At 40.1% G+C, this 72,089-nt stretch overlaps 1 protein-coding gene across 1 annotated transcript; it reads left to right on the forward strand.

Moving 5' to 3' along the window:
• Positions 1–29,772: 29,772 nt before the first annotated feature.
• Positions 29,773–58,633, forward strand: TBX18 (T-box transcription factor 18). The gene is made up of 8 exons (XM_080665533.1): positions 29,773–30,492; positions 31,687–31,891; positions 34,032–34,133; positions 37,131–37,302; positions 44,868–45,035; positions 48,064–48,128; positions 54,052–54,146; positions 55,651–58,633. The coding sequence occupies exons 1-8, from the start codon at positions 30,195–30,197 to the stop codon at positions 56,373–56,375; spliced, it is 1,830 nt and encodes a 609-aa protein (XP_080521659.1). The 5' UTR covers positions 29,773–30,194; the 3' UTR covers positions 56,376–58,633.
• Positions 58,634–72,089: the final 13,456 nt, after the last annotated feature.

A 72,089-nucleotide genomic window follows, 5' to 3' on the forward strand; every position in this document is an offset into this window, starting at 1 on the left:
TGTTATATTAATTACTGGAAAAGAACTGTTAAATCTTCTGCTATAATTGTAAATTTATTGCTTTCTACTTTCAGTTATATCAGTTTTTGTTTTACAGATTTTAAAACTATTATATACCTAAATATTTATCATGATTATATCCTCTTAATGAATTGACCCTTTTGAAATTATTTCTCTTTAACACTGGTAATATTACTTGTTATTAAAGCTACTTTGATATTAATATAGCTATTTCAGCTTCCTTTCAATTAGAGCTTGTGTGGTATATTGTTTTACATTCTTTCACTTTGTACCTACCTATGTTTTTTATTTAAAGTAAGTTTTTTATAAACTGCATAGAATTAGTCTTGTTTTTTTCCAGTCTGAGAATTCTTATCTTTTAATTGGTATGAATACATGGCTTATATTTAGTATAACCTTTGATATAGTTGGATTAAAATTTGACATCTTAGTACCTATTTTTTATTTGTTCTTTTTGGTTTTTATTTCCTTTTTCTCTATTCCTTTATATTGAGAATTTTAATGATTCCCTTTTCTTTCAACTATTAACATATTAACTACACCTCTTTGATGGATTTATATGCTTTAATAGTTTCCATAGGGTTTTAAATTCAGATGTTTAGCTAAACAGAGTCCACTCTCAACTAGTATTAAGTTTTACATGTGCTCCCATACTTTGTGTTATTTTTGTCATACGTTTCACTTTTATATATTTACTCTTATACATTTTGCACAGTAATTTGCCACTGTTCTTGCTTTAGACCACCATTTATCTCTTACAAGAAAATAAATTATATTTTTCATCATTTATTTAATTTCTAACACTCTTCTTAATTTACATCCAAATTTCTGTCCAGTGTCACATTCCTTCTGCCTGAACAGCATTCCTTGGGACTTATCTCAGCACAGATCTTCTGACAATAAATAGAAAAGTCATTATTTCCCTTTTTATATGAAAGATTTATTTGTTTGTATAGAATTCTGATAGGGTGTTTTTTTTTTCCCATTCAACAATTTAAATGTGTCTCTTTTTGCCTTCTAGTTTGCATTGTGTCTGATAAGAAATCTGCTGTTATTCTTAAATTTGTTCCTCTGTAGGTTGTCTTTTGTTTCTCTAGCTTCCTGAAAGATTTCTTCATTGTCCTTTGTTTCCAGTAGTATGAATATCTTAAATTTATATTTGAATGTTTTCTGTATTTGCTTTTATCCTGCTTCATTTTCTCTGAGCTTCTTGGATCTGTCAATTAGAATCTTTGATTAATTTTAGAAAATTATTGGCCATTATTTCTTAAATATTTCTTCTGCCCCATACACTCGCTTCTCTTCTGGGATTCCAATTACACATATGTTAGACTTTCAATTTTGTCCTATCAGTCTTGAATGCTCTGTTCTGTTTCTCCCTCCCCTCCTCTTTCTCTTCCTCTTTCCTTTGAGTTATTAAATTACAGAATACTATCAAATCAAAAAGTAAAAACATAGCTTTTATATGGATTGCCAAATATCTTACCAAAAATATAATAATGAACAATGTCAACAACAAAATATTAGTGAACTGGCTTTGCTGAAACTTCATCAATATTGATTATCATTCATTTTAATGCATTTACTTAACAGATATAAACAGTTACATCATTATTAAATTTGTGTTTTTTTACTATTGAGCCAAATTCTAAATCTCTTTTATTTACTAATGGCATTTCCTTTTATAAAAATGGTCTTTTGCACATCTATCATTAAGGTGGGTTTGAACGTTTGTCTTAACAATGTTATATACTCTATATAATTTAAATAGTAACCTTTTGTCATACTTGTTAAAAATTATGTTAAATTGGTTAAATACTATTATTATCTTTTAAATATTTTATTGTTTAAAGTATTACATATATTAATACATATATCTCCTATTTTTTTCCCCATTGACCTTCCCCCAGCCTCCCCCACCCCCTGTCGCAGGCCCTCATCCCACCCCCGCCAGTGTCTTGTGTCCATTGGTTGTGCTTATATGCATGCATACAGTTCTTCGGTTGATCTATTTCCTTCCCTCCCCAATACTCCCCAGCCTTCCCGCTGTAATTTGACAGTCTGTTCGGTGCTTTACTGCCTCTGTATCTATCTTTTTATTCATCAGGTTATAATGTTCTTTATTTTCCATGAATGAGTGAGATCATGTGGTATTTTCCTTTCACTGCCTGGCTTATTTCACTTAACATAATGCTCTCCAGGTCCATCCATGCTGCTGCAAATGGTAAGAATTCCCTCTTTTTTATAGCAGTGTAGCATTCCATTGTGTAGATGTACCATAGTTTTCTAATCCACTCATCTGCTGATGGGCATTTAGGCTGTTTCCAAATCTTAACTATGGTAAATTGTGCTGCTATGAACATAGGGGTGCATATATCCTTTCTGATTCCTGTTTCTAGTTTCTTGGGATATATTCCTAGAAGTGGGATTACTGGGTCAAATGGGAGCTCTATTTTTAGTTTTTTGAGGAAACTCCATACTGTTCTCCACAGTGGCTGCACCAGTCTGCATTCCCACCAGCAGTGCACGAGGGTTCCTTTTTCTCCTCATACTCGCCAGCAATTATCGTTTGTTGATTTGTTGATGATTGCCATTCTGACAGGTGTGAGATGATACCGCATTGTTGTTTTGATTTGCATCTCTCAGATAATTAGTGACTTTGAGCATGTTTTCATGTGTCTCTTGGCCTTCCTTCTGTCTTCTTTCGAAAAGATTCTATTTAGGTCTATTGCCCATTTTTTTTTATTGGATCATTTATCTTCATTTTATTAAGTTGTATAAGTTCCCTATAGATGTTGGAGATTAAACCTTTATCAGTGATAACATTTGCAAATATGTTCTCCCATACAGTGGGCTTTCTTGTTGTTTTGTTGATGGTTTCCTTTGCTGTGCAAAAGCTTTTTATTTTGATGTAGTCACATTTGTTTATTTTCTCTTTAGTTTCCATTGCCCTAGGGGCACTATCGGTGAAGAAATTGCTTCAGCATATGTCTGATAATTCTCTGCCTGTGGATTCCTCTAGTGTTTTTATGGTTTCCCGTCTTATGTTTAAGTCCTGTATCCATGTTGAGTTAATTTTTGTGTATGGTGTAAGTTGGTGGTCTAGTTTCATTTTTTTGCATGTATCTGTCCAATTTTCCCAACACCATTTATTGAAGAGACTGTTTTGACTCCATTGTATGTTCATGCCTCCTTTGTCAAATATTAATTGAGCATAGTGGTTTGGGTCGATAATCTGGATTCTCTATTCCATTGGTCTATATGTCTGTTCTTGTGCCAGTACCAGGCTGTTTTGAGAACAGTAGCTTTGTTATACAGCTTGAAATCTGGTATTGCAATCCCACCTACTTTGTTCTTCTTTCTCAGGATTGCTGTGGCTATTCGGGGTCTTTTTTTATTCCAGATGAATTTTTGGAGAATTCTTTCTAGATCTGTGAAATATGCCATTGGTATTTTAATGGGGAGTGCATTGAATCTATATATTGCTTTGGGTAGTATGGACATTTTAATGATGTTGATTCTACCAATCCATGAACATGGTATGTTCTTCCATCTGTTTATGTCTTCTTCTATCTTTTTTCAGTGTCATGTAGTTTTCCGCGTATAGGTCTTTTACCTCCTTGGTTAAGTTTATTCCTAGGTATCTTATTTTTTTTGGTGAGATGGTAAATGGGATTGCTTTTTTAGTCTCTCTTTCTGTAAGTTCACTATTGTTGTATAAAAATGCCATAGATTTCTTGGCATTAATTTTGTATCCTGCTACATTGCCGAATTCATTTATTAAGTCTAATAGTTTTTTGATGGAGTTTTTCGGGTTTTTATGTACAATATCATGTCATCTGCAAATAAGGACAGCTTTACTTCTTCTTTTCCAATTTGGAAGCCTTTTATTTCTTTTTCTTCTCTAATTGTAATGGCTAATACTTCCAGTACTATGTCAAACAGGAGTGGTGAGAGTGGGCATCCCTGTCTTGTTCCTGTTCTTAGGGGAAATGGTTTTAGTTTTTGCCCATTGAGTATGATGTTAGCTGTGGGTTTATCATATATAGCTTTTATTATGTTGAGGTATGATCCTTCTATTTCCACCTTGCTGAGAGTTTTTATCAAGAAAGGGTGTTGGATTTTGTCAAATGCTTTTTCTGCATCAATTGCTATGACTATGTGATTTTTATCTCTCAATTTGTTTATGTGATGTATCACGTTTATTGATTTGTGGATATTGTACCATGCTTGCATTCCTGGGATAAATCCTGCTTGGTCATGGCGTATGATCTTTCTGATGTAGTGCTGGATCCGATTTGTTAGAATTTTGTTCAGGATTTTGGCATCTATGTTCATGAGGGATATTGGCCTGTAATTCTCTTTCATTTTGTTGTCTTTATCTGGTTTTGGTAATAGGGTGATGCTGGCTTCATAGAATGAGCTTGGAAGTGTTCCTTCTTCTTGAATTTTTGGAGGAGGATAGGTTTTAGTTCTTCCTTGAATGTTTGGTAAAACTCCCCTATGAAGCCGTCTGGCACCAGGCTTTTGTTTGCTGGAAGATTTTTGATGACTGCTTCAATTTCTTCCATAGTTATTGGCCTATTGAGATGTTTAGATTCTTCCTGATTGAGTTTTGGAAGGTTGTATTTTTCTAGGAATATGTCCATTTCCTCCAGGTTGTCCAGTTTGTTAGAATAGAGTTGTTCATAGTATCTTTTAACAATCCTTTGTATTTTTGTGGGGTCTGTTGTTATTTCTCCTCTTTCATTTCTAATTTTGTTTATTTGGGTCCTCTCTCTTTGCTTCTTGGTGAGCCTGGCTAGAGGTTCATCAATCTTGTTTATCCTTTCAAAGAACCAGCTCTTGGTTTTGTTGATCTTTTGTATTGTTTTTTTGGTCTCAGTGTCATTTATCTCCACTCTGATCTTTATTATTTTCTTTCTTCTGCTTACACTGGGCTTTTCTTGTTGCTCTCTTTATAACTCTTTGAGTTGTAGGGTTAGGGAATTTATTACCATTGTTTCTTGTTTCTTGCAATAGGCTTGTAGACCTATGAACTTCCCTCTCAAGACTGCTTTCACTGTGTGCCATAGATTTTGGATTGTTGTGTTTTCATTGTCATTTGTTGCCATGATGTTTTTTATTTCTTCTTTGATCTCTCTGGTAACCCAGTCATTGTTTAATAGCCTGCTGTTTAGGCTCCATGTGTTTGATTTTTTTTATTGTTTTTTTGTAGTTGATTTCCAGTTTTATGCCACTGTGATCTGAGAAGATGCTTGATATGATTTCTATCTTCTTGAATTTGAAGAGACTTTGCCTATGACCCAACATACAGTCTATCTTTGAAAATGACCCATGTGCACTTGAGAAGAATGTATATTCTGTGGTTTTGGGGTGAAATGTTCTGAAGATGTCAATTAATTCCATCTGGTAGTGAGTCATTTAGGATTAATGTTTCTTTGCTGATTTTTTGTTTAGAGGATTTGTCCAATGGTGATAGTGAGGTATTAAAGTCCCCTACTGTGATTGTATTGCTTTCAATCTCTCCCTTGATATCCTCCAGGAGTTTTTTATGTATTTGGGTGCTCCTGTATTGGGTGCGTATATGTTCACCAGAGTTATTTCTTCTTGTTCGATTGCTCCTTTTAGTATTATGATGTGGCATTTCTTATCTCTTGTTATGTCCTTCATTTTGAGATCTAATTTGTCAGATATAAGTATTGCTACCCCAGCTTTTTTTTCATTTCCATTCCCCTGAAAAACCTTTTTTCATCCTTCACCCTCAGTCTGTGTGCGTCTTTTTTTTCTGAGGTGGGTTTCTTGTAGACAGCAGATATATGGGTCTTGTTTTCTTATCCAATCCGTTACCCTATGTCTTTTGATTGGGGCATTAAATCCATTTACATTTAAGTTATTATTGATCAGTGCTTATTTGTCGCCATTTTTATTCTTTATCCCTGTGTTCCTTCTTCGCTTCCTATTTCTTCTTCTTTTTTTTTTTTTTTTTTTACAGCAGACCCTTTAGCATTTCTTGCATTGCTGGTTTGGTGGTAATAAATTCCCTTAGTCCTTTTTTGTCTGTGAAGCTCCTGATTTCACCTTCAATTTTGATAGCCTTGCTGGGTACAGTGTTCTTGGATTCAGACCCTTATTTTGCATGACTTTGTATATTTCATTCCATTGCCTTCTGGCCTGATGAATTTCTGTTGAGAAATCAGTTGCTAGTCTGATGGGGGTTCCTTTGTATGTAACTTTCTGTCTCTCCCTTGCCGCTTTTAAGATTCTTACTTTGTCGTTGATGTTTGCCAATTTAATTATAATGTGCCTTGGCGTCAGTCTTTTGGGGTTCATTTTGCTTGGGACTCTGTGAGCTTCTTGGATTTGTGTAGGTTTTTTCTTCCCTATATCAGGGAAGTTTTCTGTCATTTCTTCAAACAGGTTTTCTATTCCTTGCTCAGTTTCCTCTCCTTGTGGAACCCCTATTATGCGGATGTTGTTTTGTTTTGTGTTGTCCCAAAGTTCCCTTAGGCTCTCCTCCTGCTTTTTAATTTTTTTTTTCTAGAAGCTGCTCTACTTGGGTATTTTTTCCTACCTTGTCTTCTAGCTCACTGATATGGTCCTCTGCTTCTTCTAGTCTACTCCTGATACTTTCTATTGATTTCTTTACAGCAGCAATGTCATTTTTCATTTCTTCTTGGTTCTTCTTCATTTCCTATTGGTTGTTACACATATTGTTGAATTTGTCTTCCATTCTTTTTAGCCACCTTATAACCATTTCTCTGAATTCTTTCTCTGACAGGTTGCTTGCCTCCATTTCGTTTACTTCCTTTTCTGGTGATGCCTGCTTTTCTTTCATATGTGGGCTGTTTCTTTGTCTCCCCATGGTCTCTTTTCTACGGGTGTCTGGTTATGTAGTTCTCTTTCTCCTGCGTTGATTTAAAAGCACAAAATACAACATAACCAGGTACAACACACAAGGCACTGAATAGAAATGTATTCACGATATTAATAACCCCAAATAAAGGTGACCACCAGAGAAAGGCAAATTAGAGGATAGGAGAGAAACAAGAAGAGAAACAAAAAAGAAAGAAAGAAGTGCAAAAATGAAATTGGGAAAAGGGGAAAAAAAGTAAGAGAGAAAAGAAAGAGAATAGGAAAGATGAGGGGAACAAACTATATATATGGGGAGAAAACTCCAATAGAACAGCTACTAATCCCAACAAATACCAGCAACAAGTACCTGGAGATGAATACAAACTACAAACAACAACTAATATCAAGTGAGGCGAGGGAAAACAGAAGCAAAAAACAAACAAAAACAAAACTGACACAAAAAAGAATAAGCAAAACAATCTCACAAACAAGCATAAAAAATCGATATAATTAACAATCAAGCAAACAACAACAAAAGGACAGAGAGAAAAACAATTTTTTGGATAGTGAAGATAGAGAAGAAAGAGGTGTGTATGGACTTGGAGCAGGGGATTGGAAATTAGATATATAATTGGGTGAAATTTTAACAAGGGGTAAAAAGAAAGAATAGGAAAAATCTAAAGCAGGAATAGGGTAAGAGAAACAGGACAACAAAAGGGGAAAAGTTAGGAAGAGAGTGATGGCATAAAGGTAAAGGTGAGATAGAATAAAATGACACTAAAGGGAAGATGAAAATAGAAAGTAGAACACTAATCCCAAAGTAAAATAAAGAGAAAATAAAATGATACTTTTTTTAAAAAAAAGGTAAAATAGTAGTAGTAATAATACTGATTGAAAATAAAAATGTAATAATTAAAATGGTAAAATCAAGTGAGGAAAAAAGAAAAAAATAGTTTCTTAAGTAAAAGATGAAAAAAATTAAAAAATTAAAAAAAATGTGCAGTAGTGAAGGTCATTCACTTCCTCTACTGTTCTGTTTGGCACACCTGTTTCCTAGTCAGGACAGTATTGCAGTTCCCTGCATTCCACTGCTCCTCAGTGTTGTAAGCCAGTCCTGATTTTTAAGCAGGCAGTGTGTCTTAATTTCTTGTATTCCTTTATTTGTGTTTACACAAGAGTCAATTTGTGATTCAACCCCTGGGTGGCAGTGTTTCTGGATTGACCTCCAGGTCTATATGTCCTCTCTAGCCAGTGCATAGATCCTGCTTTCCCTGTGGCATTCAATACCGGTTTGTTGCAGTGGGTTGCCCCAGAGCTGGTTCTCTGATGGTTATTCCCCGCTCTGATCCCCAAGTTCTAGAAAAACAACTTTGCCCTGCAGTCTCTTAAGGTGTCCCCAATTGAGTGATCCTATGTATTGGGCTTAGTAATCAGAAGCAAGGATTTAAAGAGTAAAAAGAAAAAACAAAAACAAACAAACAAACAAAAAGCCAGCATTAAGTGTGCAAACTCCTGGGCTGCGCACAAGTCTGTGCAGTCTTTTTTCCCCCTTGGGTCTAAGCAGCCAGCACACTTTTAAAATTTTTAGGCTGTCCTTTTGCGTCAGATCAAAATGGGTTGCTTTTTAGAGTTCCTTTCTGTTAGCAGCTCTGAGGACCCCCTTCCACATTCATGGGTCACACCAGCCCCAACAGCCACAGATTCTTCTAGGTGCAGACTTCCCCGGGTCCTCCAGCTCCCGCAGTGCGTGCATTTCTCTCTCCTGCCAGGACCAGAGACATCACCAGGTGAAATCTGACCTTTCAGTGGTGGAGTGTAGAGCTCCTCTGAATCCGCGTGTTTGCGCCAATTGGGGACCGGTGTTCTGGGGTTTGCAGCTGTTCGGTGGGTGCCGTAGTTATCTGGTTAAATATTATTGTTCTTTACTTTCTATTTTAGGAAATAGTTTTTAAGGAAGTCTTTCGTTTTATAGGATCAAATTTATTGACATTTATTTTTAAATGTATTCTATTGCTTTTAGTTTAGTAAGTTACTTTTCTAGAAATTTGATATTTAATGTTATTTGCTGCTTATTTTTCCTGTATGTGCTTGAATTATTTAGTCATTAATTCACCATATATTTGATACTGTGCAGCAGACACCATTGAGCACCATTTTGGGGAGATACCACAGGAAAAAAGATAAGCATGGTCCCTTCCCACAGGGGCAGATAACTGATCATTATAAATGCCTGCAGAACATTAAATTTTAATGTCCTATAGGCATTATCTCATCATGCCCTGATTTAATAAAATCATCTTTCTCCCTAACATTGACTTTGCTTTTGAGTCTGATATCAGTTAAAAGTACCATTACTTACAATGAAACTATCCGATTCCTCCCTGTCATTTATCCTGCTTATGCAACCAATCCTGCCAAGTCTTCTTGTTTATTTAAAAACATATCTTACAAGCATGCCCCTCCCTCCTGGCAGATGTCTTGGATCCTGTTCTTATCTATTCTGGAGCTGATTGCAGTACGTACTAGTCTGCAGTAGATTCCTACCTTTTTGTTTCTATTCTTTTTCCCATTCAAGATACCTTTCACAGTGTTGTCTGACTTATTTCCCTAAGATTAGAGATCTTGTCATATCTTTGTTCTGCTTAGAAATACACAAATAAACAAACAACATACTTGAATGGCTCCCAATTGCCCACAAAGACTAAACTTTTAAAGAAAACATTTAAGGTCCTTCTAAAATGTGGATTCAATTTCCCTTTCCAGCCATGTGTCCCAGCCTCCCTGAGCTACTTCCCCAGTATGTCATGAACTTTCACTCCACTGTGGCCCTCCTGAGCTATGTCCCTGTGTGAAGTGATTTGTCAACATTTCTTACGGAGGGGTTAGGGGGATGGAGCAGTATCCTACATCAGGACCTAGCTCCGATGGCATTTTTTTCTGTGAAGCCTTTCCCACCTCTCCTAACAAGCCTACTCCAAAAACAGACAAAATGATAGCTCCCTCTTTCACTCTCCTAGGATACTTTGTTGATGTCACCAACAATGGATTTTAAACAACTTGAGAGTAAGGGTTATATTGATTCATCTGTGTACACCTGGCATCTAGCTCAGTGCTTGGCACATTAGTAAGTGCTTAATAAATAGAGGTGACATTGATCTAATCCATTTTAATATGCTTGGCTTCTAAGTTGCAGCCATCTGGAAGCAGAAAAAAATTTAAAGAAAGATTCTTCTAAGTTCTATACACAGGCACACTGGAGTAGGAAGGCCTGAAGCTGACAAAGAAAACAATCTTACATGCGCAGTCCTCATAAGCAGGTAATTGTGGAAGACAGCACATATAATCATAGCTCTTCATTGTGAAGCTTGTTAATCATAAAATATTAAATCATACTTTAAATTCTCTGCTCAAGGATTAGAAAAATAAGCTATGTTTTGTTAAATATATATTTTAATAAAAATATCAGGACTTTAAAATTGTACTTATACTGCTTAGGATTGGGTTTAACAAATAAATGAAATACCAAAATAGCCTTGGCTTTGAATATGGAATCTTATTTTTCCCCCACATACCCATTCTGACATGGCATCCTGCGGTGGCACATGGAGTCCACAGTGAAAAGGACCGAGGCTCCATCTGTCCTGTTGCTGTTTCAGGGCCTCCATTTCCAAGGCAGCAAAGCATATCAGTGTGGGAGCCCTAGCAATTATGAGCACATTCTAAGCCTTTCCCTTTCAGGCATCCCAGAAGGTATTGTATCACTCCTCCTTACATTTTATTGTCTAGAACTTAAGAAATGATCACACTTAGTTGCAAGGAGGTTGGGAAATCTTGTTTCTATTCTAGGCATCATGAGTCCAGTTAAAGATTGTGGGTCCTAATAACTAAGAAGAAGAAATGAAAGTTGCAAGACAACCAGAGACTTTTTTTATAATTCATTATTGTTGAAAGTATTACATATGTTCCCTTTTCTCCCCCAATGACCCCTTTCAGCCTGCCCCTGCCCTCCAACCAGAGACTTCTTAACCAATATTTTAAGCTTCTATTTTCTGAAGCAATGTGCAGTTTCATAATCCCATCTATACTAATAAAAAGGTAATATGCAAATTGGTCAGGATGCCCTCACAGTAATGACCGAACAGCAGGCTGCATAGGGCGACAAGGTCAGCAGGGGGGTTAGTGAGGGACAACCAAATGACTGAACAGCAGGCTGCGTGAGGTGACCAGGCTGGCAGGGGGGGGCACTTGGGTGTGACCAGGCTGGCAATGGGGGGCAATAAGGGGAGACCAGGCCAGCAGCGGGGGGGGGGGGGCAGTTAGGGGCGACCAGTTTGGCAAACAGGGCAGTAAGAGGCAACCAGGCCGGCGGGGGTGGGGGGGTGGGGAGTTGGCGGTGACCAGGCCAGCAGGGAGGCAGTTGGGGGCGATCAGTTTGGCAAACGGGGCAGTAAGGGCCGGCAGTGGGGGAGGGGGGGAGTTGGAGGCAACCAGGCCGGCAGAGGGGGCAGTTGGCAGCGACCAGATTTGCAAAGGGGGCAGTAAGAGGCAACCAGGCTGGTGGGAGGGGGAAGTTGGGGGGGACCAGGCCGGCGGTGGGGGGCAGTCAAAGGCGATCAGGCCAGCGGGAAGAGGCAGTTAGGGTGATCAGGCAGGCGGGCAGGTGAGCAATTAGGAGCCAGCAGTCCAGAATTGTGAGGGGGATGTCCAAGGGATCCCAGATTGGAGAGGGTGCAGGCTGGGCTGAGGGGAACCCCCCTCCACCCCTGTGCACGAATTTTGTGTACCGGGCCTCTAGTTCTCTAATAATGGCCCATAAAGGAAGCATTGCCATATTTAAAAGATTTGTGCCTCTCCCACATCAGCATTCAACTGTCGAAGTAGAAAACAACTTTGAGAACATCCTCCAGCGACAGTCCATAAACTGCTTATTATTAATCTATAAAGAGGTAGGATAAAAAATGGAGAATAAATAATTGAAACTTATAGTAATTTGACATTTCTGTGACATTAAACCTATGATTAGTAAATTCATTTTATTACTGTGTGTAGTCCAGCTCACTTGTCATCTCATTCACTTGGTAGGTCACATATGGCACAAGCTGAGACTATATCATATATACCATGACCGTGTGTCAGTCCAAAATGGATTGGAAATTTTTAAAACTAGTCCTTTACAGGGAGTTCAAGAAGCATGGGTCTACATCAATTTAAGGGAAGCACTGGGACCAGAACTTGGGGTTCCTGACTTCTGATCCAGCATCAACTGCCTTGGTCCTTCACTGCATAAGATGCTGGTATTGATGCTACAACCTACATCTCTGACCACCTGAGGGGGCTCCAGAACCATTCCTAACCAGAGCTCTAAACTCACTATGGGTACTTCTGAAATCTGATTGGCCACTCTGGGCCTAGACTCCAATGTTCATGGGATGGGTCCTGTTCACCTGGGTTCCACTGGCCATTTCACCTCTTATCCTCAACATCATTCTGGATCCTGCTCCAAACTGCATAAACTATAAACCTAACTCTCACCCAGCTTTGAAAATTTCCATTGCCTAGCCTGGCTAGTGTGGCTCAGTGGTTGAGAATTGACCCAGCAACCAAGAAGTCACCAGTTTGATTCCCGGTTAGGACACATGCCCAGATTGCAGGCTCGATCTCTAGTAGAGGGCATACAGGAGGCAGCCAATTCATTATTCTCTCTCATCATTGATGTTTCTATCTCTCTCTTCCTCTCACTCTAAAAATGTCCATTGCCTAAATGGCACCACTGCAATGCTCTCCTTCCTCAAAACACACACACACACACACACACACACACACACACACACACACACACTCACAGAGATGAGGAAAGCAGTTTAGACCCAACCCATTCCCATTTGAAGCAACAGTCATCCTTTATTGGTCTGACCAAGTTGTTGAATGATCAATTCAGATTTATTGTTGAATTTTGTGATTGTTCACACCAGTAGTTTTCAGTGATTTGATAGGAAAGCTCAATTATCAAATTCCCATGTGATTCACATTTCAAATGCTGAAGCAATTACCCAGGACTCAACATTTAAGATGTGAATGGCTGAGCTTTCCTTTAAATACATTTTACTGCCTTTTCTATTTCTTCAGGTGTATACCCAGCCTCTGTCTGTCCTTCTACTGGTCAAAAGGCTCTTTACAAATTCTCTTTCACCTGGTGAAAGACATATGCCTCATGGTTTGCTGCAATTGGTAATTTAGCAAATTGATTTTCAGAGAACTAACCTGAAGCCACCAAATACCACCTCCTACTGTAGTTAAATTATGTTTCCATTTATATAGTAAATGATCTTAGCAGTTGGAAGCAAACTCTTTTTTTTGGGGGGGGGGGGCAGGGTGGGGGACAGTCACTACCAAAATTACCAGTTTTATATATACTTAAAGTACCAAATAACATACAAAAAAGCAATCACCTCCATACCACCTCTACCAAAAGTGTCGTTTCCTGTTGGATTCTTTACTTGTGCTGCAACAAAGAGTCACAGCAGTGTGTGCGTGGATGCCCAGGTAGGAGGCAGATAATGCAGAAAGTAGAGAGGAGAGAGTATAAAATAAGGCCTCTCTTCACCTTTATCTTTATGTAGCATGTACCCATTTTAAAGCACTTTCAAATATAATGTTTCATCTAATCCACATAATCAGCTAATGTATTTGCCAAGGTCCATACTACTCTATTTTTCTGTTGAGAAAATGAAGGCTCATAAAAGGTAAAGAACTTCCTCCAAGGTCACACAGACAGTAAGTGTACCAGAAGCAAATTCTCAACTGTTACTCCTTCATTGGGCCCTTACTTCTCCTTAGATTCTTAAAAATATTTCTGCCTAAAGGAATATCGGCCAAATAGTTTTATCTAAGTGTCCTTTAGATATTATCACTGATTTGACTCTGACCATGCTTCCCCTGCCCTATTAATATAATTTGTTTTTGAATTTTCACACAGTTCATTCAGTTATAAATTCTTTTCTGTTGTTGTTAATCCTCACTCAAGGATATTTTTTCCATTGATTTTTAGAGAGAGTGAAAGGAAGAGTGAGAGAGAAAAAAACATCAATGTGACAGAGACAATAGATTGGTTGCCTCCTGCATGGGCCCTGAGACCTTCAACCCAGGTACCTGACCTTGACCCTCTGGTTCACAGGCCGATGACATACCGACTGGCCAGGACTCAGCTTTAAATTCTTAAAGGTGAAGGCCAGGTCTTCTCTGTGGTCAGTATAGTTTATAGCATATGTCTCCTGGCATTCAATGTATCCCCATTGAGTTCCTCTCTGGCTAGAACCTTCCTTGGGTTCTTTGAATATGGCCAAGGAACATTAACCAATCGTGCAGTTTCTAAGATTCTGGCAAGACTTCTAAGACCTTCTCACACACAAGTTCAGGAATGAGAATAATATGTCATGCTATTTTAAACAATAAATGTAACTGTTCTAAGAACAGACAACACAAAGGTTTTTCTAGTCTCTTTGAAGACTAGAAATACAGATCAATGAGCAGTGTCCATCATCTTCCCTAGCAACTTAAGATTTTGAGTGCTTTTCTCCTAACTATACTTCTCATCTGGAAAATTTGAGTGTACTGGTGTTGAAACAACTATCCTAAATGGTATTACAATATACTGTTCAGTGAGAAGGTAAAATGCAAGAGCGTGTTGGGAAAAGAACTTAACAAGAAGGCTGCAACCACTTTAGAAGTGTAAAACTCCTTCCACAGGGATATTGGGACACTAAAACTTCCATCAAAGCACATGAAAATGACATCAGTGGTCTGTTATTCCCTCATAAATGTGCCAGACCTGGGCAAAGATATTCAAGCAACATCAGCCTCTGTCAAACACATAACAAAGTTTGACATCTGTTAAATCATTAAAGATACAAAGAACATGTTAACAAAGACAGAGAAGGAAAGGAGAGTGCTGATAGCAGGTATTAAGACTAAAAGTAAAAGGCCAGATAAGACATGATTAATTCCTGGATTTTGGAATATCACTATAGCTTGTTGGCTAAACCTTCCCAAGTTCCAAGTCACCGAAAATGACTTGTAATGAAAACACTATGGAAATCTGTAATAGATGCATTTAGGGTTTTAACACTGGATGGCTGTTTCCACAATAAGTGGATATTCTTTGGCTCTTCACATCCTCATGTTTCTCCAGACACCATGTTTCCATCCCAGGAACTGTAATTCTCCCTGACCTCCAAGAGAACTTTGTTTTTGACCCAACTCCATAAGAGCAAAAACCAAATATCAAAATATCAGCCTATAATACTCATCTTAATTTGCATACCTGATTAAACAGTAGATTCTATTTTCTCTGTCCCTTGAGTCTGGGGCATACTAGCTTTGGACATTCCCTTATACAGAAGAGAGGAGTTTCCCTTCAAATTTTGTGACAGAGGAAAAGTTAGGTAATCATCAAATAGTTTTATTTTTAATTCCTGGAGAAAACAAGAAAAGAAATACTGTATTTCCAATTTCTCTGCAGGTATGTGGAGCATTGGGATTGATTTCTGGTCAATAATCGAATGTGAACAGAAGTCTCAAGTGTCACTCCCAGGCTGAGGTAATTTAGAATGAGTGTCCTCTCCCCAGACATTCTCTCTTCCCTTTTTTATAGCAAACTGGGAAGCAGGGCCTCCATCATGCAAGACCCAAGCATGTGTGCAGTTAAACAGGAAGTTAAAGTGACATGGAGATAGTATCAGTAATCAAGGCAACAAGCAAGTCTAGCAACTTGGTGGCATCCAACAATAGCAGCAGAAGCTCCAGAAGCACCAGTCTGCCAGGGAGAAGTGCAGGAATGCTGTGCCAGCTGGTCCAGGCTGAGGCCTGGATGGGCCACAACATAAAGGGCTGCTTGGAGGAGCTCCAGTTTAAGTGAACAGAGAGGACGGAGCTAGAGGCAGAGCTGTAGGTCCAATGACCCAACTTACTAGTATAGCAGAAACAAGGAAATGCCTTTTTATGAGAATTTACTGTATCCTTCTCCCACCAAGACTGTTCTAGAAGACAGCCTATTGTTTCTGCCTGCAGCCTTATTCTGAAATCCATTAAAGCCAGGAGAGGAACTCAGATGCATACACGTTAACAGAGTATAACTGTCTTCTCATTCCTTTCCATTTCCCTTTCCCTGAGAGAGATTCAGGGAGCTGTCAAACATGGCCAAGCAAACCATCCCATAAGAACCAGCAGGCCTCTCTGCACCTCCTACCCAGGACCAGGTGAGCTCCATTGCTGGCTGCACAGAACACTGTTCAATACCCACTATTGACCTTCATTAGGGGGCTGGGGGGAAATTCCATTAGAAAAAGCCATCATAAAGCCTGCTTTCCCCCTGCCACATTTGACGCATTTGGTAAGGAAAGAAGCTGGGTATTTGTTCAGGATCATTTGGCCTGTACCCCACACACAACAAGCACAAGTATAACTGTGTGCACCCTGGCTGACATGGAGACAAGACAGCAGGACTTAACACAGCAGACCTATGTGCACCAGTCCCACAAAATGGCAGAGTGTTAGCCTGCCCTCTTTTTACACCAAATTAATGGATGCTATAAATAACAGGTCAAATCTGACTCACTCAAAAATGTGGGAGTAGAGTGGTGCAAAACACACTATGTCTTTCAGTAACACCAATGTGGACACCATTCCTGCATTTGTGGGGCTTGTGATCTAACAGAGAAGATAAGAAATCATTTCTAGGCTGGCTGGCATGGCTCAGTAGCTGAGCATCAACCTATGAACCAGGAAGTCACCATTCCATCCTGGTTAATCCCCAGTGCAAGGCATGCAGGAGGCAGCCAATCAGTGGTTCTCATCATTGATGTTTCTAGCTCTCCCTCTCCCTTCCTCTCTGAAATCAATACAAATATATTTAAAAAAAATAGTTTCTAATAATTTTAATGTAAAGTAGGATGTGTTACAGGCTGAAAAGAGGGAGAAATAAAATGCCATGAGGGCTAAATCAGAGGAGGATGAGATTACACTCAGCTGGAAAGTGGATTGAGGGTCATAAAGTGTCGGTGCTCTGTGGCAGGCACCATTGGGATCATCTCATCTAAATACTTTAGGTAGAATCTAAAAACGTTAGGTGGTTGCACAAGATCATGGAGTCAGCAATAGAACCAACAAAGCCCTGAGTTTCTTCTGACTCCAAGTGTTTGCCTATCCTGCTGTGCCATGCTGCTTCTTGGCAGCTTAGTCATGGGAAGCCTCAACCTGAGACAAATTATGGGCTGTTCTAAATTCTGCCCATTAATGCATAAACATCATGAAGTTTATGACCTTGGGAAGCTTACAATCTAGTAGAACAGGTCAAACATGTATATATACATCTCCATATTTCTCTAAGATATAACTAACCTTGGGAACTATAGAGACTTAGCTACACTAGATTGATATTTCATCCATTATCAACCCACAACATTTAGTAGGAGGAGAAAGGTGAGAGGTTTAGTGGGAAATGAATAGGTGAAACATGGAAGAAAGAGGGACAAAAGAAGACTTCTAGGAGGCCAATTGCCTTAGGCGGTGAAACCAGGATGAGAACTTGTCTCTATAAAACCTAGAACCACTACTGGGTTCTTTGCAAGTACTTAGTTTAAAAGCTCTACACAAGTGGCTGGGCAAGGAAAGTGTCACCTTGTATTTAGCTCCTGCCTCAAATCCTCAATATTTATGAGAATATTGATATTCTGTAATGACCTACAAAACTGTAGTGTTCCTAACACTCTCAAAATAATAGTCAGAGATATATCTACTGCCCCTTAGAACTCATTCATGCCTTGATTCATCTCAGTATCAAGGTGACACCCTCACTGGTGACTAGGGATGGGGTTGCTGTACAGAACACCCATGGAGACCTGCAGTCTTGGGCACTGACCTACTGGTTCACAGCAAGGCCCATCTTATCAATATCCTCTTCTGTCTCCAGAAATTTTACTACTTTGGGCAAGTAGAGAAGATAAGTGAGCTTAGAGATCTTGTTCATCTAATTGTACCGATAGGTCTTCAAGTCCAAACTTTAGCATTCTCATTTGCTCTGAGACCCAAAGGTACAAGTGCCCTTGAATGCTGCATGGCTATGGAAAAGAAGAAAGAAATCTAACATTTGTGTTATGTTAATAACAACAAAAACAACAATAATAGCCTGACACTTAGAAAAAGTTTCTTAGCTTCAGGCTCTGGAATATCCTCTCTATAAGCCTATGGGATAGATTGTCTCCATTTTATAAACAAAACTAAGTGTCAGAGACAGAGAGTAAGTGCCTTGCCAAGGGTTATATGACAATGACAAGTATAAAAGCCAGCAATAAATTCAGGTCTCTGAATTCCAAAATTCTTTCTGAACACTAAACTACCTCTATGAGAGAAGCAGCTCTAGTCTAACTATAACAAAGTAAAAATATCCCAAGAAGAATATGTGAGTGTATTGAGACTTGGCAGAGAGGGGGGCAATTGGTCTCCCAAATACAGCAGCATGTAAAACATACCATTGCTGCTGCTGCTGCTGCTGCTATTTTCATTTTTACTACTAACATCATTATCATCATCGTCATCACCTTAGGGAATGTATTGCTTACTGTATGAAACTGATATGATTTCTATCTGTACTAGATGAGGATCATATTTCACCTTTTACTCTTGCTGCTAGGAAGCTCAGAGACAAATTACTGTCTAATACTCCACATGCACATCAGAGTTCATTTTTTTCTTCCCATCTAAACTCTGGATTGTGATTTTTTTTATCCCATCCTCATCTTTTACTCACCATTTCATATGTATTTATTGTATGTATTCTCATGAGACTGCACAAAACTTTGGTGGAATAAAGTAAGGTATACATGATATTCATTTTAAAATAACTTACCTGGGTAGAGCTTTCATCTGTAGCATCACACGGATTCTTTAGCCCTTTGAATTCTATTGCTAAAAAAAAATCTGAAGAAAAACCAAGACACCATCTGGCTGCCTTTAGAAAGGCAGAGGTAATTCAGGTCTTTGATCTATTGCACATGAACTGGGAGAGGGAGAGAAGACCAAATCTCCCTGACACAGACAATCATTTGCTTTATTAAACAAATGTCTTGTATTACACACAAGGAGTAGTGCATTATGTGGATGCACAAGAAAAAAAATATGATGAAAAGTAGATACTGAGCATACTGAATACTTTAGGTTTTGAAATATTAACATCACAGCTGTTTCTAATAATTTTTTTCTAACTCAACCTTATTTCCACAACATGTACTAATGTAACTGTAACTGCCCCAAAATGTTTTTCATTTTTTAAAATAAAGTTTTCTTAGAAATAACTTTGCGACTGAGAGCCTAACCATCTTAGATCATGACCCCATATACAGGTTATTTTGCATTCATTTTTTTTTTTTTTGGTCTACTATGATTCAAGATGGGAACAGATTGAAACAGATGACCTACCGATAAACTTGTGAAAGGTACCTTTCTAATTAACAACAAACCAAAACAAAGAGAACCTCACTGATGAGAAAAGTCAAGAAAGTTATTAAGGAAAGTGTCCTGAGATTTTAAATGGAGCAATGGGGGAGAAACTTATTCATAGACCATTATTTGGGGTGATGATTATGGTAATTGGGAAAACTGAAGTATTTTTTTGTTTGAGGGTTAGTTTGGGGTTAAGGAGCACTTGGTTGCAAAGAAAACACATATTACTATTCCTTTCAGGTTTCTCCTTCTAATTACCTTTTATTTCTAATTGTCTCTCTCCATCCATGTGGATGCCTCCTCTTCCAGATGGTTTTATAATAAGTTTTATAAAGTGTTGGGAGACTTCTTCCTTTATAGACTCTCTCTGCAGAAGCTTGACAGAGAGGCCGATGTCTTCCCTGGGGCTGGTGCTGCAGCACTCAGGGTTGCCTCCATGGTGTCCACAGATCTCCACAGTCTACAAGGCTTTCCTTTCAGCCTGGGTCCCTTTGATACTCAGCTCCTGCTCTGGCCCCGGGTTCTGGAGTCTCCCATCGTTGCTGCCCCGTGGCGAGGTGGAGGGATCGGCACCAAACCCAATACAGGGTGCGGAGCCGGCCGAGCCGAAGGGAGTACCGGCGAGGCTGCTCCGCCTTAAGCCGAGCTGGGGCCGGCAGCTCACAGTCCCCAAGGGTGCCCAGTGTCTCCACCCAGGGCCTGGCCCTTCTGATCGTCCGCAGCTTGGCGGGCTGAGCGGAACCTAAACGCCCACGAGTTCCCTTCATTGGGGAGGTTTTCACAGGCCAAGGCCTGAATTCCCCCCCAACTTCCGCCCCCAAATCTGAACGGTCAGTGAACAGTTCCATAGAGGGATGGTGGTCTCCATCAACCCCTACTCCCCTACCGGAATATAACTGCCACCACCACCGGCGGGCGAGCCGGGTAAGGATTATTATCCCCGTTGCAATGCGGAGGTGGTTAAGGCCAGAACGTGGGCAGGATCACGAAATAAACCCGTCGGAAACAGCGTCTGGAGCGAGCTCCGTTCGCTTCCGCAGTCCCCGAATCCTAAACAGAGCGGGAGGAGGGCCAGCGCAGGCTGGGGCCAGAGGCCCGGGTGCGTTCGTCTTTACGCCCTCGCCCTCGGGGAAGGAAACGGTGGACGGCCCGGCAGCTGAGGTCGGGACCGCCGAGCCAGGGCCAGAAGAGGGGTGCAGCCAAGCTCCTAGGACACGGCCGCCAGACCTCAGCAGCGTTCAGCCAATGCCCCGTGCTGCCCGCAGAAAAGCCGGGCCTGCGCCCCCGGGAACTATAGCTTCCCGCCTGGGCTTTAGGTTTTACTCACTTTAACCTATTTTTTAAAGGAAACTTTTAATTAAAATACAGATAAGACGACAATAGCCTTATCTCCCCGCAACGCCATTCCCTCCCGGCTCTCAGGTGGCATCCGAGATCGACATCGGAGGAGCATCTGTACATTGGCGCACGCTCACGCACACTGCACACACGTCGCGCTCGCAGTATCTAAGGTCACGGTCGCCTCCCGTGATGCGGCCCGGGACGTCGTTTGCGCGGCGGTGCCGTATTTATGAGTCTGGGTTGTTTCTGATGGTTTTTATGACCGAGGAGCCGAGCGCCGAGCTGTGCGAGTGGCGCATAGTGGCAGGGCTGCGCGTCCTTCCCGGCCGGCCAGGGGAGGCGCAGGCGCGGCGCGGGCGCCCACTCTAATCAGTAACCCTCAGCCGGGTCGGCACGGCAGGGGGTTGAGAGGCCTTTTCTAGACAGACGCCCTGGGAGGTGATGTATTTAGTCTTCGCACTTACTGTGCACTTAGCACCAAAAGGGCTGTTCTTTGCACTTACCAACAAAAACTGCAGACTCAGCGGCCCCTATACCCAGTGGCTGCTGAACTTGAGTCAGACCGCATGTGGTCGCGGGCCACCACCGCTGCGGCTGGGGACCGGTCCAGGGGTCCGCCACCCCCCCTCCCCACCCTGCGTGACCCACAGGTCCAGGCGCCGCGCGGGCCAATCGCTCCGGGCAAGCGGGTTCCGATATGGGGCGGGTGACAGGGGAAGCGACTATGCCGGCGGGCTCCGGGCTCCTGGCTCCCGGCTCCGGACTCTGGGCGGCAACAGCGCCGCCGCAGAAAGCTTCCCAGGGCGCCTTTCTTGATTTCCCGTAAAAAGGGTTTAATTCTTAATAGCTGAGACGAATCTCCCTTTCAAGTGACTTGAGCAATCAACCCCCGCTGCACACATCCACCCTCCCCCCCCCCCCCCAAGTTTGCCCCTCTTTGATTTCATTCACACATGCCACTGGAGAATTCTTGACTATGGATTAGGGGGTCGCTTAGGCGTGGCCAAGCCTTTCTCCCCAAGCATGACCCTTCCTTGGATGACTCTGAACCTGGGACTTAGTCCGATGCCCCATCGGATCCCCTCGGCCAAGCCCCTACCACTCGGGTCTGGCGAGCCCAGCCGCCGCTGCAAGTCCCGAGCTGCCTCCGGCGCGCGACTCTGAGCGCGCTGCTTCCTGAAGCCGCGGCAACGCTGATTTATGCTCCAGCCGCTCTCGAGAACCCCAACGCTTTGGCTAGGTTAATTTTTGTCAATTGTTCCTCGTCACACTAAGATAGTTTGCAGCTTGAGGCGGGTTTTATTTATCACCCTGAACATTTGAAATACAGTCAGACATAAAAATAACTGACTCTGGGACTCTGGCGCAATATTGGAGCCGTCGGGGAATAATTTGGCTAACTGACTTGGACGTTTCACCTTCTAAACAGAAATGCAACTCTCAGTCAAATTGTAAATCAGATTGTCTTCGAGAATGAAAAAAAGAAAAGGCACCAAACCCAACGGAAACAAAATGAAAGAAAACGCAGATATTGACCAAAACAAATTGAGCTTCAGAAACCCAGTCTGGATTTTAATTTTAGGCGTGGAACAACAGAGAGAATGAAAATTCCTAAACCTAAATGTTTTACCAGTCGGATCCGCCCCAGGGATTCTAGGGTGCCCTTGGAAACTGGACTGATTTATTTATTTCTTTTTACTGTTATTGCTGTTTTTGTTATTAAATAATAATAAATAATAAATGCTACTTTAGGGTTCCCCCTTGAAAAGCTCTAGTTATAAATGTTAATGAGAGGGGGAGCAGAAAGGTCAGGGTGGGAGCTCTGGAAGCGATCTAAAACATGGAAAAGAAGGAAATCAGAAATTTCCCTGGCACTTTCCTTGTTCCCAGATTTCTGTGAATAGATAATAAAAAAAAAATAATAACAGGATAGGATAGTCTTATCTGCGCCTCAGGGATTCCTCTCCACCATCTATCCAGAGGCCCCCAATAATGAAAGCTCAGTTTCTTACAGACCCACATAGACGCAGTGGTCAAAAGCTTGGCCAGGACTAGCCTTCAGTAAGGCAGGAACTGGAGAAAAGAAAACCCACACAGGGGACCACTCATCAACTGATCACAAGTGGAACTCAAAGCACAACTAAATAAAACATGTCTGGGAAGGGCGCATCTGTTATTAGTCCGTATACCCCCTCCTCCCAAAGTAAATTATATCCCAGGACAACAAAGCTGAGATAAGCCTTGTGCACTTTTCTGCGCCACCACAGTGGAAATCTGAGGTTGGTTTTCTTGATATGAATCTACAGCGACCTTACCTGTAGGCACCTGTCCCACTCAGGGCATTGAAACAAGTATATATTTGTTTAAACTCCTTTTTGACCAGGACCATTCACATAACTTGCTTCTAACATTTCTCCAAATAAACTGGAACAGGAGAGCTGTGACTCTTAAAATCCACAAATTAAAATTAAATTTAAAGATACCACAGGGGGCTTCAGGTGGAAAATTGGAGGGATTACTTTTAAATAACTTTGAGGTTTAAGGGAAGATACTCTGGTATTTGATAGTATTTAATTCTGTTCCCCCAATCATATTAAATTATGATTGCATTCAAAATATGGTTTCAGGGTACTAAATGAAATAAAATTAAATCTAATATTTTGATGGGGGAAAGATAAAAAAGAAGTAGTGGGAAATTTTTGTCACGAACAAATTGAACTGGTGAGGTTTTGACATCTGCCTAGCCCAAATCTTCCTTTGGTGGTTTTTATATGGGCCCCAAGCTGGCTTTGCTCAAGTTGACATCTCTGCTTCTTCTCAGGAACTCAATAAATGCAGCACTTTCTGCTGACGGGCAACTCCTGTGTTGTGAGTAATCCTTTGCCAATAGATGGTCTGTTGTCCTTTCCAGTATAACCAGCTGGGAAATTAAAAATATTTGCTTCTCCACATATTTATTTTTATTTGTTGTTGTTTTTTTCTTCATTTCTGACACATAGAGATGAGTGCTTTCTCTTAGAATCCCAAACCACAAATATCTCCAAAAAATGTATATTTCAAAAATTAAATCTACAGATGTAATACATACTGTGAACCCTATAAAATGCGTTTACAATGCTGACTTAAAGAAAGAAATTTATAACTTTCATATGTACCTTCCTTGTGCAATAGGCAACTGCCATATGTTTCCGACTTCCATAATTCAGTTTTTCTTGGACATCTGTAGCAGGTAGTGAGTGCTTCTTAAAGTACATTTTATGTAATTTGAGAAGGAACCCGCACCAAAGACTAAAGGTTAACATAAAAAGCACAGGTCTTTCTAGAAATGCTAGTTATTCTAAATTTACATCACCAATTATGCATAGATTGAGATAGCTTTTTTCCCTCCCCTTTCTTCAGGCGACCGAATTTGGAAATGCAGTAATTCAAAAATGCAGTATTGTTATGCTGAAGATTCTTTACAAGCAACACATCCAAAATGTCTACATGTTTTGGTAGAGTAGTTATTATTATTACCATTCTTTGGTCTTTTGCTTGAAGATTCCCATTTGGCTCTTCTTGAAAACTAGGTTGGAAGTATATTCCAGAAAGATTATTTTGAAACAAAATTTAGGATTTTCATATAGAAAAAGAGGAAAAACCCCTAAGCCTTTCAACTTTCCATTTATCTTGTTTTTGATACATTTCTTAAAGGATGGGAAAGTTTTCACAATAAAAAGTGAAAAGAAAATCAAACCAAAAGTCATGTAGAAAAGTTATAGTTTGTTGCCAATAATTTTGTCCATGTGTTTACATTCAGGGTTGATTCCCAATGCTAATATATTTTTCAATAGCTCACTTCTTTGTGTGCAGTTACAGTTCTAGCTTTAAATTAATCTGTTAAAAGTCCTTTCATTCTGCGGAAACTGAAATGCCTCATCTGTCAGTACAAAAATATGAATAAATTCCAGCCACATTCTTCATTGTTTATACTTTCAGCAGATTATATAAATGTGCACAGAATTTGCGCTGTTTAAGAACTGTTGGTATCTACAGATGTGAAATACGAGAACAGGGCCCAATTTACAGCCAATTAGAGGGTGTAATGATTTTTTATAAAAAGCTAACCACCATACCTAGTGATTCTTAAACGGAGTCTAAATAGGGGCACTTAGTTGCATTTCCAATTCATTTTATTAAACCACTAGACTCAAGATAACATTTGAATACAGGGGAAAACAGCACTAGATATTGAAGTCAAAGAATATGAAGCTGCATATTTTAATATCAATGTAAACATCATATTATATAGCACAAACTATTCAGCTGCTCATTAACTAGTTTGAGAATATTATTTAATTTCCCCATTAATTGTCAGTGTGATTTATGTCCAAATCGATTTATGCAACATTGTTATCAGCAATGTCCACCTACTCATCTTTGGGTATTCATTTACATCTGCTGTTAATTTCATTACCTCCTTCAAGACATCATTTAGTTGGATCAGGTATTAGTGATAGCCACAAGTGTGGACTTCTTGGACATTTTTATTACTAACCACCACGCGTAGGGTTGTGGGAGGAATGTAGGTAAGTGAATGAGGAATTGAAGGCTGCGGATTTTCACGCATAGGGTGAAAAATAACTGTGATACTGTCTGGACTCTGGAGGCAGCACAGATACTGCTGGAAATTGGACATGAGAGGGGGCGGGAAATCATTCGCTCAGCCTAGTGGGGTTTCTTTTGGACAGATCACAGGTTCCTTCCTTACTTCCTCGCCGCCCCCAGACTTGGCCAGTTAGAGGCTCCTTCCCTCTCTCCCTTCCTTTCTCTTCCTCCAGTTGGAGAATTTAAAGGTTGGAGGGAGAAAAGTAGGAAGGCAGGCTCACCTTCAAAGTGCACTCTCCTTTAGCTCTCCCCAAACCTCGCACCTCCCCAAAGCCCCAGTGTGAAATGAAGCATTGATTGAAAAAGCAACACTAGAAGAGAATCTCTCTTGGCCGGAACCGAGTTTGGGCGCCAGGGAGTTCCGAATGGCTCTTCCGTGGGCCGCCAGAAGAGTGGCAGGACTTGCTTGCAGCAGATAGGAGTCTGGAAGAGACTGGTTGTTGGAAGTGGATAATCAACAGTCACCAACACCTGGGAGGTGCTGTCTGTGTGTGCAAATCCTCAACAGAAGCCAGCAGCCAGGAACTGCGGTTCCGGATCGCTTTCTCCACCGGGCCTGGGCTTGCAGCTGCAGCCCGCAACCCGGCAGGGAGGAGGCCCCGCGAGAGCGCAGTGGTCCAGACCCGGCCGCCCGATTTACTCCCGTAGCTTTTGTACATTTATACAGGTTATAATTTATTGTTTTTATTAACTCAGATCAGAGGGAGCGGTGAGAAGAAGAGTATGTGCGAACCGGAGGAAGAGAACCGGCAAGGGAAGGGGGAGGAAGGGAGGAGAGGGGAGCCTAAGCTGGCATGTGTAGCGCTGCCCCGTGACGCAGCGCGGCATGGGCTATCCACTGCCCCTCAATAGGATATAGCTCCTTCCCAGATTAAATTCCAAGTAACGCTGCCTCATAAGTACCCCTCTCAGTGCTTGGACAGGGTCCTTGCTCACCTCCACTCTTCCATCTATTCTGTATTTCTCCCGGGGTTAGCCTTTTAGCTAATAAGAAACGGCTTTTTGTGCGTGGGAAGGAAGTCCCAATCTTGGCTGTTTGGAAATTCCGGGACAACTTGATGTGCCTCAAGTTCAGGGGCCCAAAACAGTCCCTTGTATATGCCAGGTCTTGAATCTGGAAAATCAGACCTAAAGGTTAAAAACGTTTAAGGCGATTGTCAGGTATATAAGAAAAAAAAAAAACCTGGAGAATGAAATCCTGACGCCGATGATGATTTTTAAATTTAGAAATAAACAATTGCTTATAAAGAAAATACAAGTAGCCTATGTAAGGTAATATGAAGCAGGAAGCTTGCTCGCTCTCTCTTTCTCAGTCTCTAGGCTGAGAAAGCACAGGGGGAGGTGACAGAGAATGCACTTAAAAAAATCTTTCGAAACTGCCCAATTTTAAACTGCACCAAGAAAGATAAGGAAGAGGAACCGGGTATGCTTAAAAAAAACAAACAAAAAAAAAAAACCCCAAAACAAACAAACAAACAAAAAACCCTCCCTCCACCCTCCCCCGCCGCCCCAGTTAGTTATCTGGCTAGACATGGATTCCACTAGGTACCATTCTCCCAGATTGGACAGGCAAGGCTTTTCTGCCAGTCCCTTTCGCCCCAGTAGCTGAGACGACACACTCTGCTAATGTTCTTTCCTGGGTGACTTTTATTTGAAATGGAGCTGGGCTAGTTTTGCCAGAGGCCTGACAGCTTAATTCAGTTTTAATCATTTCCTTAAAGTAGCTCATATTGAGAAAAGACTTTTTCTCTCAAACTGACGGGAGGCACACGCTCGCTGGTACTTACGCCCCCACCCAAGATTACACGCGCGCAGGTGCACACACGCGCGCCCACACACCTGGACATATAGATAGACACGTGCAAACGCACGCACGCGCCGAGCTTTCCTTCTGCCAATTCGCGCCCTGTCTCTGCTTCCTTTGCTCTCTTTACTCGCAATGGCTTGGCCCTTGCACGAGTGCCACACTTTTGAGCAAACGCCTTGTTAGGTATATGTCCGCCCGCTTGCCATCCCAGACCTTCCTTCCCTCCGGCTCCCGGGAGAGGTTTGACGTCCCCTCTTCGGGAGCGAAGATAGGGTTGCGGTGAGGTCTGAGACCCGCCGCTTCACGGAATAGGGGGCAGCTGGTCCTGCTGGGTCCCGGACCCTGAGCTCAATTCAACGCCAACCGAAGGCGGCGAGCGGCGGGGCGTCTAAGTCCCTCGGTTTCGCCAAGTTCAGCCTGGACCTAGACTAAGGGAAACCACGCCTTCGTCCTGCCCCTGCGCCCAGTGCACACCTGGATTAGTTCTAAGGAACACATTCCATCTGACATCGTGGGTGTCTGTGAGGCGTGGCTTTCTAGCTGGTCGTCTATGTGGACACCGTTTCCCCGGCGTTCGCGCGTTCCGGTGTCTGCGCCCCTTGCTGCCTCGGATAAAAGCGAAAGAAGTGCCTGAGGCATAGAGCAGGTCTTGGGCCTGCGTTCCTGAGAGCATCCTGCGGGCTCCTGTAGTCCCTTCTTTGTCATCTGAGCTGCGGGGAATACAAATGGACAAGAACCCATCTACCAAGCTGGCTTCGCCCCTGGAAACCGCGTTGGTCCCTCGCGGACTCGGGTTCCTCTTTCCTCTACCGTGGGGCCGAGTAGGCCTGAGGGCCCCGGCGACTCCACCCCTGGACCTCAGCGCCTCCAGCTCTCCGAGGCCCCAAAGGAAGTTCGGAAGAGCCCGGGGTCACCGAGAGCTTGGGCCTAGAGCGGGGCCCTGCGTGCTCGCCGGCTGCTGATGCGGGCCACAGACTCCTTAGCCACGTACAGCTCCGGGGGAGTCCTCTTGGCATAGTCGGCTACCGTCTTCCTCCCCGACTTCCTAACCCACTCCCATCCCAGGCCCAAGCCCTCCTGGCGTCTTCCCTCGGCCAGGCTTCGGAAACCCAGGCTAACGTGTAATACCCGCCTGGGGCGCCGCCGGGCTTTGAGACACTCCGTCCTCCTATGCAAGGCTTTTTTTTTTTTTTTTTAACAAATGCAAAACAACTCCTCCCAGTTGAATCCTTTTCTCAAACCTCTAACGGGGCCTCTTCCTTAAGATTGTTACAGAGTCGGTTTTGACCCCAGGCTGTCGGGCCCTACCAGACGATGAGTAGGTGATGCTCCTGGGCACCTCCTGCTCAGGTTCCCGCTCTCCTGGTTGCCTCTCCCGGTTGCGTTCCCTGAGCTTCCAAAGAAAGATCAAAGTGGCAAAACGACTCCCTGAGTCACTCTACTGAACGCTTAGAGAGAAGTCAGAGATAATAGGGCAGCAAACATTTGTGGAGGTTAAATTGAGCGAGGAAGAGGGAAAACAACCCTCTGTCTATGTTATATCAAATGTTTAAGAGTATTATGCATCATGAATTTTATTCCACAAGTGATTTACTCTACTTACATCAAACCCCTTTATTTTGTTAATCCTGACAAAAAGTCGTGTTGAAATTACAAAACAACTTTACAGATATATGTTCGGCATTATTTGTTTTAAAAACACTGTTCTTTCATAAAAAATTTGTTTTAAAGAAACAAGTTTGCTCTTTAAAAGCCTGAGGGGAGAAAACGGCAAATTGTCTAAAGCAGGACAAAAATGAAGTCAGGTTAAATCACAGAGGCATTTAAAAACACTGCAATGGGAAATCTTACTGCATCTTAAAACTCATTCCACTTTGCAAAGTTTTTAGGGGTTTTAAAACTAAGTCCTTATCATTAGAGACATACAGAATTTAAATCTCACGACCTATGTTTTTAATTATCACGCTTATAAGAAAAGGGAGACTCCAAGAAAGGGCTTACTTTTACCCACTAGTTCATATGAGGGGCTGAGCTTATTTTGTTCTCATAAATATATAGGATTTAAATACATCTCCCACTTCCTCCCCAAGAAATATCCACCAGGTAAAACATAAACAAACAAACAAAAAATAAGCAAGACTAGTGCCATGCCTGGAGCAGTGGGTGCAGGAATGTTTAAATGAGAAAAAGATAAGCCTGGTGGATGTGAATTCTCCCTACTCCTCGAAATGTTCAGAGTTGTAGCAATATGAAGTGATAAGGGAGTGTGAGGTTTCTTAAAATATCCCTGAGAGTTTAACTGGGTGATCATCTCGGTTTAATGTCAGAAACCTCAGCGGTTCCAGGTCCCAGTGAGAAAAGCTGGAGACTGGGGCTTGGACTGGGCTGGCAGCAAGTAGACTGACCGGATCCAGCTCCCAGGGGTTGGCACGTCCAAGCCAGACGGCGGCGCTTTTCACTCGAGGTTTTTTGCAACCTTGTAAGGAAGTGGGCGCGGGCTGCACGGAGTCGGCGCCTCCTGATTGGCCGGCCTTCTCGGTGATTGACAGGGCTCCGTACTCCACCCCCGCCGCTTTATTGACACTAATGAGCAAGTTCTTCCCACCGCTCTCCTGACTGGAAGTGCTGACAGATCAAGGCAACAAATTTCAATTACAATCCCTAATTTGTGTCCGCAGAGTGTTTTTTACCCCTGTTAGTCCTCTTTGGCGCATCATTTGAGGCAGATCTTGGAAAAGCAGGAAGAGGTGGAAGGGGTGGGAGCGAAGGAGTGCATCAGTGAGAGCGCGCACGAGAGACCGAGGAGAGGAAACTTGGCGGGCGCGCCGCTGGTTCCTCGGATCCCAACACAAGCGAGAAAGAGGAAACGCCAAATTTGTTTTTGCCCGCGGCGGGGAAGGGGGCAGTTCTCGGCCTGCGGGAGGCCTCAACAGTTGTTAAAATTTTGGTGGGGGAAGGAGAGCGAGTGAGCGTGTGTGCCCGTGTGAGTGTATATGAGCGAGGGGCGAGCGGGCGCCGGGCGGCGGGGATGGCCGAGAAGCGGAGGGGCTCGCCGTGCAGCATGTTAAGCCTGAAGGCGCACGCCTTCTCCGTGGAGGCGCTGATCGGCGCGGAGAAACAGCAACAGCTTCAGAAGAAGCGGCGGAAGCTGGGCGCGGAAGAGGCAGCCGTGGCGGTAGAGGACGGAGGCTGCAGCCGCGGTGGCGAAAAGGGCTCCCCCGAGGGAGACGAAGGCAATGCTCTCTCGCCGCCGGCCGGGGCGGCATCCGGACCCGCCCGCAGCTGCGCTGACCTGGAGCTGAACTGCAGCTCCCGCGGAGCCGCGGGTGAGTCGGCCCCTTCCCACTCAACTTCGCGGCGCGTCCCCTCCGGGCCCCGCCCGCCCCCACGGCCGCGGGGAACCCGAAATCTGCGAGTTGTGGGCGTGCGCGAGTGCGGTGTTTCTGCGCGCCGGAGGCCACTCAGCCACTAACGCACTCGCCGTGGGTGTCGGGGCGCAAAGCCCGTCGCCGCCTGGGTGGATCTCGCCGCGCAATTCGCGCAGCCCTCCAGACGGTTAAACCCGCGTACAGCCTCGCTGCTTAGGCTGCCGCCGCCCGCTAGGCGGTCCGCGCCCTCCGCGGCTGCTGTTTGCGACGCTCCGCCGTGTAGACCTGCGCTTTGGGCATCTGCCTCACTGGGGGTTCCAGCCCATGGGTGCTCTTGTTTTCTTTCCTAGCTTTTAAAAGCTTGGAGATGGAGGGAGCGACGGTATAATCCCCCCAAACCGGAACGAATGCCCTAAACCGTTTGGGCAAACCAGGAAGAGGGCGGTGTATCGGCAAGCGTGGTTTCCCGAGGGGTAGCTGAACCTTCCCCGTCCCTTACTCTCTTGACTCCCGCTGCCAAGAGTGACAACGACCGTGGGCTTGCTTTTCGCGCTCTTCTCCTGTCCTTAGCTAGTTGTTTGGCTAAAAAGCTCTGGGAGGCCCGGGAATTTGGAGAGAGCGGAGCAAGAAATATTTCGAAATGTTTCTAGAGGATGCCTCAGCCCCAGCCCAAAGCCAGGCGCTTTCGGACGCCCACTGCAAAGCAAGGCCCTGGCGCTTACCTCCAGGGTCCCGGCTCTAGGCGCTTTTGCGGTGTGCGCGCGGGGGGCGCCGGGTGTGTCGGGGTTTGCACTGGGGATCTGAACTCGGGAATCCATCTCAGGCTCCACTGGGCACGCATCCCAGACCCCGGTGGCCGCGCGAAACTTATTTTGGGGCCTTGGCGGGGCGGAGGTGGGGTGGACTCGGCCCGCACGCCTCTCGGGGACTTGAAGGTCAAGAGGGTCCCACAGGAGGGTCAAGCGTCCCTTTGGCGGGCAGTGCGGGTGTTTAACGGTAGACCTGTTTGTTAGAAGGACCCGATGACGGGAAGGTTTCCCCTTTTCTCCTGGTCCTGTACCTCTCCCCAGCCTCCCTCCTGAGGTCCATCTCCCCATCCAGATTCCTCTCTGGGCCCTCACCGGTCACCCCTCTCTACTCTTTGCTGCCCAGGAGGCTGTGAGGACGGCTTCCTGCAGGGCTCTTCCCCACTGGCGTCCCCGGGAGGCTCTCGAAAGGGCTCCCCGGCTCCCGCCCTGGCCAGGCCTGGGACCCCGCTGCCATCACTGCAGGCCCCGCGGGTGGATCTGCAGGGAGCTGAGCTCTGGAAGCGCTTTCACGAGATCGGCACAGAGATGATCATCACCAAGGCGGGCAGGTAAAGGGCGAGCAGCCGCGAATGGCCCCTCACCGCACCCCCTGGGTGGGTTAGGAAGGCGGCGGCTGGGGGGGGGGGGGGTGTCTCTGGTAAGCATTTCCGTATAGAGGGGACAAGGCCCTGGGTAGTGGTTCACTTTTGAGACTGGCTTTCCCTACCTACCCAGTCAGTGAGGGGCACAGTCCGGCCGCCCTCTTGTTGGATGCTCAGGAGAAAATCAGGGTCGCCGCCAACATGCTACGGGTTCTATTGATACAAGGCGTGCAGGGGAGTTACAGATTCATGATCTTATTTACATCTGTCCAGACATTTGATTTAGGCTCTAGTTATCGCTTCTGGTACTGTGGAACAGATTACCCCCCTGGTCTTTGAACAGACGCAGTTTACCCTTTAGCAAACTAATTTGCTTTTTCAGATTTGCAATTTACCCATTGGTTCTTTATCAAAAGATTTCCTTGCAATGTGAGAACGTGGTGTGTTGTGCTATTTTGATATTAGACTAGGGTGAAAAATTACTGGAATCTCTGGTAATATATGCTTAATCCTTGAGAAAATGGTTACCTTGGTTTTCAAAAACCACTTTTGTAGATCCGCAGTTACGCAGCTAACATTTTTTCCTCAATGAAACCCAACAAGTTAGTCTAAATTTGCTGAAGAACTCTAAAAATTTTTTTGTAAGAAGTTATATCCGTTTTTTGTTGAAAGTGAAATTTGCACATTCCTCAGTAAAATAAATAGATGTTTGGGCCACATCATAGTAATTTGAAGGAGGCACAGAAATATTTGCATTTTAAAGTCTCAGTTCATTTAGTGCAGTGAAATCTATGAATCATATCTTCCGTGAAAGGAAGGTGAAAAGCACACACCACTCTTTCAGGGAGTACACATGGCAAAAACCTGGATAGCATAAAAGTATCCAAACTTATTAGAAATTACAAAAACATATTTTATTGAATCCATATGCTACCTTCTACATTTTCACAGAGCTATTAGTAATGATCCAAATTCCGTTTTCAACAACACAAAGCAACAGTTGTCTTATAAAGGATGTAGTTAAAGACCTTTACTCTTTATCTTACAGGTGCACTGAAATAACACTCAAACAACCAGCATATTAAACTGCTCTCATGCCTAGTTAGGAATAATGGACTTTCTTTTTTTGTGCAAGTGGTCTTTAATAGCATTGTTATAGGGAAAAATTGGTAAATAACAGTACTAAAATTCCTGTTATAAGGTAAATTAGCAAAAAAATAGATTAACTGGAAGGATCCTAGACATACATCATTAGATGAAAGTTTTTTTTTTTTTAAAAAAAGAACTGCTCTATTTGTTTTTTAATATACAATAATGTGCTGTTGTATGCCTTGCTACTGTGCCATTTTTAAAAAGATAGGTGCATTTAGTTAAGCATCTCCTATGATGCATCTGTGGGCAGCCAAGAGAAATTGAGATTTTCATTTTTCTTAATTAGCAATGTTTTGAGTTAGTGTGGTTAACGGAGAAAGTATTTTCAGGTTATGGTAGGGGAAGGAATGATTTGGTAAATATACATTGTGCTTAGTTTCTGCTTTCAATAAAGAAGTTTTACTATACCTTTCAAATTTGGAGCAACTTTTGCACTTCACCTTTACCATTCTGCAGACAGGAAGTCCTGTCTCAATAAAGAACATATTGTTTGGTTATAGCATGGCACATTGGCTCCTTGTGGTTTTTTATAACCCTTTTAAAATTTCACATTATAATATGTTTTATCACTTTCAGAAATTCAAAATTTCTATTTCTACCATTTGGGACATTTTATTATCTGTATTATTAAAGTAAATTTGCTTATTGATTTTTTAAAGTGCTTTCTTTAGTGCCTTGACTCCTTCAATGTATAAAACTATTTTGCTCTTAGCTATACTGACATTTCAGTAGACACAGAAGCAAGTATAAGGTACAACCAATTACATTTAAAAGCCTCAGTTTTGCTATGTCCCCTGTTCTGATTCTTTGAATTAAATTACCAAAGTGAATGGTATAAATTTGTTCATGTGAAAAATACAGATTCTGGAGATTTCTTTTGCTTATTCATTCTCCATGTGTTATCACAAGCAAAACCCAAACCCAAACCCCCTCTCCTCCCCTCCCTTATAAACAGGCGCATGTTTCCAGCAATGAGAGTGAAGATCTCAGGATTAGATCCTCACCAGCAATATTACATTGCCATGGATATTGTGCCAGTGGACAACAAGAGATACAGGTATAGTGATTGGATGACTAGAGGAGAATAGGAAAACACTAAGATTTTACAGGCTATGTCTGTTTGATTTGTGACTATGATGTTTGTTTCCAAAAGCCTGTAGAATTCCCAGAACCATAATCCAGTACCTTTCAGATTTAATAGCCCAGAGGATGCCTTCTTTTATAGTAAATGTGGAAACTTAATTTTTGTTTTGCTTTTTTTAGATACAGAAATGTCTTTTAAGTACTGAGGACTTTTAATAGGAGCTAGTTTAGTGATGTTAAACCAAGTGTTTTTTTTTTTTTATATTGATCCACATTTTGATTAGAAATGTTAAATTTGTACATATATATAATATTTAATAAAATGTTTTGTTTTCTTTGTGATTTTTATCTTTAAATAAATTCACTTAATCTGATTACATTATAAATTGTACCTGTTTGCAGACTTTTCATCTTTGAGAAAATGATTGACGATTTTTTATAATTTAGAAAAATAAAAACTCATAATGCATTACGATATTAAGACATCTTTAAACTGGTAATGAATTAATTACCTTAGTGTTGTTTTTTTGCTTGGTAGTTAAAAAATCTATAGTATTTGGATTTTGAAAGAGAATATATTTATGCAGACATCAAGTAAAGTTGGAAAAAATATACATTCTTCAGTATCAAACCAACCTTTGCTCTTTTTCTCCTGCAAGTAAGCAAATCAATAATTTTTAATGATTATGCTTTTTATTTTTCTGTTAAAAATGCTAACATAAAAAAGGAGATTTTGAGTGAGAGAACAGAAATTATTCCTCTAAATTTTGTTTTTTTGTTTGTTTTTTTCCTTTTATATAAATACCTAGAGCATTCAATAAGTTATTAAACGAAATCAGATTTGGTTTTGATCTTTTAAAGTTTAGGAGTTTCTTTTTGGAAACAGGTTTATGGTATCAAAGTATACAGATTTAATTAGTACAGGCACATATGGAATACTAATAATGGGTAATAAAAGGGACAGTTTAATTATTTGTGTTTGTGTATATATTATATTGATTCTTTTAATTAACTCATTAGGGCATTTTGCTAAAATTATCTACTGAATGACAGAAGCTAGAAGGCATTGAAGTTTATTTTTTAAATATACTTGGTTTAAAATTCATATTCTATGTGGGTTTTGTGCTGAGAAAGATAATGTAGTTCTTAATAAGCTTAGAAATTATTTCCTTTCTCAACTAAGTTTGTCTCATATTTCTTTCTTCAGATCTCTTCCATATATTTTGGACGGTTTGTTTTACATAATTGATTCTTATTATTTTTACATAAAATGCAAGCACAATTTCAAGTGTTAGTATTAAGATACCAAATTTTAAATGATCAAATTGTAAAACATAAATTTGCTTTCACTTATATTGCTTCCAAAGAAGTTTGTTTTTAGCATTCGTATTTAGAATGCTGCACAAAGAATATGTAGCATGTAACATTTCTTCTCTTAGTGGGTGTGGATTTTTGAACTACTCAATGTGCATACTTTGTCAAGGTTTTGATAGAGAATATTACTCTATTTATTTTGGTAATAACTCTTTATCCATAGTGCAGGTTTTTAAATTTTTTGTTTGTTATTGTTTTTGCATTTCCAAGATTTGCATTTGATTTTCCAACTTTTTCAGCACTAATAGAAAAACAATTTCTGGCTTATTCTCTGCTACCAGAGAGTGGTATTTGATCAAGTTAAACACGATTGTGACTTATTAGAATGTAAACTTAATATTCACAAAAGCCTGTGTATTTAGGAACTTATTTATTGAAATTACACTATGCCAAATAAAGGAAGTTTAAAAAAAATTGTTCTTAATTATGTGACTGTGTTTTTTTCCCAAGAAAAGGAATTAAAGAATAGAAGGCATATTGAGCTCAAAATAGAGTGAAATATGTGACCGTAATTGAAACAGGGTCTCACCAGAGATGTTATGAAAATGTTTCATGCTATTAAAAAAAATTGCATACTACACAGGTAGATTTCTCTGAGACTATTTGTAAATTGTGTGTTATATTTTAAAACACAAATGGAAGAAAAACAACAAAGTATGCACAGTAATTTTATTTTCTGTACCTTTCTAAGTTAGTCATTGACATACTAGTTTCTAGTTTTTGAATTAGTGTGTTTTAAGTTAACACAAATAATAATCTGAATGTAGGATTACTTGAAACATTGGGATTTAAATGTATTATTTTTAGTCACTATTTTTGATACATATAAACAAACAGAATAGAATGTTTTGTCTCTTAATTAGGAGAGTAATATTAATTAGATATCCCATAATTTTCAAAGTTTGATGCATATTTTAACTAGTGGTATTTAATAATTATTTGCAGCATTTTCTTACAACAGTAAAAAAAAGAAATATGTAGGAGATAAAATCCTACATTTTATGATTATACAAACTAAAAATTAAACTGAATACTTCATCCTTAATTTGTAGAGTGATAGAGTTAGAAAACATAATTCTAAATGATAATAGATAGAACTTTTTGCTATGAAAATAAAAGTTACTGAAACTTCTGACAATTTCTTTTTGCCTTTCTCCCATCTAACTTATCAACTTGTACATAAACCTAAAAAAGGGAAATGATAAAGAAGCAGGACACTTTTAGGTATAACTCTTAAGTATTTTTGAAATTTACTTAAAGGTGAGCTTGACAACTTAATAGTTTTTCACATCAGTTGACTATCCAGATGAAAAATATCTAACATGAATAAGTGTAATTCATAACTATTAGGATACTTGCATATATGGTGGTGGCAGTATGCATATTCTCACTAAACTCTTAATATACCACCTTGAGTGGTCAGTAGGCCACTGCTGCCTCAGGGAGTTTTTTAAAATTGTCGAAATCTCATTTTAAATGCTTTGGATGTAAAGAGCAAATTATTGTACTTTAGACTTAAAATTTTGTCTAATTCTGCTAAGTTAGAAATTCCAAGAAAGCAATAGTTCACATACTATGCCTTGTCATTGCCTTTTAGGTATGTTTACCACAGCTCTAAATGGATGGTGGCTGGAAACGCTGACTCCCCTGTGCCACCCCGGGTGTATATTCATCCAGACTCGCCTGCCTCGGGGGAGACTTGGATGAGACAAGTGATCAGCTTCGATAAGCTAAAGCTCACCAACAATGAACTGGATGACCAAGGCCATGTGAGTAGATGGCCTCTAAAATTCGCCACCATTGGATGGCGCACCCGTACACATACTATGCTGGACTGAAGGAAATGAACTTTTCTAAGATCACAGTATTGCTCTTCTGGTGGATCAGCATATGCATAAGCTGTGCAAAATCAAGGTGGTATTTGCATCAGAGACTATGCCTGTGGCTAGAGTATACTATGAAGCATTAAATATATTAAAACAAGATACTACATCTGTATTAGAACGAAAGAACCCCAGGCAGACTATTTAGTCAAAACATTTGTTTGAAATCCCATGAGGTACTAATTATTATACTCTGAATATGAATACAGTTGGTTTAACTGGAATAATGATTTATTGTGTCCTCCCTGCATCCAGTTCTTTTCCCAGCTGAGGCTCATTGCTTCTCAATGATGTTCCATCTGCAAACTCCCAATTGTTTTGTAATGACATCTAATGTGTCAAAATAATAATTCCTTTTAGTCTTAAAACTGCTGAAATATGATATGTAAGTCAAAGCCAGCCATTCCAATAATATAGTCATTTTAGCACCTTATTAATTTTTATGTGATATTGTTTATAAGCAAGATTTCTACATTATTATTTTAATAAATAAGTAACTGGATATATGCTGATTTCCATTGAAATCTAGTTCTTTCTATTAGGTTTCTATTATTTGAGCGGGGATTGATTGATGCAGGATTAAAATGCCTTTTGATTAGTATTTCATACATAAAATGATGAACCAACTAGTTCATTTCTCAAAGAAGTGACACAAAGATAGCATATTTATGAGCAAATCTTTTAAAGCACAAGTGCAAACTGTCATAAAATAGTAATACTGTGATGACAGGATATGATTTGCAAGTTGCTAGACAATAACTTAAGCAGTGGACCTTAATGAAAGCATTCAAGTAAAAATTTCATTGTGGTACAAAGGCAGTATCTAGCTTTTAAGACACATCTGTCTCATTTTGTTGGTGCTTTTGTTTATTTGTTGCCTTTTATGATTTAAAACAGAATTAGAAAGGTAGCATGGTTGATTCATTTCTGAATCCAACTTCATGCCCTATATTTTAGTGCATTAATTAATTTCTCTTCTTTTTATTCTTTATTTACACAGTCGAGATATGCCAATTATTTTTCACTTGACTTCAGTCTCACTTGAGGGGGCTGACTGATATGTTGCCAGCAAGTACATTGAAGGATCTTATTTTTTTGGGGAATAGGAAATTAAAAAATAAACGCCATTATGTGTTACTTGTTTTAAAAAGCTTAAATATATTTCTACTTTTCTGAGTTCAACAGTTTAAGAATATATCTTTTAAAGAGATAATTGGATCTAAAAGCGACATACTGTCATAGATAAGGTACAAACTCCTTTTAATAATTTAATAATTTAAATCATTTTATAATTCTGATGCTTTCAGATCAGATTATGACTTTATATCTAATATCCACCATTTATAATACTAGATATAGATCTAGTAATTTATATGTTTTTTTTTAATTTTGTGACTTTACTAGATTTTAAAACAATATGCTCCAGAGAAACAGAGCCAATAGGATTATATAAGTGTAAATATAGAGATTTATTTTAAGGAATTGGCTTATACCATTTTTGGGGCTGGTAGGTTTGAAATCTGCAGGGTAGATTGGCAGACTAGAGACCCAGGAAAGAACTGATGATGCAGTTCTTGTCTTAAGGCAATCTGGAGGTAGAATTCCCTCTTCCTCAGGGACTTCAGTCTTTTTCCTCTTAATAGTCTTCAACTGATTGGATAAGGCCCACCTACAATATTGAGGGCAATCTGCTTTACTCAAAGTCTACTGATTTAAATGTTAAATTCATCTAAAAAATACCTTCATGGCAACATCCAGACTGGTGTTTGGCCAAATATATAGGAACCATGGCCTAGCCAAGTTGAAACATAAAATTAATTATCACACAGTATTTGTTTAGAACACAAAACATTACAAATTGAAACTCAGTTGTTTATAACTAAATGATTATTATATTTCACTATTAGGAAAAACAAAAACATAGCAGAAAATAGGCAAAATAGTCAGATAAGTGTGTCATCTACCAGTGAAATTTTTTTTGGTAAAGTTGTGGTAGATATAATACTTTAATAAAGGAAGATAATTAATATGTGTGAGGAACAAGGAAAGAAAGATATGTATTTATGCATTTTGGGAGCAAGGAAATTGCATTGGCCAATGGTAAAAATGTATTGGATCAGTTGATACTAGAAGAGAATGTAGGAGGGAAAATGCTCTTTTTGTAAAAACATATTTTTGAAGGCTTTGACCAACCATCCAACCTGTAGCTATGATGCGCATTGACCACCAGGGGGCAGAAGCTCAACGCAGGAACTGCCTTGACACGCACTGGCCATTTAAAAAGAAACGGCACTGCAGACCTGGCACCAACAAACCAACACTCAGCTTCCCCCAAGTGGGACACAGGCCCTGCCAGCACCCTGGAGCAACAGCCCACCAAATCTCAGCTGACACTGCCAAGACCCCATGGCTCAAAATGCGGCCCGGAAACTGTCGCTGTGGGCGAGGCAATGCCTGGCTTCCTCTCCCTAGCGACTAGCCTCTTTGGAGTTTCTTCAGCCCAGGAACACGACTTGCTTTATAGCCTGGTGCAGACATTTCACACTTTAACCAAATGTCTGTGAAGTGTTGTCATGTGCCTCATCTCATTTGATCCTCACAGAAGTCCTGGAGTAGGTAGATAAGAGATTCTATAGAATTCTATTTTCTTTTCATTAGCCAGAAAATTTAGAAAGCTTAGAAACTTGGCCTGACTGAAAAGAAGTAAGAAATGGTGGAACTTGAAAATGACTGCAGGTTTTCTCACTGCTCAGAATATAGTCAAACACTGCTGCAGTTAAATATTTTACTCTTTGTTCCCCCTGCGAGATCTATATGCTGTATGTTGATATTTACTTCTGTGTTGCTGACAATTACCTGAAAGAGAAGTTAGGGTGCTTTACTGGGCTGGAAAAAGTTTAGCTAAATCAGAAAGCAGGTCTAATTAAGCAAGTTTATTCTCTATATATAAAAGGCTTAGTTGACTCTCACATGCATGATACATATAAAGCTCTCACTGGCGCCAATCACACGTGTGTGTTTCGATTTGTCATTGTCTATCATGAATTTGGTTGACACTTCTATTATAGAGAAAGGGCAAATAGCGATATTAAAATATTTCTTCTAATTAATTTCCTTTCAATGTGCACGAACACCAGGCCACTAGTTTAAGATAAGAAACCATAGTCTTGGAGCCTAGATGGGGAGAGAAGACCTGCACACAAATAATCATGCTGTCAGCTCAGAGAAGTTCAGATGTGCTCTTATACCCTCCAGGAGAGACTGAGGAGGCTTCCTGAAGAGAGTGCCTGTTGTGTTTATTTACTCAGTTTGATGGCCCCAAATGAGTTTAGGTTAAAGATTAGGAATTTGTTTCTTATTCTACTGTTGATGTGATTCAGGTCTGGGAAGACAGTAGCATCATTATGGTAGGACTTTCTAATTCAGAAGTCCCTGTCCTCCTGCAGAGAACTCTCAGGGACTCCCCTCTCTGCCCTTGTATGGTTGTGGTCCCCCAACCCCAGTTGTAATCTAGTGATACTAATCTAGCTGAAGTCTCAAATGAGAAGTGATTTTTCTAATTGGCTTTTTTATTTTCTAAATTGCTTTCTGTCCTCCAAGTTCCCAGTTTTATTCTACTAAAGATGTACAAGTGTTCAACATAGTGACCTGAGAACTCCATGTAGAACTGAAACTTTTAGTAAACCCATAGTGATTGTAGGAATCAAATTCTCACAGGGCTGTGACTGGATCTAGGTTTACCTGAGATCTGAGGTTAGGTGTCATTGTGGTTTTCCCCAAAGTGACTTTTCATCTTTCCAATTGTTTAGAGAGGAACATTGGTAAGAATCTAGAGTGGAAATGTCTCACTGCTCCACAGCCAGTCTTTGAATGTTGTGAAGACTTTATAATCCCTATTTGCTCTTCAGGAAATCTGTAGTCAGCTTTATGTTGGATTGTATACAAACCAAGACTGGTCTACCCCGGTGCAGATGTTCAGTGTGTTTGGGTGGGGTTATTTCCTTCTCATCATGTGCATGTTTCTCTATTCTCCTGGAACTTGCTGTCTAGAGGGAAACATTTAGATGAGCATCTTCCTAAAGAATAAGAAGACATTTAATAGGTGTATCTTAAATCTCATTCAAGACACTTAACAGGTATACCTTCCTGCTTTGGCAGGAAGTATGGCCAGGCAGCCACATCCAGGGTACCTGTGAAAGGGTCAGTTTTCCAGCTGCTGAGGATTCAATGATATAGAGGAACCCTACCTCTAAGTTTGCCCTCACCATCTTCTCATTTCTGCTTGAGAATGCAGTGGGGAGGCAAGGTATTACAGGGGAGATTTCTAAGATCTTGATGGAAAGAACTTGTAACAGCTTAGAGGTCTAACGCATTCATGTTAGTGGGCAAGTCACTTTGGCTCTTTGAGTCTTAGTTTTCTCATGGGTTATGTTGGAGCCGGAGAATTCTGAGTGAATCAAATGAGCTAGTGAACTTGAAAGTACATATTTCTAAGGAGTGCTTAATATACAGCTTCATGCCTGAAACAAAACCAAGGTCGCCTTGCTGTGGAGCTGGCAACTTGGGGTTACTGCATCGACCCCAGCATTTAAAGTGAGCCATTACTTGGTATCACCAAAAATGCAGGGAGCCAGGTTTTTGTTATCCCTCTTCATTGGTACTTTGCTTGACTTGTATCAACACTGAATTTAGGTCATCTAGAAAATTTCCAGAGTCAGCAGGTAGTGTTTTCCGATTGAGCTGTTTTATAAGGTACAGTTTGGCATGTCTGTCAAACCACAGGCATTTTCGTCCCATCAGATCAGAAATAAGTAATATCATGCTTCTTTTGACTCAAGCCTAGTGTGTTTAAAATGGGAAAAAATGTATGTGAACCTGAAAAGCTGCACTCTGTATTATGGAGATAGGCCCATGTGATATCTGTACTACTAGGTAATGCCAAAAAGAAAAGAAATCCTCCAGCTAAATAGAACAGAGAGCATGGAACATGCAGATCAGATGTAATTATTTGAGTTTCGGTGATGGGCATTATCATTGTGTTCTCCTTGTTTATGAGGACAGTGGTTCTCCTTGCTCTACTTGTTCTATTAAATAAGCAAACTATTATTGACTGCTCATCATTATAAGTTTGATAGTTCATTAAAGATCAAATAATGCTATGTTATAAAGAAGAAATGAGGCTTGTTTAGCATTCCCTAAAATTTTCCAGGGATAATATTGAAAATTAGATAATATAGATAATATTGAAAATTATTTTGCTTAATTAATCTTGAGATTTTTATTGGCAGTTGTCCTTTAATGTGCAAACATACGCATAGATCAGCTATTTCTGTACCCTACTTCAGTATACCTCACCTTAAGTCATTTTGATGACTTAGAATAAAGATATAGACAAATAAATAAAGTTAAAATGTAGATAGCTATGTGGAGAAATCTTCTTGAGAGAACAAAGACTTCATAAAACAGGAACCTTCTTTTCATTGACTGGTAAACAGAAACTCAAATCAGTTTTCATGTTCTTTATTTCAAGTCAGTTCACTGTAGTCTTCTGAAATTAGTTATGCACTTATTAGTTTTTTAATGTGAAGTAGCTTTCTCCAGTTTTTCTTCTGCTCTAGAAGTTGCTGATCATTAGAATTAAGTTTTGCTTCTGTGTTTTTCAGATTTTCACTTGACTCATAGTCAGACATACATTTTATGGTATGACTGCGTGCATCCAGAAAACAATGTTTTGCAAAACAATACTTACCCGTACTACAAGCAGCACACACTACTTTCTGCTTTATTTTATAATTTCATTTATTTAAAAAATTTCTGGTAGAAAATTGATTTTGTGAGCCACTAATGGGTTACTGAAAACTTCTTTTGTTAGACTTGGAAAGAGACTTTCCCAGAGGTTGCAGGGTGTCCCCAGGTGATGTTGAGGGCTGCCATCCCTTCTTCTCCTTTCCTCATACTTATGCTGCCTCCCCCTCAGGCATGTCTGTCATCCAGACATTTCCTCCCCTAATAGAAAGGAAATTTTAGGGTAAAAATACAAAACAAAACAAAAAAACTAATCACTGTGTTGGTTACTACCAGAGTGTAAAGACATCCTCTTCTGGCAGCAATACACTGTCCCAGTAGAGGTCTCTTTGTGTTTGGGCTGACCAAAGCTTCTGAATTTGGCTTATTAAACTGATTGAATCTGAAAGCCATGAGGTAGGTCAACCACTGTATTTTTCCAAGACTTTTGTTTAAGCATTTCCCCTCCAAACTCCAACACTCACAAACCTGAATTCAAATTGTATAGCTTAGGGAAGATAGAGGCTTGTTAACTAAACCCATCAATGAATATGGAGTCCCAGCAGCATATAGAAAATCCTCTTGGGTGAGGCTATTTCTTTACCCCACTTCCTCAACCTTGAAAGCAAGCATATAAAGAAGAAGAAAAAAAATTCACCCATAAACCCATCATTTGGAGATGATCACTGTTCATATCTTGGTATGGGTCCTTTTTACTGTCTATTTTTATATAGTTTTGATTAGTTTATAAACAACTTGGGTCCTTTTTTATCATGTAAGATTTAAAAGGAAACATTTTATTATGTGGTTAAAAATGTCCTAAACTGCATTAGTAATGGCTGAGTAGAACCATATCCAGTTGTGTTGTCTTTCATTAACCTAACCAATCTACTTATGTGCGTGCTTTATAGTTTTTCTACTGTTGTAAAGGGCACATTGCACATCTTTGTACATGAAATGCTTTTCTGGATTTTGAATATTTCCTTAGGATAAATTCTCATAAGTGGAATCCCTGGGTAGAAGGCAGTTAGAGCATATTATTAGATTCCTCCAGCAGAGTCTGAGAGCACCAGTTTTTCTATCCCCCAGTATCTGGGTTTTGAAAGCCTTGTTGTGATGGAGGCATGGACCCTGGGCTCTCTAGACAAACCAGAGACTTCGTGAACCACATATAAGGCAGACCTTGGGGTATCCTTAAACTTCCCTTTGCCTTTTAATAGACATGTTGTAGTCATTAATAGGGGAAGAATGTTCTCTGTGGAAAACCCTGGTGTGAAATATTTATTTTTTTAGGGGATGGGTGTGGTGGAATTTAAATAATCATTTCATCTCACTTTTAGTTTAATTGGTTTCGACTCTATGTTCCAATTTGGCTTATTAGAAGTAAAATACTTATGAATTTATTTTTGTATTTTTAGAAACAGAAAATATGATGTTAAATACCCTGGATTTCACCAAAATAATGATTTTTTTTGTATTTTTATGCACATGTAACAGATAACTTCCTAGCTCTCTTCCAATTTTGATATACTTTATTAAATTGGCTTTTCTGCATCCTTGGAAATTTTAATTCCCAACTGTGATTTATTTTACATATTAAATATTTATAATGGTATTGAGATTGGGCACAAGTTCCTGACAAATTGACTTTTCTTTCCTTGACATAGATTATTCTTCATTCTATGCACAAATACCAACCACGCGTCCATGTCATCCGTAAAGACTGTGGAGATGACCTTTCTCCCATCAAGCCTGTGCCTTCTGGGGAAGGAGTGAAAGCCTTCTCCTTTCCCGAAACTGTATTCACCACCGTCACGGCCTATCAGAATCAGCAGGTATTGTTCTTAGAATTGGTATCTTTCTAGACTTCCATTTCAGTTGTAAATAGAAAGCTAGCTATCCTTTTACTGTACCTAAACATTATGAATTGCCATAAAGCATTTGTCATAGATGATGTCCAGGGTATACATATTGTAGTAAAAATTCTTTATCCATGATTCCTCAAGTAAGGCTACTCTACTGAGGATTTTTTTTTAGACAAGAATGTGTCTCATGACTGACAGTGTAGGTTTACTTTCCATTTTGTGATATTGAATCATGATGTCATAGTAAAATTAGAAAGTGTGTGTATTGTCTAGGAAATAGACATGTGGAATATGAAAAGTGAATAGTATCATCGAGCATGGGATTTAGTAGTTCACCTTATTTTAAAACTACAACCCATATATAATGAGAAGTATTTCAGGAGCATTTATCCTTTATAATTATTTGGGGATATATACAAAAAGGTCAGTTTCTTTCAAGATGCACTTTAATTGTGATAGAAGGTAATGCATATGTTTATCGTCTGAGAGATCAGCAATTGTGGAGTAATCCTTTCCTAAATTTTGGAATAAGTTGATAAATGAAATATTTCTTGTCTGTATGGGTAAGCATACATGTATTTTTAAGGCTGTGTTAAGTAGGTGGAGAATTCAATCAAACCAATTATTTAATCCATGCAATTCTGGTCAGTTTTTATAAGAAATAGGGATGTAGTTGAGGCTGATGTGGCTTGTGGTACATTTTAAAAAAGAATTTCAGTTGTCAGCAGAATTATTTTAGATCTCTATTTCTCTTTCAATTTCTATACATCTCTGTTAAAAGCTTAAGGCTTTATAATCTCTCTCTGTTGTGGTTTCTGTTGTTTTAAAGCTTCTGAGGAGATATGGATCCCATCCTGTGTGACTTCCTTTAAGCCTGAGAGGCTCATCAACTCTCATCCCTGTGCAGGCACCAGTCCCACTGCCAAGCTCCCCTGCCCTCTCACACTCACATTGTCAGGCTTTTCTGCAGGCTCTTTGGAAGCAACAGGAAATTAACCCTTAGAAGAGCTAGAAGATATTCTTAAAATATGTTAGGTGCAGAAAATGAATATTTTTAAAGGAAAAATATAATGCATGTGGAGAAAAGAGCAGAGTCATTTAGTACCCAACCCCATTTCATTTTCTTTCTCTGTCACTGTCTCTTTCTCAAACACACAAAAATTAACTGAGTTAAATGTTTTGTGTGTTTCTTCTCCCAGCCTCTGTGAGCTCTTGGTTCATGTTAGTGACTAAACCACTTAACAAATGCTGACAAATCGATTAAGAAAGTGGAAAAATTAAAAGAAGGGAAATTGATAATGATAAAATGCAATCATGTTTATTTTTAAACTTCCCAGCTGCTATTCTGAAGAACTTATGGAAAATTGGTAAGCAGCCTAGTCTGGTGGTTAATAGCATCGGCTCTAAAGCCTGGGGTCCCAGCCCAGTTCTACCACCAAGAAAACTTATGATCACAGAATACTTAGGCCTCAGTTTAAAAGAAACATAAAATTGGGATAATTACATATGAGTTGCTATGAGAATTAAACATAATGATATGCATAAAACTCTTCGTACAGCCTACATGGTATGCACTCAATAGATGTGATGTCAGTAATAAAAATAATGATAATGTTCATTGTGCTATATATCTTTGTTTAGATATGGTACCATTATATAAATCTGTATTCTTTTTAAAAATATTGTTTTAAATGTATATTTAAATTATTTAATGTTTTTAAAACATTATTTAATGAACACAGAATTGAGCTATAATGAATTATAAAGAATTCCTTCAATGAGAGAGTGGCAGACACAATAAATTAATTTGCAAACCCTTACATTATATAATTTATAATGTAGTTTTATCGACATACTAAAAGCCTATCATATGGAACTCGTATGTGTCAGGTGTTACATGGCTGATTGGAGGATGGCTGAGAGCACACACAGGACTATATAGGGACATTGAAGATGACTTTCCAAAGATACCTTTCTTTGCCTTGGTGTTATCCAACAGTGTTTGTTTGTCCTCAACCAAAATGGTACAGTCAGAAGTATGTTCATTAATTTTGTAGATTCTGCTAAACCAAGGAACAGAGGAAACAAAGCATGATGTGCTTTTTAGAAAATAGGCTGTAAATTCCTCTGGATAAAGTGGAGATCTGGAAAGAAATAGATGAGATTCCATTTACTAGTATTAATTGCAAGATGATATAACAAAAAGTATTTTTAATGGAGATGACTAGACTATTTGTAAACATTTCCCCCCCAAATCTTGGGGTCTGAGTGGGCAAAAAGCTGGTTATGAGTCAACAAGTCATAGAACTGTAGTAAAAATTGAAATATCATTTATTTCTACTACATGCATAAGATGTAATCCCATTAGAACCTTCAAATAGTGGTTACTGCTGGTTAAGTACTTGGTGAGTTCAGGACTCCATAGATAAAAGAGGAACAAGTAAAATTTTCCGATGAGAGTCATAAAGATGGTTCAAGGAGAGACAGAAAAATAGAGAGGCAGAAAAGTTAATGGTATGTATATTCCTAACTCTGAAGAAGAGAAGAATATGCAGGAGCTCAACAATATACAGGCATATAAATGGCCCTTAAATTGAAGTTGGAGATGAGCTGTTTCCCATCACTACCATTGTAAGAGAAGCAGGATTAAACTATATCACAGAGTTAAAGGGAAGAACTTTGGTTCAGAGAGATTGGAAAACAAAGGGCAAGTTGTCTCCTTTTCTAGGCATATTAACAGCAAAACAAACTTTATTCACAGTGCTTGAATTAGGGGTGGGGAATGTCTTTTTCATAGATAAACATCTGAGTGATTTCTGAAATTTTCTTCTAGCTTTGCTGCTAAGATAATAAAATACATGGGAAATGAGAGAGGAACACTAGAATCACCTGACATTTAATTTTGGAATTACTTGTAGTTCTTCCCTCATTTCCATTTTTAATAACCTTACTTGGCATTTATAATAAGGTTCGATGTGATTTTTTTTTCACTCTGCAGATTACTCGCTTGAAGATAGATAGGAATCCATTTGCCAAAGGCTTCCGAGACTCTGGGCGTAACAGGTAAGTCTTAGTGAAGAACATTCTGGTTGTGGTAAATATATTTGATTATTTTTATTGTTACCTTTCCATTACAAAATAAATAGTTAAATTTACTGACATGGTTAGGAAACCATTTCTGATGAGGGTTTAAATTTGTTAATACTACTAGGCCTTGTTTATAACTTATTTTTTGGGTGTAGTGTTGTGACCTGCCCATTCTTAAGGTGAACTTTGATGTGTGATGCTGTGGTGAAAATGAGAGTTCTCAGCGTGTATAGCACATGTTCCTCTGAAGGGGCCTTAAGGAAGGTTGCTCTTACTGGCCCAGGGGCTTCCATATCCAAGTCAGTATCCTCTCTGCATCTGCTCTTGGTTTAAAATTTGCTTAGTGATGTCACAACTATCTATTGATTCTGTCTTTGGAATATGGCAGGTCTCTTGTTCCCTCAGATTTCCAACTCATATATGAAACTACTCCCCATTGCCAAGAGAGCTGATATTCTTTAGTTTCCAAATTTGTCTTGGCTCTGCTGACAGCCACACACTTGTTTATTTTTTCTGTGTCGTGTTTTATGGTGCTTGTACTAAGTGGGAGAGCTACAATAATGAATTCCACTCTATTACTTTTATCAAAAAGCAGATCACCCTAGTCTGTGTGCCAAGAGCTTTTGAATTTATTGATATGATTTTATTCCAGTACAGTTCAGTGCAACGTTTTCTAAAATAACTGTTGATAGTAGTAGAGAGTAATAACAGACTAACGTTCTCCAGATGCCTTTTCAGGGTAAGGCTTTGAGTTAAATGTTTTTAAAAGCATTTTGTTTTTAAAAAGGTATTTGAGAAATTTTTATTACTTTACTCCAGAAATTATTCTACTACTCTTTGAAAACTTGGTATTGATAGGTTGTGTCTACATGAAGTTAAAATCCCCAATTATCTTATTTTAGAGACAATTTCATTTAAAATTGTAGAAAGAAGACACGCAGGTAGTAGCCCAGATTTTTAGTTCTTTCAGCTGATTAATTGGACAAGGCAGGTGTAAAGACCTTTTCTCAGAATACACTCAAGCAAGTGCTTACAGAAACTTGATTTCATCTTTCTATGCAATGGCATTGTTTAAACAACACCATGCAATGTGAGGACTAAAAGGCAACTAAAATACTACTTGGAGAGTAGCTTTTTTTAAAAAAAATTTTTTTAAATTTTTTTAAAATATATTCCATTGACATTCCACAGAGAAGAGGGGAGAGGGACAGAGAGTTAGAAACATCCATGAGAGAGAAACATCAATCAGCTGCCTCCTGCACACTCCCACTGGGCATGTGCCCGCAACCAAGGTACATGCCCCTGATCAGAATCGAACCAGGGACCCTTGAGTCCGCAGGCCGACACTCTATCCACTGAGCCAAACCGGTCAGGGCTGGAGAGTAGCTTTTAACTTGGTACAGGACGATCAAGAAGACTAATAATAGGTCTTCCCTCTGAAATTCTTCACTGTGTGGGAAGATTTGCATGTGTTCCTACGCTCCGATGTGGCTGTATTAAAATTATTCTGTGTTTTTAGATGTCTGTTTCAATGTGGAGAAAAACTTTGCTTGGCTTTTGTTATGTGACATTAGCTCCTGGTGAACTTTGCTTCTCAGAGGAGTTTCTGAAAGTTGAATAGTTTAGAAAGAGAGATGGCTACTGGTGGGGTGACTGAGGGAGCCTTTGGGGGACTCCTTCTCTAATTTGACAAATACTTTGGTGGAATCTTCTTGTGGTTTTGGTGAGAGCAGAATAGTTTTTATCCAGTTAAGAGTCTTGCATATATTTCAGTTTTGTAATTATTTTGTTTTAAAAGCAGAGAATGCATTTATTAAAATTCACTGAAACTTCAGGAGGGCAGCACTGAGGAATGGAGAGTACACAGCCAGGAGCCGTGTCCATGTTCCCCAGTAGGCGAGCTCTAAGCAAGACCTCGCTGCTGCGACCCGATAAATTTAAAACTATTTTCAAAGGCATATTTTGGGTAGATAATAATAGTGAATAAACCTACATGTAGAAGTGAGATGATAGGCTGCATATGATAAGTTTTCAGAAAGACTTCTATAAACATCAGCATAATGCAAAGGCATCTTTTGTTTTTATTTTTGTTTTAAATTTGCTCAGTGAAAAAATCAGTGGCTTTGGTGAAAGCCAGCTACTAAGTCTATTGTTTGGTGAGGTCAAAATGCTAGGTTTAAGATGGATATTTTAATTCCCTTTGGTTGTTTCAGGAGTATAGAGGCATGGCATCCATGGTGCTTACTATTATTTCTTTATTGACTCTAAAACTTTTAGAGTTTTTAATGGATATACATAAAATAATGAGTTATGTGTTAACACTTTTTAAATTTTGCTAAAACTTTATTTTGCTTCAAATGTTTAAACAATAGTTTAATATAGGGCAAACATGTTGGGCCTATACATAGCTTTCTTGGTAGTGAATAGTTTCACTTTTCTTCTCAGTAAAATTATTTCTTCTGCTTCTCATATTTAAGCTCTTCATTGCTCATTTTTGGAATTTTAAATATCTATAAACCAATATCCCCCATTTAAAAATATTTGATTTTAACATTTTCCATTGATAAATGCAAAAGGCACTTATCTGGAGAAGAGGGAATTTGATCAGTTTTAAAGCTTTCTAATTTATGTACTATTTTCCTTTAAAAAAAAAAAAAAAAGAACCCAAGTTATATTTAAAACTTGGAGGGTACATTGGTGCTGAGAGCTTTAGGGAGGAGTGATATTATATATATATATATATATATATATATTAGAGAAGAAAGCCCATGAGAAAAAGTTCAGTATATTTCTTTACTATCCCTTGTTCTGTGGCTGTTGTTATTAGTTTTTAATCAAATTCTATTTTTATTTCCCCCATATATGAAATAAACAAATTAAGCAAGATAAGAAATAAACATGGACTTGTGATTTTTTAAACTTTATAAAACAATTTGCTTTAATTAAAAATTATCCCTTCCTGGCTATTTACGGTTGTACAGCCTATTTTATAGGAATCAGTAGCTTCAACCCTTAAAAGCTCTCCTGCAAGACATTTGCTACGTGAAAGAGAATTTATGTGCTGAGAATAGTTTCATTCTTCAGTTAGGCCTTAGGTTTGACCCTATAAAATTTTTTACTCAGGAAGGTACAAAAATTTCTTCTCTTTAAATACTTCAGGAAAAACATAACCATTTTACTAAATAAACTTGGCCATTTGATAGCATAAATTAGGGTGGTGATAAAATGTGGAAATTGTTCAAAGGCATCTTGTATAAATTATCGCCTTGGCTACACTCCTGCAGGAGGTGCCTTTTATCTTTTCTTTAACTAGACAGGAAAAGTCTCCATTACTGGAGAAAATGAAGGCTTTTTTTAAAAAAAGTCCAGATTCAGCTAATAAATATTTTATAACTGTTTCCTGCAAAATATTTCAAATCCTTTCTGGAACTTGCAGTGTGAAACAGCAGCCTCAAGAAAAATATCAATAGATCCAAATTAGATCACTTGTAGATATGTCACCTTCAGAACCTCTCTTTAAAACTTAGAGGGTCTGTGTTTGGGATGATCAATAGCTCCCCGCCAAGAATTTAGTCTATAGATTTGTATTTGAAGCATAATAAAGTGTACGCTGCTAACGCAAGTAATGCAATAATGCTCATCTCTATAGTTAATAAATTTTTAAGTCTGGTGGCTGCTCATTAATTATCTCTTAGTAAATCTCCTTTGAGACCACTTCAGGACAACTTTGGTATCTTTAATATTTAAAACTATGATTACTGAAACTCATCTATGTGGTAATAAAAAAGCAGTTTTATACAAAATTGTGTCCTAACATTCAAAAAAGCTTGTTTTTAGAAAGTCATACAAATTTAGTATTAGTATAAGCTAAATATAGAGTAATCAGCTAAATAGCATCTAGCATTTGATAGTAGAGTATTAAATGACATGCAGGCTACATACAGGCTGCCAAACTCCCCCCTAATTAATACTTCAATGTACACAAAATGTTACTCAGTAGAGTGGTCTTGGATTTGGCTTGTGGTTCAGCCACAGATATGATGTCTGGTTTGGGAAAAATCACTTAATAGCAAACAACTTTAGAGCTAGGACAGGATTCAAAGCTTTTGTATTCTAATCCTCACTTTGTGGGAAGCTGATATCCAGTGAGGTTAGAATAATTGCTTAAGGTCACATGGTGAGTTTTAGCATTTCAGTCTCAATTCAGTTCTCCTGACCCTCAATCCAGGGTCCTTAACACTGCTCTCTGTGGCACACTGATTACAGCTGGAGCCAGAGTCTGCCCTTCTCTCTCAGCGCAGTCCAGGTGAGGTCCATGCAGGTCCATCTGTGCCCGGTACTAACACCTGTGTGGCACTGGTGATGGCTCTTGCAAGTGTTCCCAGAGCAGGATCCCCCTGAACCTGTGACTTCAAAGATGAGTCAGGTCCATGTGTATCTCCTATGAGGATAGTTCATGTATGTGAGCCTGTGCATGTACCACACCACTCATCCACACACACACAGCTATTTCCCATCACTAAGATGAAGTAGTAATGCTCCTATAGAGTCATGACAGAAATCAACAAATTAATGAGTCTGTACCCTGATCACTCTAAAGAAGCAAATTCAATGTGTAAAACCTTAGTAGAGAAGGGCAGGTCATGTGAGATGATTTTATCTGCACACATCACTTACCACTCTTATTGTCTGAGGGGAGGGAGTGTCCTTTAGTCTTATTTCATAGTTACTGACTTAGAGATGCAGGGAAGGCAGAGGAGGTAGCACACTGAGTCTAAGCTATTAGAGATGGACCTATCTTTAATATCTACATTAAACACAGATTACATATGTATATTAAATAAAACTGTATCTAACAATCACAAGAGATGTCTGAGTATTGTTTGACACCCAGGAAGCAGCCATTTCCTACAGTGGAGCTATATGTTTCATGAAAAGCCCAATGTTATTACATTAATAAATTGTTTAGGGCTGAGGTGGTTGAGGGAAAAGTGGTGAGGTCTTGAGAATGGGCTAGTTAAATGAAGGTCCTCATTTCCAGAACCTAGAGGACTTAGTTATATGATATAAGGAATGGAAGACTCTGAATCACAAGGTAGGAGATATATACACATATATCAGTAGTTAGAGTGGTTGCCCTTGTTTTAAAATATGCATATATCATGTAAATAGTCCATAATCAATTTGTTCTGTCTCTTTAAGTGTCCATCCTTTAAGGGTATGTAGGAATTTAAAAATAATGTTTGATGCTAATGCTAGCTCTGTATACCCTACTGCCTTGTGAGACTACCTTCCTATGATCCTCCTGCATCGTGGGCTGAGAGGCCAGTGCTGCCCCTCAGACCTCCTGTTGCTGGAGTGAGAGCCCACCTTGGCTGCCCCAGATGTGATGGAGATCAAGTCCCTGAGAGAGAAATCAGTTTTCTTTGGATGAGCGCTCCTCTAAGCTGGCTGCTGAGGCAACGAATGATGGACAGAAATGTCTCTTAGGAAAGAGGTGGCTTCACAGAGCATGCTCTGTTGCAGAGACTTCCTCACCAGAGAGAGGAAGTAATGTAACAGGAAAAGGGGGTCGGTTCCAGATCACAGCATAGCCTTGGAGTCACATCAGCTAGGATGGCCATTCTTCACCTCAACTTAGCCCAAGGGGACAGCCTTTTTATCCTCCAAGGTTGGCTTAGTTGTCTCACATTAACAAGACTTCTTGGGTGGTCATCCTCTTGTGCCCTAGTGACGGAATGGTAGCCCATCTCTGAAGCATTTCTTTCTGCCTGTGCCAAGCTTCTCACTTGCCAGAGTCCCCACCACCGCTGTTTTCTGAGCTGTTATTCCTGAGGAAGGCTCCAGTGCTCCTAACGCAGCTTCTTTTGTCCATCCCCATCCCGATCCTTCTATTTAGAATGGGTTTGGAAGCCCTTGTGGAGTCGTATGCATTCTGGAGACCTTCACTACGGACTCTCACCTTTGAAGATATTCCTGGAATTCCCAAGCAAGGTAAATCACAGTCTTCCAGTCAAATAAACAGCCAGTTCCTGCCTGGAAGCTCAGGAACTGAAAAATGAACAAGTCATTATTCACAGTGGCGTCCTCAGCACCAGCATCCTCCCATTACAGGATCCAACTCTTTCTATGTGGTATGGTGATGGACCAGAAAAAATAGCAGTTGTGGTCTTAGGTTAAGTCTTCAATGTCTTAGGCTGTTTATATATTTCATGACCTTCACCTCACCTTAAATCTCTTATTAAAATTATAGGTGGACTAGGGGGCTCTGGTGCCAGGTACACCACATGAGAAAGTGCCATTGCTGGTTCTAGTTCAACTTTTCTTGCCAACTTCTTTCTTTTCTTCCTTCACCAGAGTTGCCTCTAGGCAGGGTTTCTGATGAGAAAGTCGGGCACACTGGGGAACACTTCCCTGGGCTCACCCCTGAGTATTTCTCCCAAGCTCAAGGGTAGTGTTTCCTTAGAAGAAGTTGCCTGGATAGGAATGACACTTCCATGTGCTTCCTTCTCTGCCTGGGGTAGGTAGGACTCTCAGCCCACTTCCACACTCAGGCTATTTACTCCTGATCCTGCCCAGATCCCCGGGGAGAACTTAGCATGCTTTGTTTTAGATAATTATCATTGGTTGAATTGGACTTTTAGGTTATTTTGAGAAGCTATATAAAACACTGTTGCTAGTGCAATGACTGTTTTACAACCTGTCCAGTCCATTGGAATTCTTCTCTCCCCCTAAGTTCTGTCAAGTTTGCAAACACCAATTTGCCAGCAAATTCAGAGAGGAGATTCAGCCACCATCACCATTATTGATTGGATATAGGGTTTGCCACCCTCTCTATTTCACAGGACTGTTTGTTTGCTGGCCATCTGTTCTTGTGTTAGCATGTGATTCTCCAACCTGTTTCTGGTTGGAAATGAAAAAAATGTAAAGTTCTGTGTAGTATAGTCATTGACACACTCAAACTTTCAGTGGCCATCTGCAGATGTGTTTGAGGAAAGATGTGCTCTATCCTTTGAATTCCTTCTTTTTCTTGCAAGCAAATATATTGATCCAGAGCAAGCTCTGCTGAAAGAAAAGGTAAAAGCTTGGTAGAAGAGAGCCAATGGCTATACTTTTGGAACAAGATACATAGTAAGATGAAATTTATATTTTATAAAATTGCTTGGGAAAGTCAGTATTTATAATATTATAGTAAATGAGAAAACTAATTGAGGAAGAAAATGTGAAAATTCTGTGTGGTAGTGTCCTAATATTTCTGCAATAAAAAAAATACGTAATTCCCTAGGGAAATAACTTACCATGAAAATATTGAGAGGATCTGTGTTTAAAATATTTCACCAGAGTTCAATTAAATTATAATTCTTTGGGAGCCGAAACCATCTCCTTTTCATCTTTATAGCACCCTTTGTAACAAGCAGTGTCTAGCTCCTGTTTATAAAATTGAAAAGAAAAGATGGCTGTGGAGTTATTGCTCTTTACATTTCACCTTCTCTTGTAGGAAATACAAGTTCCTCTACCTTACTCCAAGGTTCTGGGAATGGCGTTGCTGCCACCCACCCTCATCTTTTGTCTGGTTCCCCTTGCTCCTCTCCTGCCTTCCATCTGGGGCCCAATACCAGCCAGCTGTGCAGTCTGGCCCCGGCTGACTACTCCGCCTGCACCCGGTCGGGCCTCACCCTCAACCGATACAGCACATCCTTGGCAGAGACCTACAATAGGCTCACCAACCAGACCAGCGAGACCTTCGCCCCACCCAGGACTCCCTCCTATGTGGGCGTGAGCAGCAGCGCCTCCGTGAACATGTCGATGGGTGGTGCTGATGGGGACACCTTCAGCTGCCCACAGACCAGCCTGTCCATGCAGATTTCGGGGATGTCCCCTCAGCTCCAGTACATCATGCCTTCACCCTCCAGCAACGCCTTTGCTGCTAACCAGACCCATCAGGGTTCCTATAACACTTTCAGGTTACACAGCCCCTGTGCCTTGTATGGATATAACTTCTCCACATCCCCCAAACTGGCTGCCAGTCCTGAGAAAATTGTTTCTTCCCAAGGAAGTTTCTTGGGGTCCTCACCGAGTGGGACCATGACTGATCGGCAGATGTTGCCCCCTGTGGAAGGAGTGCACCTGCTTAGCAGTGGGGGCCAGCAGAGTTTCTTTGACTCTAGGACCCTAGGAAGTTTAACTCTGTCATCATCTCAAGTGTCTGCACATATGGTCTGATGAAACCTTTAAGTCTAATATACATTCAAATTGATCTAATGTATTTTCTGTCTTCGTTTTATCTTTTTTTTTTTTAAAGCAATATGAAAAGAAGTAGCTTGTAAAATGTACATATAATAGAAAATGAATGCTCACTGAGTTTTTCTTTTCTTTTTTACTTACGGTGAGATTGTAATTATCTATGGTATATATGTATACTGTACATAGCATGTGGAGTTTTGAAGTCTACGAAACCACATCCTCTTTCTGTTTTTCCCCCTACTTCATCCAGTTGCACAGAGTATTGACATAAATGTAGTATGTTTAACCAGAATTCTCAGACTCTTTCAAAAACCAAACAGCAAACTTAAAACTTGGCAATGATATGAACCAGACTAAGACTTATAACAGTTTATCAGAAAAATGCTCTATGCCATTTCGTACTTGAGTGTTGATAACCAGCAGTTACCAGCACACAGAATCTTGTGATTTCTGTTATTGTTGGGCACAGTGTGAGAAACTAAAATGCAAAAGCCAGTTGAAGTCTTAGTGTTAGTTCTGAAGTATTTATAATCGTGAAGAATTAGCTTTTGTGTTCTTGTTTGCTTATCACAGGTAGTATATGATTGTGGTTCTGTAAAAATCCATAACCCATAATAATTATTTCCCTAAGGAAGGTGGAAGAGAGGCTTGTGTTTTTTTTTGTTTTTTTTTTTTTTTTCATTTTCCATTGGGCATATAAGAGGTGTCTATTCATTTGCAAAGAATAAATTTCCATTATTTTGGATTTTTGCTGATTATATTTAGTAGACCATTAAAGAATGTGCTGTAAACATTTTTAAGTTCCAGTTTTCACTGGGGAAGGGATATATAAGTTGAATGGCAAAGAGAAAACAAATCCATCTCAAATTCTTTGATTCCAATAAGAAATGTCTATCTTTTTAAATCAAGAGGAATAATATTGTCAGTTATCCCTTGGATTTTTATAGTGTGGTTTTACATTCAGGATATTTTTTCCATCTTGCTGTGAGATTCCTGACCCATAGTCTATTAGCAAGGAAAAAGGCATTTATGCTACTTATTTATGTCTTGTAACTCCTACAAATTGAAACCTCTCCCCTTCTTAACCTTGTCTCTCTGTCTGAGTCCCAGAACAGATAGATTCTAGGCCTTGATGGTGTTAAGTAACTGTAAGGAATTTCAGGGGGTTATCTCCAGCAATCTGTCTTTTGGGGGCTGTAGTGCAAAGGCCAAAGCCCGGTACTATAAAGGCCCTCTTGGAGGACTAAGGAGGAAGATACCAATTATGATAAAGGAGCCATAAAACTTTTAACCTCAACAGCATTTTTAACTTTGAAAATGAAAAAAAAATGAAAACAGCATTAATTTTTTAAAAATTCCTAAAATAATGTATACATGGTTTAAAATTTCAAAACAAGTAACCTTGATAGCTCATTATGAGATGAATAGGAAAGGCTATGAATGCATGGTGAGAAACATTACCATATGTCTGTTTGAGAAACCAAAACAATGTGTCTGTCCATCGACTCATTGCAGTTCATATATTTTCCAAGCGAAAGCAGTGTGATTGCCTTTAGTGGTAAACAGAGTTGCTTTAACTCATCCCTAGTTTAGATGGGGAAAGAGTGTAGCTCTTGATGGCCTTTAAAGCAGCACAGCTGTTAGATGTTTTGGGGATTACTATTTCAACAGGATTTGCAGAGGATGTGACTCTGTTTATAGATATTGATAAGTTTCCTCATGCATTCTGTAACAGTTCATCAAATTAATTTTGATTTTTAAATTTAAAATTAGCATGAAGAGACATGAAATATTTCCAATAGGTAGATCTACATAAGATATTTGTGTATGGTATTAATAGATTGACAAAAGACTTGGGAGAAGTCCTATGAGTACATCCCAGCCTTAGTGCTTGGTATAATTCTAGGAGGACAAGAGTTTTCCATCTTCAGAAACATGGAAGTAATGATCTATACACATATGCATTAATAAGGAAAGCATTTTCCTTTCTGCTGTTGGTGGTTTGAGATGAAACCTTAATACGAGTATTATTAATCTTTTTTTTAATTTAGCAATATTGTACAAATGCTGTTTCCTTTTGATTATTCTGTAAATATTAATCACATGTCACTTCAATGACTAGGCTTTTTATCATTATATTAAATGACATACATGCATTGATAATTATAATTATATATCTGTATTTTATTTTAAAAAGTGCTTAAGAAATTATATATTAAAGTGTGTTACTAAACCCTTTTATGACTTTAGAGGGTAATCATTTAAAATGTCTATAAGTGTTGCTCCAAGAATAAGCACACACATAGCATATCCCAAACACAAATTTTGTAGCTTTCCATTAGAAGGCATGGAGGAATGACCTTTCTTTTCTTTTTCATTTTTCATGTGTTAAATACAATTTCTTGGTGCTCTGACCATGCCATTGAAGGTGAAACCCTGACAGAGGTTGAACACATGCAAATTCACATGTGAGGAAGGCAGTGTGGTATGTTTTGTTTCAGGTCCAGGGGAGAAGGGCAAAGATACAAGAATGAGCTGCTTGTACCATTGACCAGTGATGACAGATCACTTCTAGACCTTCTGACGAGAAAACATTCCAAGGGACATTGTGATGAGGTGAGGTTGCTGCTATCACAACCAGCCACATTTTGAAAATTAACACTCGCTTCCATACAAGCTCCCTCCCAGAGGTCAACAGCTTTTCACAAGTGTGGCACCCAGTTGCTGACCCCTATTTCTGGAATGTAGGGGGTCAGGAGACTTCAGTGGCCCCCAGAGGAGGTTGGGGCACAGAGTTGCTGATATAGCTAAGGATCACTATTTACATTAATTTACACTCACTACATTAGCTAAGGAAAATTTTGAACAAAAGGAACCTCACTTTAAAACTGAATTCCTCTTGAGACATCACTCCTTGTATTTAGACCTATCAGCAACTTACACTTTAATATGAAATAGATAAAGAGAAGCTTTATAGGTAGCTGGAGGTTTTATTAGGATAAAAGAGTAATATTTGGAATAGGGTAATTCTGGGAAGATCTGAATAGGTGGAGGAAGGTGTAAGAAGAGGGATTTCTAACCAAACTGGGTATAAAGCCATTAAAAGTAATAATTTTATGAGCTTCTTTCAGGAGTCATGGTAGAGTTGGAGGATGCTACTTTAACGTGCTAATTGGATAAGTCTGTAAAGAATCTTTTATTTCAAATAAAACCATGCTGAGTTTCCTCCTGGGGTATTTATGAACCATCTCCATGGAGGTTTTCTTAAGCCTTCCACTGGAAAGAAAATAATTTTATTAAATTACTAGAGGCCTGGTACATGAAAATTCAGCACTGGAGGGGATTCCTCAGCCCAGCCTATCCCCTCTCACAGTCCGGGAGTCCTGAGGGGCAGGAGGCGACCTGGCAATCAGGGGAAAGCGACACCCCCATCACACCTCTGCTGCTGCCACTGCCGGCAGCGCAAGCCTCGGCCGGCCCTGGTTACCTGCGCCTCAGGCCAGCCCTTGGCAGCTGGGCAGCCACCATCTGAGGCTTGCCAGCACCTTGGGCCGGCCCTGGGTGGCTGCGGGGCTGAGGAAACTGGGGGACTCTGAAGGCAGGTGCACGGAGCGGCCAGACCCGTCTGGGGATGGGCCCATCTGTGCCACGCGCCTGCTGCCCCGGGGGGCGGGGGGGGGGGGGGGCTGAGGGGACTGGGCACCACCATCTTGTGGCTGTGGGCGCCACCATCTTTGAGGGATGGTGGTCAAATAGCATATTCCCTCCTTATTGGCTGTGGGCACCTCCATCTTTGTGAGGGCGTGACAGTCAATTAGCAAATTCCCTCTTTATTAGCTAGGATTACTGCATTGTGTTTTAATCTTGTTGATTACCATTCTTTATAAGAGGTTCTTAGATAAGCTGAGAGTGAACAGTTAATAATGTACACATACATGATTGCAGCCTTCTAGGAGCTCAAGCTTAAAAACATTCTAAGTGCTATAATTGAAAAAATCCTATCTAATAAAAGAGTAATATGCAAATTGACCATCACACCAACACACAAGATGGCTGCCCCCACGTGGTCAAAGACGGCTGCCCCCATGTGGACACAAGATGGCCGCCACAAGGTGGCCAGCATGGGAGGGCAGTTGGGAGGGATCAGGCCTGCAAGGGAGGGCAGTTGTGGGCGATCAGGCCAGCAGAGGAGGGCAGTTGGGAGAGACCAGGCCTGCAAGGGAGGGCAGTTGGGGGTGATCAAGCCTGCAGGGGAGGGCAGTTAGGGGTGACCAGGCCTGCAGGGGTGGGAAGCTGGGGGCAACCGGGCCTGCAGGGGAGGGCAGTTGGGGACAATCAGGCTGGCAGGGGAGCAGTTAGGCATCAATCAGGCTGGCAGGGGAGTGGTTAGGGGGTGATCAGGCTGGCAGGCAGAAGAGCAGTTGGGAGCCAGCAGTCCTGGATTGTGAGAGGGATGTCCGACTGCCCGTTTAGGTGGGATTGGGCCTAAACAGGCAGCCAGACATCCCTCGAGGGGTCCCAGATTGGAGAGGGTATAGGCTGGGCTGAGGGACACATACCCCCATGCATGAATTTCGTGCACTGGGCCTCTAGTAATTTATATTCAAGTATAGAAACATCTAACAAATATATAAACTTAATTTCCATCTACATGCTGATAGATTTTCAAATAATAAAGGAATTTTGGTATGGAGAGAACATCATATCCTTGGGAATTAGGACACTTGGTTTTAAACCATGGATTTCCCAGTATGATTTTGGACAAAAGCTTAGCCACTTTAGGTCTCAGGTTTTTTGTGTATGAAAGGAGTAGCTGGGATGAAAATCTTTATTATTTCTTTCAGTTTCAAATTCATATGACCTTAGTATAAAAATAATATTCAGCTTAATAGTAGGAAAATAATTTTATAAAAATATACCTTTTGGAATATGGAGTATATGTATTTACAAAGAATATAATACCACTAGGCTTATTTTATTTGTTTTTTTTTTAATCCTCACCTGAGCATGTTTTTTCCATTGATTTTTAGAGAGTGGAAGGGAGGGGGAGAGACAGAGAGAGAAACATTGGTTACCTCCCGCACGTGCCTGCAACCAAGGTATGCCCTTGACAGGAATCAAACCTGAGACCCTTCAGTCCATGGGATGATGCTCTAACCATTGAGCAACCTAGCTAGGGCACCACAAGGCTTATTTTAAATATATTGGCCTATTTATAATTGATCTTTTAAATGGAACTGTGCATTATTTAGTTACAATATGTAGGACGTATTGTAATTTAGTCTTTAAAGGAAGCTGAACTTAATATATTTCCTTCCTTTAGTGAATGAGAAAAGATTAATAAAATTGTTTTCATGATGCTCTTAATTGCATAGCATAAAATTATTTTACTTTGGATAATAAGTATGGCATCTAGTAAAATATCTAGAGATAATTCCAAGTTCACTCAAAAATTCATTTAAATCTTCATCAAGAAAACACTTGTGTTTGTCATTTTGAAAGGTTTTTATTCATGCTGAAGCTCAGATACAATAAAATGAAATAATTGATTACTCTGCATTTCTCTGAATTTATACAAAGCTGGATCAATATACACATTCTATGTCCCTGTTTTAAATTACATTAATATGGTCAATAGAATAACATAAGTCCAATACATTTTTCTAAATCACAGCTTTGTTGAGATATAACTCACAAACCATGAAATTCACTTATTTATAGTGAACAATTCAATGGTTTTTAGTATAGTCAGAGTTGTACAACCATTGCCATAGTCAATTCTAGAACATTTTCATCACCCTGCAAAAAACTCCAAGTCCATTAACAGTGACACCCCATTTTCCCTCCACCCTGCTTTACCCCAAAATCGTAGGCAATCGCTGGTCTACTTTTTGTCTAGATTTACCTCTTCTGGACATCTCATGTAAATGGAATCATACAATATGTGGTTCTTTGTAAGTGGCTTCCTTCACTTAGCATACTGTTTTTAAATGTTCACACATTGTAGAATTTAACAGTATTTAATTTCTTTTTATCATTGAATAATATTCCATTTTAGGTATATAACACAATTTATTTACCCATTTATCAACTGATGGACATTTGGGTTGTCCCCCCCCCCCTTTTTTTTGGCCGTTATGAATAATGCTGCTGAAAACATTGGTGTACAAGTTTTGTGTGGACATACGTTTTCATTTCTCTTGGCTATATGTTTAGAAATGATATTTCTGGGTCCTATCATAATGTTTTGTGGAAATTACAGGCTGTTTTCCAAAATGGTGGTACCAGTCTACATCCTTACCTGCAATGTGCGAGGGCTCCGATTTCTCCATGTCCTTACTAACAGTTGTTACTACCAGTCTTTTTTATTCTAGCCATCTTAGTGGGTATGAGATGGTATTTCACTGTGGTTTTGATTTTCATTTTCCTGACGATATTATATTCCTGATGATGTAGAGCATCTTTTCCTGTGCTTCATTGGCCATTTGTATATCTCCTTTAGAGGAATATCTATTCAGATCCTTTACCCATTTTTCTTTGGCTTGTCTTTATTATTGAGGTATGAGTCCTTTATATATTCTAGATACAAGTCTCATCAGATATGATTGGCATAATATCTTCTTCCATTAGGTGGCCTGTCCTTTAAATTATTGATGATTTCCTTTGCATCACCAAAGTTTATCATTTTAAAGAGATCCAATTTATCTATTTCTTTTGTGGCTTGTGTTTTGGTATGAGAGTCAAGACAGTTCTATGGACTTTTTGAGTTTAACTTTTCATTTTTAGTAGAAATAACAATAACAGAAGTGCTCTTTTAAAGTGATTTTCAGATGTCTAAGTTTAATAGTACTTGATAAATTACCCTTCCTCCCAACACACCTGAAATGTTCTTGGGCAAATAATTATACATTTTTCAGTGTCTTGAAAGGAAGGAAAAGGATCTGAAAGCATCATCAAATTTTTATTACCATAGAAAAAGTTGGTACTTTCAATATTTATTCAATCAATAAATACTTATTGAGAATCTATTTGCTTGGCATTATTTTAGACACTTGGGGTACAGGAGTGAGAAAAACTTTTGGTGTCTTTAAATGCCTTGTAAAAGTTGAAATGCTAGTTTTCTGAAAAAACACACACACACACACACACACAAAAACACACCTTCATAATATAATAAATCACAGTTGGCAAGGAAAAAGTGTTGCCTCTCGGCTTCTCTGTGAGTTGGTGCCCTCACCCTTATTACGTACGATGTTACACATCCCAGATGGTCACTGCAAAATGCTTTCTCCTGTGCCAAGATACAACAGGGATGCATTATCGCCTTAACTCTGAGTTTGCTTTGTGGTTTTTTTTGGAAACCCTAACATCATTTAAATGCAATTTTCTCAATTTGGCTCTGTTTACGGAACTGTAATAAGATATTTCTCTATTAATAGCAGGAAGGAAAACCTTGCTTGTTTAGGGTTTTGGAAAACTTGTGCACATTTTTGTTAAAGGTATTTGGTGAAATGGATTGCAGAGATTTGCAGATTCTGGCTTATTAATTGCCTAAATGCATTTCAGGGTAAAATTAGTTGAATCGTATGTTTTAAAAAACAAAATAGCAATCTCAGCAACAATAAAGAGAGGCATTCCTGTCAAGGCACTTTGCATAGTTCCAGTAGTCCCTTGCCTCAGGGAAGCTTGGCTCAGAATGAATGAACATCACGGTGGGTTCCTTGTAGCTTCTGCCCATTTTATTTTCTGAATTTGATGACTTTGTTGTGTGGGGAAGACAGGAACTAGAAGCTGTATACTAGTATATGTGAATGTCTGTCGTGTACTCAGTTTTACTTTGAGAATCCTGGGAGGGCAGGGAAACAGAAATATAAAAATTTAGAGCTAGAAGACCCTGAGAGATCAAGTAGGAGAGTTGTGTGTGGAGGAGCAAATGACCTTCAGAGGTAACAATTTTGACTCATCTACAAGCTTCAGGCAAGATATTCAGCAAATTCAGTGATAGTCTCCATTAATCACATCAAACATTTTCAAGCTTCCTTGTCGTTCCCTCAGGTCTGAATGTCCTTCAAATCTACATTCTCATCTTTTTGAGGACTTACTCAAATCTTACCCAGTTTCTATCTCTTCCATCATCCTTTCCCCAGGGAAATACATTCTCCCTCTAAAATGTTGTCACAGCACTCTGTACATGCCTGTCTTGAAAGAAATATATCGCAATATAAACTTTTCATGTAAGTCAACCAGCCCAGCTATAATGGGAGATCCATAGGGAGGGAGCTGTATCTTGTTTATGTTTGCCACAGTATATGATAAAGATAAAAAGTGATTCTTGAAAGAATGGATACATGGATAAATGTGTGAATAAATGAATTTATATATATTTTTTATTTATTTCAGAGGAAGAGAGAGGGAAGAAGAGAGATAGAAACATCAATGATGAGAGAGGATCACTGATCAGCTGCCTCCTGCATGCCCCACACTGGAGATTGAACCCGCAGCTGGGCATATGGCCTGACCAGGAATCAAACCGTGTAGACTGATGCTCAACCACTGAATCATGCTGGCCAGGCCAATGCATTTTTTTAAAAATAAAATTCTTTATTGTTTAAAGTATTACATTGCATTTTTAAAATGAGTAAATTTTGTAGACTCAGGATGGAACCTCAGATTTGGTAGCTCTGAAGGTTTTGCTTGGTTAGTTGCCAATTTGCCATTATCAGTAGAGAAATAAGAATGTAGCTTCCTCATGAAAAGATGAGAAAGTGTCTCTCTCTCTCCCCCCCGCCAAGTCTTATAAATAGAAAATTGTGGTTGGCATCCAAATAAGATGCTTCTCCCACAAACTGTAGGTATTTTATTTTGAAGATCTTCGAAAGCTGTTAGGATGTTCTGTGAATTCAAAGGGGAAATACCCCTAAGGCAAAAATGTATTACATGCAACTTGGAGATTATTTAATTTAGGGAGCTTCAACAGGCTAAGCTATAGTTTCAGTAATTGACTGTTTCTGTTGCAGGCACCCCCTACAGTCTAGAAATAATAGGAAGGCATCCTGGGACACCTAGCTATACGTTGGGCATTCACAGATACATTGTTTATTGCGGTGAGATAGAGTGATAGAGAAGCTCAGGCTTCATAAGAGATGGGCATATTGCATCATGGGAGTTATAGGACCAGTGGATCTAAATGGATTGTTGTATTAGGTTACAAACATTGTCACTTCTAGGTTATTAGTTGTACATTTGTACAAGAGAGTTGATATTGCAATCAATACTTTATCTAGAAAACATTGCTTATTTTATAATACAGACAAGGACCTAGAGATCTCTTCATTTCCCATGGATTAGGGGTACTCTGTCAGGAAAAAAAAATGATTTTTCTCTCTTGGTGGAGACCCAAGGCACCTTTGAGAAAACCTTTGTTATGAGAAAACCCATAAGGTTGGCTGTTGACCCAGCAGCTGGTGCTGTCTTTGGGGTGAGCAGCTTGAATGAGTGAGGCATGGCACATTGGGACACACATGCTCCTTCTTGCTATCCATTTCTTTTCCCCTGGAATACAAGGGAGTACTTTGGCTTGATTTTTATTCAGATTCTAGTGGTAATATCCATCTAAGAGGTTGGGGGTAAAATAGGCATAGACTCAGGAAAGGGAGTATACATAAACTAGAGGCCCCATGGGTTCATAGAGTATCTTTTACTATAGTTCTCCTTTGGCGAAACCAGATCAAAATCTCTCCATATTGATAAAACAGTATTTTGTTTCTGCTTTTTTTTCTCTTTCACGTGTGGTTGATGCATCTGTCAGAACTCCAGGGAGAAGGGTGTGGATGCTACCCTAAGCTCCTAACATGTGTTTGTTTATTTACATGAAGCACAATCATTCATGCACCCCTGCATTTAGCATTTGTTAAGCACTTGCCACATGCCACATGTTGTTGGGGATGTGGTGATGAGCAAGAGAAAGTTGTTCTTTTGGGGGTGCTCTGAGCATCATCAGAGGGTCACAGGTGCAAACACATAGTTATGACCCAATTCAATAAATGTTAAAATAGAGGAGGTAGTACCGGGAGCGGTGAGAAATTGGAGGACATGACTAAGGTTATATGGGAAGAAAAAAGAAATCAAGGAAAGCTGTGAAGATGAGACTGTTTGACCAAGACCAGGGAGTCCCGGTGAAAGTGGGGGATGAGTATTCTAGAATAGAATTCACCAATAGTCCAATGGAACTTTTTGCAACAGTGTAAGTTTTTTCTATCTGCACTATCCAATTCAGTAGCCACATGTAGCTATTGTGCACTTCAAATGAAACTAATGTGATTAAGGGACTGCATTTAAAACTTTATTTAGTATTAAATTTAAATAGCTGTATGTGACTAGCAGCTACTGTGTTGAACCATGAAGCTTTAGAAAAACTCTGCAAAGCAGAAAGTAATGTGTGTCCTTAGAGAGTTATGGATAATGGGTAATAGGAAGAATGAATACACACTTCACCCATGGTGCAGATAATGCTCCTGGGGGGGTTATGATGAGTAGGCAGTGACTCTGTGGTCTCACGAAAACTGACTAATGCTGTGTGACTCTGCCAGGCTACTCATTTATGATGTACTAGGGGCCCAGTGCACAAATTCGTACACCTTGAAAGGAACTGTGGGCCATGAGGCTGCGGTGGGTACAGGGGCAGGTCTTGGCTCATCCTCCGTGCCCCTGCCCGGCCCCTCCCGCTACAGCCCCCCAGTCCCCTGTCTGCTGGCAGCCCCCCTCCCACCGCCGCTGCTCCCACGCACTGAGTGCACAAGCCCCGCTCGCATCCGCTGATGGCGCCAAGCGATTGGGGCCAACACCAGGCACAGGAAGCAGGTGTGAGTGGGGCTGGCACCAGCAGCAGGTACAAGTGCTGGGGAAGGACCACGGTGCATGGGAGCAAAGAATTTACAGTAAACACCGGAGGCTCGCCCCGATGACAGCGACCCGCACCCTGCCTTGGTCTGGTGCCCCTGCTCATCTGCTCCACCATCCAACCACAGCCAATGCCCGCCATATTATGTGTGTGCCCCCTGGTGATCAGTGCATGTCATAGCAACTGGTTGTTCAGTTATTTGGTTGTTCAATTGTTCCTCCATTCAGTCTATTTGCATAGTAGGGTTTTATATATATAGATATGTTCATTGATCACCTGTGCCAGAGATTTTCAACCAGTGTGTCACAGCACACTAGTGTACTTCTAGATTTTTTTAAACATGCAATACCTGACTATTTAGACAGGGGCAGTGACCTCTTTTCCCTTAGGTTATCAAATGAAAAAATGACAACATCCAACCCAATAGCCATCCGATGTGAATGAATCAAAAGTATACCTTTTTTTGGGTCAGATTTGGCAAATGCTATAACATTTTTTGGTGCGTCAAAGAACTTTAGTACTTAGTTTATGTGTGCCACAAGATGAGACAGGTTGAAAATGCTGACCTGTGCAATTCTCCTTTGTCCTCCACATACTTGGTCCTGCCACACAACCATCCAGGATGATCCAGGCCTCAGACTATTCCCTTCAGTCAGGCAGAGGCCAAGATAGTCCTTTCTGGGGAGTTTACATGTCTCAATTCCCTTTGACAAGGTTTATTTTGGGAAGAGCAGTTAATTCTGAAGCAGGGAAGACCATCTACAGTATCAGTGGCTACCTTCCTGCTGAGGCAACTCTGACACCCTGGCCCCTTTCTTCTTTCCCTACTCCTCACTTTCTCCTTGCAGCAGCCAATATTGAACCACAGGATAAAATGTTGTCTGGTGGCCTGGCCACCGTGGCTCAGTGGTTGAGTGTCGATCTATGAACCAGGAGATTAAAGTTTGATTACCAATCAGGGCACATGCCCAGGTTGCAGGCTTGACCTCCAGTAGAGGGCATGCAGGAGGCAGCTGATCAATGATTCTCTCTCATCACTGATGTTTCTATCTCTCTCTCTCCCCACTTCCTCTCTGAAATCAATATATATATATATAAAGTTGTCTGGTGTCACCTCCTCTGCTTCCCTTGTCAAACTAAAGCTTAGATGATCATTGATTGGTGAATGTGATTCTTTCTCTTGCCTTTCCCCCATTAAATGAATTAGAAGACAATACCTCCTAGGGAAATATGGGGGTGAGGAAATCAGTGCAGAATTTCCCCCATATCAGGTATTAAAAAAAAACAGCTAGAATCTATGTGGTATTTCATAGTACATACTGCATATTCACATACATTTTTTCACTTAGTCTTTACCACAATCATGAGATGCCTACCCCCTCACTTCATGAGGAAACTGAGGCTCACAAAAGTTAAGGACTTGCCCACAATCATCTGGCCATTAGGCGACAGCTGTGGCACAGCCTAAGCCTCTGATGCCCAAATGGTGTCCAGAAGCATGGAAGGAAGCAGACTGGGCAATAGAAATGACTGGCGGGGAAATCGTGATTGGGAGTGGAGGGGAGTAGAAAAGAAGGGAAGGAAGAGAAAAGGAGAAAGAAGGTGCTCCTTGCCGATTTTATTAATTAACACGTGAAGCTCTTGCCAGGGAAAGCAGGACCAATCACCAAAAGATACCCTTCAACACAACTTCCCTTCTTGCCTACTGCTTCCTGTGAATAGCTCTCTACCATGAATGGGTGGCTTGGGCGGATTAAGACTTGGTAAGAGATACTATGAGGCATATTAAATACTTAGTAAGAGTTTTTTTTTTTTTTTTTTTTTTTGAGCAAAAATCGATTTCTAATAGGCAATGCCAAATCAGAAGTGGTTTGAGCACTCCACAGACAGGAGCCTGGGGACAGACTTTTCTAGAGAAAAGACAGGGAAGTAAAGTAAGAGAATAATTGATTAGCTAAAGCATAACTGGCTGTTTGTGATTGGCTGTCCTTAGACTTTGGATTTCATAACTTGAAACATTTATAGGCTTAGATTTTAGTTTGCTTATATAGGTGAACACAGCATTAGAGCCCCCTCAATCTAATGGTTTTCTTGTTTAATTGATTTAACAGAGTTTTCTATCAGGGATTAGTAAGAGGAGAAATGAAATTGTCAGCTTTTCCTCTTTTGACCCCCCTGGAAAATGTGTACAAAATGTCAAAATGCTATGGGAAATTATTTCTAATAGTCAGGTCTTCATTTGAGAATTATTTTTTCTGTACCTCTTGAAAGGTGAGCAAATATGTTGACATAGTGAAGATCAAGAGACGAAAGATATCAACTTGTTCCTTGAAGAAAAAGTTTACATTATACCAAAGTTTACTCATCTTTTTTTTATGTAATAAGTTTTTATTAATTTTTTGAGAAAGAGAGAGAGGAAGGGAGAGGGATAGAGAGATAGAAACATCAATGGGAGAGGATCATCATTCAACTGCCTGCTGCACACCCCCTACTGGGGATCAAGCCTGCAACCCAGGCTTGTGCCCTGACCAGCAACCTCCTGGTTCATAGGATGACACTCAACCACTGAGCCACACTGATTGGGCAGTTCACTCATCTTGTATCTGTATTGGCTCAAGGAAAATCCTACCAGTTTGAGATCTAAATCTTATGATTATTGCTGTCATTGCCTGATATTCTTTTAACATGAATTATAATCCCAAAGTTCCTTTACATATTTTAATCTCCAAAACACAAACAAATATTATCCTATATAATAAAGAGGTAATATGCAAATTGACCATCACTCCAACACACAAGATGGCCGCCCCCATGTGGTCAAAGATGGCTGCCCCCATGTGGACATAAGATGGCCACCACAAGATGGCCTGCAAGGGAGGGCAGTTGGGGGCGACCAGGCCTTTAGGGGAGGGCAGTTAGGGGTGACCGGGCCATCAGAGGAGGGCAATTGGGGCCGACCAGGCCTGCAAGGGAGGACAATTGGGGGAAACCCAGACTTGCAGCGGAGGGCAGTTGGGGGCGACCAGGCCTGCAGGGGGGGGGCAGTTAGGGGTAATCGGGCTGGCAGGGGAGTGGTTAGGCATTGATCAGGTTGGCAGGGGAGTGGTTAGGGGGTGATCAGGCTGGCAGGCAAAAGCGGTTAGGGGCAATCAGGCTGGCAAGGAGGAGAGCTGTTGGAAGCCAGCAGTCCTGGATTGTGAGAGGGATCCCAGATTGGAGAGGGTGCAGGCTGGGCTGAGGGACACCCTCTCTTCCCCCCGTGCATGAATTTTGTGTACCGGGCCTCTAGTTTAGTATAATCTTATAAATATGTATTATATAAGACTGACCTACCCAGGGCCACCCAGCTGGAAAGGAGCAAAAGCAGTATTTAAACTCAAGTCCATCTGATTCCATAACTGCTTTTACAACAATTGTGTTATGAAACATAATGCTAGGCAATAAAAGGAAAATAGATAAATTGGGCTTCATCAAATTAAAAACTTTTGTGCATCAAAGGTCACCATCAACAGAGTGAAAAGGCAACCTATAGACTGGGAGAAAATATTTTCAAATCATATATTTGATAAGGATTAATATCCAGAATATATAAAGAACTCCCCACAACTCAGCAGCAGCAACAACAAATAAAAATACAACCCAATTAAAAAATGGACAAATGTCACGAATAGCCATTTTGCCAAGAAGATATACAAATGGCCAATAATCACATCAAAAGATGTTCAACATCACTAGTTATTAGAAATGCAAATCAATATCAGAATGAGATGCCATTTCACATCCATTAAAATGGATATCAGACAAAAGAAAGAAAAAAGAAAATAATGTATTGGTAAGGGTGTGGAGAAATTGAAACCCTTGTGCATTGCAAGTTACAGTGGTGCATCCACTGTGGAAAACAGTATGGTGGTACAATAAAAAAAAAAATAGAACTACCATGTATTCCAGACATTTCACTTCTGAATATATATAAAAAAGAATTGAAAATAGAGATTTGAACAGATTTCTTTAGCCATGTTCACAGCAACATTATTCACAATAGCCAAAAGGTAGAGTGAGCCCACTGTCCATTGACAAATGAGCGGATAAACAAAATGTGGTTTAAACGTACAATGGAATATTATTCAACCTTAAAACAGAATGAAATTATGATACATACTACAACATGGATGAACCTTGAAAACATGCTAAGTGAAATAAGCCAGACACAAATCTTGTATGATTCCATTTATATGAGTTACCTAAAGTAGTCAAATTCAAAGAGACAGAGAGTGGAGTGGTAGTTGCTAGGAGCTAAGGAGGGAGATATGGGGAATTAGTGTTTAATGGGCACAGAGTTTTAGTTTGGGAAGATGAATAGTTCTGGACATGGATGCTAATTGTACAACCATGTGAATATACTAAATCCCTCAGAACTGTACTCTAAAATGGTTAATTTTGTGTTATACATATTTTTCCAAAATAAAAAATTAAAAAGTGTAATGTTAGTATGTTCATAGCACTGTACTAATTCTAGTAAAAAAAGACTACAAATAATCCTGATAGGGTTCAGAAAAATAAATCTTAACATCGTTTGTGCATTTATTATTTCAATCTTGAACAAACATTTATTGAACATCATTTCTGAATAAGGCATCATTCAAGACACAGAACTGCCCCTGCATGATCTAGCAGAGGAAACAGACAATCAAATAATAACCCTAATAAATATAAAGTCACCATAGTTGTCCATGAATAGTACTATGAGAGCATGTACTGGGGCGGGGGGGGGGGGATGTGATTAAAGGAAGGAC

The sequence above is a fragment of the Plecotus auritus genome (assembly GCF_963455305.1).
Source record: "Plecotus auritus genome assembly, chromosome: 4".
Classification (NCBI taxonomy): Eukaryota; Metazoa; Chordata; class Mammalia; order Chiroptera; family Vespertilionidae; genus Plecotus; species Plecotus auritus.

Bases quoted from the DNA above. Each gene is read 5' to 3' on its own strand.
- TBX18 (XM_080665533.1), top strand. From the start codon at position 30,195: ATGGCCGAGAAGCGGAGGGGCTCGCCGTGCAGCATGTTAAGCCTGAAG. The intron at 31,892-34,031 runs GTAAAGGGCGAG...CCTTATAAACAG, and splicing joins ATCATCACCAAGGCGGGCAG to GCGCATGTTTCCAGCAATGA. The intron at 37,303-44,867 runs GTGAGTAGATGG...TCCTTGACATAG, and splicing joins AACTGGATGACCAAGGCCAT to ATTATTCTTCATTCTATGCA.